At 47.5% G+C, this 71,757-nt stretch overlaps 1 protein-coding gene across 1 annotated transcript; it reads left to right on the forward strand.

The window, feature by feature from the left end:
- Window positions 1–484: 484 nt before the first annotated feature.
- LOC309344879 (tripartite motif-containing protein 54-like) lies at window positions 485–47,951 on the forward strand. Its single transcript, XM_081867740.1, has 11 exons — window positions 485–907; window positions 15,900–16,060; window positions 24,491–24,656; window positions 30,032–30,127; window positions 32,464–32,697; window positions 37,334–37,356; window positions 38,396–38,520; window positions 39,936–40,192; window positions 42,530–42,778; window positions 45,685–45,804; window positions 47,814–47,951. The coding sequence occupies exons 1-10, from the start codon at window positions 740–742 to the stop codon at window positions 45,787–45,789; spliced, it is 1,584 nt and encodes a 527-aa protein (XP_081723866.1). The 5' UTR covers window positions 485–739; the 3' UTR covers window positions 45,790–45,804; window positions 47,814–47,951.
- The last annotated feature ends 23,806 nt before the right edge of the window (window positions 47,952–71,757 follow it).

Raw genomic sequence — 71,757 nt, forward strand, 5'->3', positions numbered from 1 at the left:
AGGGGGAGGGTGCCAGGCGTGCGTTGCGGTGCAGAGCGGAGAGAGAGCGAGGGAGGGACTATCTGGGGGAGGGACAGTGCAGCGGCCGCCCAGCGCAGCGCTGAGCGCGGGAGAGAACCACACCCGACCAGCCCAGGCAGCAGCAAGAAGAAGCTGGCAGCAGTGGCAGGTTAGGGGTTAGGGGCGCAAATTGCCCCGGGTTAGGGGGCGCAAATTACTTGCCTTGCCCTGGGTGCTGACAACCCACGCTACGCCGCTGGTCAGCGTTTATACTACATTTTTAAAGATTTGCCTTGAGACAGACTTTAAACCTCTTTTCTTGACCACCAGCATTACGCTTTCCTTATCTTAAAGACGCCACCGACTCTGCTGGCCTTCATTCCTAAGGAAACCAAGTGCTGAAACCCCTGGAATCTCTCGCTGCTTGGAGATTGGGGTGGCACGTAACAGTATCTTCGATGCACGCCGCCTGTGTCTGAGCAGGGATGCTGAGGCAGAATAAAAAGGCAAACTGTTCCCTGACGGCAGGAGCGAGAGAGTCTCCACCATCACATTCTTGGAGCATTCGAGCTGAGCTTTTGCGGACCTTGGGGAAATCAGAGCAAACAGCTGCCTCCCACATGGAGGCGTTGGCAGTCATGAGCCGTTCCCCTTGCCCTTTCTCACCGCCGCACTCCAGGACTGGTGCGAGGGCACACAGGGAGCCCCCTCCAGATCGGCACTTGCCTCTTCCCTTGTCATGTCGACCCACATGGACTACAACTCCTGCCCTAGAGATTGCCCCACCATGGATAGCCTGGAAAGGCAACTGATTTGCCCCATCTGTTTGGAGATGTTTACCAAGCCGGTGGTCATCCTGCCCTGCCAGCACAACCTGTGCAGGAAATGTGCCAATGACATCTTTCAGGTGAGCCGTGAACATGCCTGGGTTTGCAGCTTGGCTTGGTTTTCATTTTGGGTCTAAGCGCATAAGTGTTCAAAGAGAGAAGGTGGCACCAGGGATATGGAATTGCTAGCAAAATGCCCGTCGTCATTGCAGGTGGCGTGAGCTTTGGGGAAGGGCCTGTGTCTCGCAAGATCACAGGGGGAATCTGCGTGGACTGACGGACACATGCTATAAGCGACCCCTGTATGGTGGCGAGGGGGCACTCCTGGCTCCCTGTTTGGATTTTTAAAAAAATAATTACAAGAGGGCTTGGGAAGCTTTTGCAGACTGGGGGCTGTTTTTCCTCCTGGGGGGGCCGCAGGCAAGACACAGAGGGCAAAGGTGGGCAGAACAAATAATGCCCATTTTACCTTTGTTAGTTACTTTTACCTGCACATCCCTGTATCCTACAGCAAGACAAGTAACAGGTAACATCGGAGGACAAGGACACATTGAGCGCAGGCAAAAACACTCAAGGAGGGTGTCAAAATGTTGAGGGGTGTGGCCTGGGAGTAATGGGCGTGGCCTGTGGAAGAAGGGGTGTGGCCTAGGGAGAGCTCGGGGTCCCAGGAATAATAATAATAATAATAATAATAATAATAATAATAATATCTTCCAACAAAGATTAAAAAACATTAAAATATCACACATTAAAAACTTCCCTGAACAGGGCTGCCTCCAGATGTCTTCTAAATGTTAGGTAGGTGTTTATTGCCTTGACATCTGCTGGAAGGGTGTTCCACAGGGCGGGCGCCACTACCGAGAAGGCCCTCTGCCTGGTTCCCTGTAGCTTTGCTTCTTGCAATGAGGGAACCGCCAGAAGGCCCTCGGCGCTGGACCTCAGTGTCCGGGCTGAACGATGGGGGTGGAGATGGTAGTGAGGTCTGGAGGGCTGCATTTGGCCCCCACCCCTGAGGTTCCCCACCCCTGTGCTATAAGATGGCTAAGTACATGGTAACTATTTATAGAACGGAATGCTTTGCAAAAAGCAGAGAGGGAGAAATACTCATCCACAGCTATTAGAACTGGTGGGGTCAGCTGATGAAACTGAATGTACTTCAGCTACAGTACCTGCTGCCTCATGGGACATCTTCAGGAGAAGAAAAGGCTAAAGAGTAAACCCTGCACAAATCTGGTGTGGAGTCCCTAAGACTGTTGGATGGCACCTTGTACACCTTCTGGCAACTCCTTCAGCCAAGCTGGTGCCAAACGTCTTGCTCTGCTTTCCTTTGGACCCCATCAGTGAGGCTGACAGGGTGGTCTTGTCATCTGGGCAGCGCAAGACCTCCAGCCACACTGCCCAGGCTTGCCCCCCCCCCCGAGGTATCCTTGGTTGCTGCTAATGCACCAAAAACAATGCTGGAGGCAGCAGTTACGAGTTCCCAATCCATTCAGCCACAGCAGGTGCTGTGATTCTCCAGCAGTTGGACTTCACCCCCAGAGGTGCACTCCCTTGTCTCTCGAGATAGACGGATGCCGCCGCCGATGACTTCAGCTGCCATTCTCCACCCAGTGTGTGTGATTTCAGTCATTTGTTTAAAACCAAATGTCAGCGCCAAACACTAGAAAATTCAGTTGCCGATATAAAATATGTACCAAATGGGACAAATCGAGAAACATTTGCTTAAGGTGTGTTTTCATCCTGGTATAATGCAGTGCTAGCAGTGCGCAACTGCCGCAGGCCCTGTAGCAGCAAAGAGCGCATGATTGTTTGAACTGGCCCAAAATCAAAAATAAGAACCGCTCTTTTATCAGAAGGGGATTCCCCAAGGAATCTTTCCTCCTTGGAACTTTATAGAGAGTGATGCAAAGCGTAAGGACCTGCGGGTTGCATCCAACTAAATTATACCCAAGAGCTGAGCCACTGAAATGAGTGTATTTAAGTTACTTCATTCATTCCAGTGGGTCTGAGAATGCTGATTATCACCCTATATCTTCCACTGTGGGCCCATCACTACTGATGGGGATTTTTTGTTGGGTGGGGGAGGGTTGTGAGTGCATTCTGCAACATGTCGCCGACACAAGAATAGCCCATTAGTGGTGGATTTATAATGGACTGTCCACAAATCATTCCGCTTTGCTACTTGTTCTGTGATGCTTGCCCCAAAGTTATTGCATTATTGCCATCTGGAAGGGCACAATGAAAATGTGCCAACCCCTTGCCCCACAAAACACTTGTTTATTTATTCTATTTATATACCCAGGGCAGTGTACAGCATTAAATACATAATTTACATAGCATAATAATAAAAGACAATAAAACCATTGGAGAGAGAGAAAATCATAGTAACAGTCCTGTCCCCCTTTTCAAAAGGCTGCGGATTGCTTAATGGCTGAAGGTCTGGATAAATAGGAATGTTTTTGTCTGGTGCCTAAAGACATTTAATGATGGTGCCAGGCAAGTCTCTCTGGGGAGAGCACTGGACAAGTGGGGAGTCACCACGGAAAAGGCCCGTCCTCGTGTTGTCACCCTCCAAACCACAAGGTCTGGGTCGGCTTGTATGGGAGAGGTGGTCCTTAAGTTATTGAGGTCCTGAGTCGTGTATGGTATAAAGTTATAGGATTGCAGCAGGAGGTTAATGGGGCTTGCACCGACTGGAAAGGAAGTGGCATGTCCCACCTGCAACTTTTGCAAATACAGAGAGTATTGAAAGCAGGATAACTGCCCCGATACCATCATGAATGCACAGCTAAAAGGACATTTGGAGGGGTCCTTTATTTTGGCTGCAGCTACAGGCATTTCTTTGTCATGATATCCTATATCGCAGCTCCAGTCTTCAGGGGAGAGCAAATCTGTTTATGCAGCCCAAACAAGAGCCATGTACAATAGGGAGGTGTGGGTTCATTTGGGGGAACTGGATGCTAGATCAGGTGGGTCATTCTCCTGATCCGGCAGGCTCTTCTGAACTTGCAGTTAAGACTACCCAAAAGAGGAGCAGAAATGACCAAAGGATGAGTTGGGCAAGTAACCTCATCATCATCCCAGGGCCGCTGCTGTTGCCAGGGATGACTCATTCCTGCAACACTCCCCTTGGGCACGTCACATGGGGAGCAACACTGTTCAAGCCAAATAGCAGAGGAGGGGGGTCACCTGTGGCATCTGAGTCAACAGAAGAGGCACAGGACAGGGACGGAGGAAGCCCCTAGGGCACCTGGGGCGAAGTGCCCAGAGGCAGGGCGCTCGGTGCCCATATGGACAGAACGGGGCGCTCGGCGTTCCGTGCCATCCCTATGGGCAGCGCGGCGCACCCCGTCTCTAAGGGCGCTGTGCGCTCCGTGTTGTCCCATGCCATCCCTATGGGTGCTGTTGTGACGTGGGGTTTGTGATTTCAGCTCTCTTGACATAATATGCTGGAGACAGTTCTCTAGTAACACTTCTTTATTAGCGCAACAAGACTGGAACTTGAGGAGGGGAGAGCTACATTTATAGGGACAGGGAACTAGTTAGAAGGGATACATTTTGGAGGGAACAATATCAGGCAATCACAGTCCTGCCTTTTGGAGGCAACCAATAAGACAGAGGATCCAAATACAGCAGCTTAAATGAACCAATAGTAGCTGTACCCTCTGGAACCAAAAGGCAGTTACTTTACCCTAATGCAAATACAGACAATAATAATACAGATATAAAATCCTTTGACTCAATACACAACACCCCTCCCCCCCTAGTGAGCACAGCAGACGTAATCTCTCAGGTACTGTGGGGTCCTACAACTTCTACTTGATCTCCTGACAACAGGTGTTGCCGGTTCTGGATTGGGTGTCACCTGTGGTAGGGGGGCTGCTATAGGGGTTTCATCAGGAACAGATGGAGTCCCAGACATCTCAGGGTCCCCTACCTGTACCTCGTCATCCTGAGGACTAGCAGACCCTGGTTCATTTGCTGAAGCCCCTGGTGATTGCACCCCTGGGCCATTTTCACTCTGGTCTTGTAGCTCTGCGTCGTTAGCCAGGGATGAATTATCAGACTCCTCCCTGCTGAGCGCCCGGCGCCTCAGCTGATCTATATGTCTCTTCCAAACTTGCCCATTTTCCAAGGTCACATAATAGGACACAGGTCCACTAGCCCGGGTGACCACACCAGCCACCCACCGCGAACCTCATGAATAGTTCCTCACCCAGACCAGTTCTTCAGGGGCGAAATACCTTTTGTGTCAGTCTCAGCCTGGGGGTTTGCTCTTGAATTACGGTTTGGCATTTTATCCGGGTGGACATAATCCAGCACTGTTACCAATCTTCTACCCAAGAGCAGCTCAGCTGGCGACTTGCCCGTCGCAGTACACGGCGTCGCATGCTGCAAAAATAACATTCGCGCGATGCGAGCTGACCAGTTACCCTCCATTAAGCGCGCAATGGATTCTTTGGCTGTTCTTACCATGCGCTCCGCCTGCCCATTGGAGGATGGGTGAAAGGGCGCGGATGTGACCCCTCTTATGAAGTTATCAGCCAAGAATGCCCTGAATTCTTGGGATACAAAAGCTGCCCCATTATCTGATACAATGGTCTCAGGTAACCCATGGGTTGCAAACAGCTGCCTCAACAGCTTGATTACGGCAGCTGATGCCATGCTAGGGACCATCGCCACTTCTAACCATTTGGAATATGCATCGACGATAACCAAAAAGACCTTCCCCTGGAATGGCCCAGCAAAATCTAAGTGCAGCCGGCTCCAGGGAGATCTGGACTGCTCCCACCAGTGAACTGGTGCTCTGGCCACTTCTGGCCGCACCTCTTGGCATGCCTTGCATGTTCGTACCCATTGTTCTATGTTCTGGTCCATTCCAGGCCACCACACATAACATTGGGCTAGCGACTTCATCCTGACCATTCCCGGGTGTCCCATGTGAAGCGTCTCAAGAACCCTGTTTCTCAGTGGTGCTGGGATGATCACCCTATCTCCCCACAGGAGACAACCCTTATGCATGGATAACTCGTGCTGCCTTGTCACATAAGGCCTGAATTTGTCTTCATGCGGACCACCTGGCCACCCCCTCCCCACCCAAGTGAGCACACGGGAGAGAACAGCATCTTTCCTCATTTTCTCAGCAATATCAGTAGCCGTTACAGGAGCCCCCGGAAGTGTTTCCAGCATCATTATGTGCTCCGCTGGAGCAGGATCCTCATTGCTCCCGCCAGGAAGGGGCAATCGACTCAGCGCATCAGCGTGGCACAACCGTTTCCCCGGCACATGGGTCAAGGTGTACTGGAACCCGTTCAGGAATATAGACCAACGCAACATTCTGGGGGAGAGAATTTGTGGCGTTTGTTTGTTCGGGTTGAACAACCCCAACAGTGGTTTGTGGTCCGTTTCAATGGAGAAATGACGACCGTACACATAATCATGGAACTTTTTGATTCCTGCCACAATTGCAAGCGCCTCTTGTCAATTTGAGCATAGTTGCGCTCCGTGGGCGACAACGTACGGGAATAGAAAGAGATAGGCTTTTCCGACCCATCCGGTTCCCTATGACTCAGCACCGCCCCCAGGCCGTATTGAGAGGCATCACATGCCAGGACCAGCGGCTTCGATTCATCATAATGAGCAAGGACGCTCTTGCTACTCAGCATTCCTCGCAAGGAGTCAAAAGCCTTCTGCTGCTCCTGCCCCCATCGCCACACATTCTTTTTCTGCAACAGTCTATGTAATGGTTCAGCTACCGAAGCTTTCTGGGGTAAGAACGAATGATAAAAGTTAATAAGTCCCAGGAATGACTGCAACTCCGTCTTGTTCTGTGGTCGTGGTGCCTCGATGATGGCCTTAACCTTAGCATCTGTGGGGTGGATGCCTGATGCATCAATTTTAAACCCCAAGAATTCCACAGTTGGCACCCCAAAACTGCATTTCTCTTTTTTTAGTTGCAACCCCACCTCCTTGAACTTGAGCAACACTGCACGGACACGCGCAACCAGTTCCTGTGGGTCTTTTCCAGCAATCAAAACGTCATCAAAAAATGGCAAGACCCCCGGCAGACCTCTTAACAGGCGTTCCATGAGCCCTTGAAAAATCCCTGGGGCCACACAAACTCCAAATTGTAATCTGTTAACTCTGAACGCCCCTTTATGTGTGACAATAGTCTGTGCTTCCGCTGATTGTGGGGTTACTGGCAGCTGTTGGTAAGCTTGTGCCAGGTCAAGTTTGGCGAACACCTTGCCCCCAGCCAGTTTAGCCAACAGATGTGATACGACTGGAATGGGGTATGAATTTCCCCTGAGTGCCTTATTGATAGTACATTTGTAATCAGCACAGATCCTAACTTCCCCATTTGCTTTAAGGGGTGTGACGATTGGAGTCTCCCACTTAGCGGAGTCCACGGGTGAGAGAACTCCCTGCTTGACCAATTTATCCAGCTCTGCTTCGATCTTGGGTTGCAGTGCAAATGGCACTCGCCTTGGTTTGAGTCGGATTGGGGCCACCCCAGGGTCCAATTCGAAGTCAACAGGGGGCCCTTTATAACAACCCAGTTTTCCATTAAAGAGACCAGCAAATTCTTTGTATAATGCCTCGCTCATCTCGGGGCAGGTTTGGATTGAATTAAGCCCTGATATACTCAGTCCCAGGGCAGGAAACCAGTCAGTGCCCAAGAGACTGGGGCGACTGCCCTTCGCAATCACCAGTTTGAGTACCGCCTGTTTGTCCCGGAACTGTACTCTCACGGCACACATTCCCATGACATGGATGCGGCCCGCTGAGTATGACTGCAAAGTTGCCGGGAAGGGCTCCAGAGGGGGCAACTTACCCCTGGGGAAGAATGTCCTCGCGGTCTGGTCCGACACGATAGTGAATTCAGATCCGGAGTCCACCTCCATGTCGCACAGCTGACCCTCAATCTTCACCTTGACGTGTGCCTTGCCTTGCGCTGGAAACTGCACGACCCTCCCGTTGATCTCCGTTACGTAGTTGCAGTCCTTTAGAACATGGTTTGCTGTGGCCGATCTGCGATGCTCCAGTCTAGGTGCTCCTGTCGCTCCCAACGCCGCCGATCTACAGACCCTGGTGATGTGACCTGTCTTTCCGCACGTCCGGCACATAGCATCCCGGAAACGACAACTCTTCCGCTCATGGTTTCCGCCACAACCAGGGCACCTGCCTCGGTGATCTTTGTGCACTGTGCAGGCCTGACGCACTGACTCGACCCCACGAACTGGGCTCTGGCTCGGAGTAGCCTCTAGCTCGTCCATGGCATGCGCAACTTCTATCTGTGGCTTAGGGGCCCTGCGACTGGCATCAAGCTCCTCTCTTTCATAATTCTCCGTGGTGGTGGCCTCCTTCAAGGCTGAAGCAAGGGTAACCTCTTCTTTAGCCACGATGCGTCTTCTGGCTTTCTTGCTGCTCAGACCACCGACAACCCGATCCAGGAGAGTCTCTTCCAGATCTTGGAAGTTGCAGTGCTGAGCGAGCTTCCGCAGTTCAGCTAGAAATGCAGATACAGACTCCCCAGCACGCTGCTGCCTCTTATGAAACTCCATCCGCCGGGCCATCTTGGTCTCAGTAGGCGCTAAATGGCTTGTTAGGCAGGCAAGAATATCTTTGAGAGATGTCTCACTTAGCTTCGCTGGGGCAAGCAATGCCTTGGCCAGCTTGAAGGTCTCAGGGCCACAGTAGCTCAGGAATGTGGCCCTTCTTTTGCTGGCATCGGTGATCCCTTGAGCCACTGCGAAGAACTCGAAGCGTTCGACGTAGTCTTCCCACGTGTGGGGCTCTGATGGCTGGAAGGGCTCCAATACCCTTGGACTCTCCATTGTCCTGTGGGCAGGGTCGTCTTCTCAGCTGGCCAGTGAGTCTTGTTCTTAGCTACAATCCGGACTCTGAGGCAGGGCTGCGTTTAACCGCTCCTCAGCATTCCGGATCCCATCCTCGTCGCCAGTTGTTGTGATGTGGGGTTTGTGATTTCAGCTCTCTTGACATAATATGCTGGAGACAGTTCTCTAGTACACTTCTTTATTAACGCAACAAGACTGGAACTTGAGGAGGGGAGAGCTACATTTATAGGGACAGGGAACTAGCTAGAAAGGATACATTTTGGAGGGAACAATATCAGGCAATCACAGTCCTGCCTTTTGGAGGCAACCAATAAGACAGAGGATCCAAATACAGCAGCTTAAATGAACCAATAGTAGCTGTACCCTCTGGAACCAAAAGGCAGTTACTTTACCCTAATGCAAATACAGACAATAATAATACAGATATAAAATCCTTTGACTCAATACACAACAGGTGCCACATGCCACGGGGCATGCGGTGCCCATAGGGATGAGACGTGGCACTGGTGCACAGCACCCATACGGGATGGGGTGCGCAGCAGGGCCTCAGAGAGCCAGTGTGGTGTAGTGGTTAAGGGGGTGGACTCGTAATCTGGTGAACCGGGTTCGCTTCCCCGCTCCTCCACATGCAGCTGCTGGGTGACCTTGGGCTAGTCTCTCAGCCCCACTCACCTCACAGAGTGTTTGTTGTGGGGGAGGAAGGGGAAGGAGATTGTGAGCTGTTTTGAGACTCCTTTGGGTAGTGATAAAGCAGGATATCAAATCCAAACTACTACTACTATTACTCTTCTTCTTCTTCTTCTTCTTCTTCTTCTTCTTCTTCTTCTTCTTCTTCTTCTTCTTCTTCGCAGCCGCCCTACAGCTGGGGGTGGGGAGGCAGTGGGCGGACAGCGCGGGGCCTGCGGAAGCTGAGACGTGTGGCTCATGTGCCCTGCAGGCCCCACTGTGACGAATGCCACCCGCCATTTTGTCAGCCCCATCAGGGTGACACTCGGGGCGGACCGCACCCCCCTTCATACGTCCCTTGCACAGGATAAAGGTAAAGAGACCCCTGACTGTTAGGTCCAGTCGTGACTGACTCTGGGGTTGCGGCGCTCATCTCACTTTATTGGCCGAAGGAGCCAGCGTACAGCTTCCGGGTCATGTGGCCAGCATGACTAAGCTGCTTCTGGCGAACCAGAGCAGCGCACGGAAACGCAGTTTACCTTCCCACCGGAGCGGTACCTATTTATCTACTTGCAGTTTGACGTGCTTTCGAACTGCTAGGTTGGCAGGAGCAGGGACCGAGCAACAGGAGCTCACCCCGTTGCAGGGATTTGAACCACCGACCTTCTGATCGGCAAGTCCTAGGCTCTATGGTTTAACCCACAGTCCCACCCGCGTCCCTCTTGCACAGGATACTGTGCCCTAAATGGGGAGGTGCCTCCAAACTCTCTGCAATGGACAGCAGTGTTCTCGTACTGAGATGCCAGCGCCCCAGCCCTGCTGGTACGCAATGGACAGATCGACCAGGAACCCCATGCACCATCTCTCTGTTCTGTTCAGGGATTGCCAGCTCAGAAGTGGCCCTTATCCTTCTTCTGACCCTGCAGCTGTTGTGGGACTGGGTGCAAACATAGTGTGGTACTAATCCAAACTGAGCACGTGCAGATTCATCATCATCATCATCATTATTCCATTAAGAGGAAAGCATGAGGAAAAACCCAGTGCTTAGAGGTAATGATATTGAAAAGAATGATTGCTGACCTATAGTAATCACATTGCCTGGAATCAATCCAGGGCGCTTGGACAGTAGCCGAGTTTAAACAATGCTGCTGTCAGTATAAAAAATGCTTTGCCTTTAAGGCTTCAACTAAATGGTTTGCTTATGAAGCACAGAATTGTAGGGTTGGAAAGAGACTGTAAGAGCTATCTAGTCCAACCCCCTGCAATGCAGGAATCGCAGCTACAACATGCTGCGCTGAGGGTGCATTTCAGGGGGAGATAATAATAATAATAATAATAATAATAATAATAATAATAATAATAATAGAATTATTTATACCCCGCCCGTCTGGCTGGGTTTCCCCAGCCACTCTGGGCGGCTTCCAACACAATATTAAAATACAGTAATGCATCAAACATTAAAAGCTTCCCTAAACAGGGCTGCCTTCAGATGTCTTCTAAAAGTCTGGTAGTTGTTTTTCTCTTTGACATCTGGTGGGAGGGCGTTCCACAGGGAAGGCGCCACCACCAAGAAGGCCCTCTGCCTGGTTCCCTGTAACTTGGCTTCTCGCAGTGAGGGAACCACCAGAAGGCCCTCGGCGCTGGACTTCAGTGTCTGGGCAGAATGATGGGGGTGGAGACGCTCCTTCAGGTATACTGGACCGAGGCTGTTTAGGGCTTTAAAGGTCAGCACCAACACTTTGAATTGTGCTCGGAAGCATACTGGAAGCCACTGTAGGCCTTTCAAGATTGGTGTTATGTGGTCTCGGCGGCCGCTCCCAGTCACCACTCTAGCTGCCGCATTCTGGATTAGTTGTTACCTTCAAAGGTAGCCCCACGTAGAGCGCATTGCAGTAATCCAAGCGGGAGATAACAGGAGCATGCACCACTCTGATGAGACAGTCCGCGGGCAGGTAGGGTCTCATCCCGCGTACCAGATGGAGCTGGTAAACAGCTGCCCTGGACACAGAATTGACCTGTGCCTCCATGGACAGCTGTGAGTCCAAAATGACTCCCAGGCTCCACACCTGGTCCTTCAGGGGCACAGTTACCCCATTCAGGACCAGATCAGCGTTTGCCAACACTTCAGCAAGCCCAAGAGGCTCAGTGGTTTAGACCACAGCGCCACCCATGTCCCTGACAATGGAGCCTTTGGATCCATTGGGTGGAGAACAGAAAGGGTCTCTTTGTGTAAAAACTAGCCTACTGTACAAAGGTAAAATGTATAATAATAATAAATAATAATAATAATAAATTTTATTTATATCCCGCCCTCCCCAGCCGAAGCCGGGCTCAGGGCGGCTAACAACACTATCTTACTCTGCTCATTTTGGCTTTGACCCCGCTCAAAGCATCTGGCATGTGCCCGCTCCCCAAAAAACCTGCCTAAAAGGGAATGCAACCCCCAGGCTGAAGAAGGTCCCCACCCCTGATCTAGGCCAGTGTTCTCTACTCTGGCTCGTAGTAACCATTTGGGGCATCCATTAGGTTCCTAAGTTGGGTGGTGGGGTTACAGGGGGCTGCCTCTAGAGGTCTTTGAAAAGCTGGTATCGAGTCCACCCATTTTGTTGTATTAATTTAGCCGAATAGCTATAAGGGAAATTTGAACGAATGTGCAATTAATCATTATTGCTTTTGAATGTTATTGTGCTGTTATCTTCCTTAGTTGGTTGTGCAAATCGCTATTCTGAATAACGCTTTTTATAGGGTAGGGCCGTACGACAAGGCTGTATATTGTCTCCCTGCTTATTTAACTTATATGCAGAATTCATCATGCGAAAGGCTGGGCTGGATGATTCCCAAGCCGGAATTAAGATCGCCAGAAGAAATATCAACAACCTCAGATATGCAGATAATAATAATAATAATAATAATAATAATAATAATAATAATAATAATAAATTTTATTTATATCCCGCCCTCCCCAGCCGAAGCCGGGCTCAGGGCGGCTAACAACAATCAAGATGACACAACCTTGATGGCAGAAAGTGAGGAGGAATTAAAGAACCTTTTAATGAGGGTGAAAGAGGAGAGCGCAAAATATGGTCTGAAGCTCAACATCAAAAAAACGAAGATCATGGCCACTGGGCCCATCACCTCCTGGCAAATAGAAGGGGAAGAAATTGAGGCAGTGAGAGATTTTACTTTTTTGGGCTCCATGATCACTGCAGATGGTGACAACAGCAACTATAGGGTAGGGCTACCAGCGCTGGGGACGAGTTTGTGGAAATAAGGGGGCAGTGGCTCCCCCAAATTTGGGAACCCACTGGGCTAGGGTCTCAGGCGTCTTTTCCTCGCCATCTGATCCTTTTAACCAGAGATGTCCTAAGTCGGACCTGCGATGGTCCGCATGCAAAGTGCCTGCTCTGCAGAACTGAGCTGCGATTCCTTCCCAGAGAGCAATTAGCTATTAGCTGAAGCAATTAGCATTTCTCCTCTGCCTGCAGGTGTTTAACACTGTTGCTGTGTGCATTGTTGTTATTTGTTAGCTGGCTCCTTGAGTTCTTCTTACGCTGCTTTAGGTGTGGTGTCATGCTATTTGCTCTGTGATTTCTGTGGCACTGGTATGATTATTATAATTAATCATTTTAGGTGGGGTTTTTGTTAGCCTCCGCTGGAGAGAGAAAGCAGGTTGGAAATCTTAGCATCAGTCAACAAAAACAAACTCTTGAGCTTGAAGGCATGGCTCTATCTAGCTCTGCACTTGCTGCGGCCTTCTCCAAGCCAAAGGCATCCTGATGTCTGGGACTACAATTCCCATCAGCCCAAGCTGGCTGGGGCAGATGGGAGATGTAGTCCTGCACATCTAGATGGCCCCAGGTTGGCAAAGACTAGTCTTTGTTGTTGTTGTTTAGTTGTTTAGTCGTGTCCAACTCTTCGTGACCCCCTGGACCAGAGCACGCCAGGCACTCCTGTCTTCCACTGCCTCCCGTAGTTTGATCAAACTCATGTTGGTAGGTTTGAGAACACTGTCCAACCATCTCGTCCTCTGTCGTCCCCTTCTCCTTGTGCCCTCCATCTTTCCCAACATCAGGGTCTTTTCCAGGGAGTCTTCTCTTCTCATGAGGTGGCCGAAGTATTGGAGCCTCAGCTTCAGGATCTGTCCTTCCAGTGAGCACTCAAGACTGATTTCCTTCAGAATGGAGAGGTTTGATCTTCTTGCAGTCCATGGGACTCTCAAGACTAGTGTACTGTGATTTAATTTCAGGGGGGCTGAAGCATTTGGGTGGGAAGATACCAAATCCTGACATTTCCCCCAAGACATTTGCTTGCTTTGCAGGGCTTAGATTCCTTCCTCAGGCTACGTCCAGACAGATTTGGATAACTAGGGGATTGCGACTGTTCTAATTTCCAGCTCCTTCCGTTCTCCTGAGAGATGCCTGACACCTGCCTTCACACGATTAAATGTCTTGCGTTTTGCTCTTGGCTTCTGGCCTTTGGTTTCTTGTAAAAATATCATCAGTCCTTCTTGAGCAGCCCACGTAACTTGTCTGCTTCCTGGCAGCCTCTCTGGAGGTTTCCACGATGACTTTCATTATAACACCTGTTCTGAGCCGAAGTTGTGATATATTTCAATAGCTGTGTTTTTGAAGACTCACTGGGACAATTTAGTCACATTTTATGAAGCTCAACATGGCCTCAGTCAGAATAAAGGCAACTCTGAATATAATAATAATAATAATAATAATAATAATAATAATAATAATAATAATAATTTGTACTCCGCCCATCTGTCTCGGTTTCCCCAGCCACTCTGGGCGGCTTCCAACAAACATTAAAAATACATTAAAATGTCACACATTAAAAACTTCCCTGAACAGGGCTGCCTTAAGATGTCTTCTAAATGTCAGATAGTTGCTTATCTCTTTGACATCTGATGGGAGGGTTCCACAGGGAGGGCACCACCACCGAGAAGGCCCTCTGCCTGGTTCCCTGTAGCTTTGCTTCTCGCAGGGAGGGAACCACCAGAAGAAGGCCCTTGGCGCTGGATCTCAGTGTCCGGGCAGAACGATGGGGATGGAGACGCTGCTTCAGGTATACTGGACCGAGGCCATTTAGGGCTTTAAAGGTCAACACCAACACTTTGAATTGTGCTTGGAAACGTACTGGGAGCCAAAGCAGTGCCTTATTATTGTTCTAGAATGATTAGAGATGAATTTAAGGATCGGTCCAAATACAAAAATGTCCCTTGTAAACTCCGGATCATTTATATTTCACTTTCTCAACCCTCCCCGTTGCCTGAGAGGGACATCATGCCTGGATTACCCGAATGTTTTAAAACTGCGATTGACAACATATATATAGTTATGAGTTTTTTTGTGGAGGAAGTGGGCTGTATGCTGGGCTGGGACCCTTCTAACGCCTGGATCCAGCAAGTGTTAAAATAGAAGCAAGGATTCAAATTCCTGGTGACGTGATAGCTTAGTGAATGGGCCATTAAAGAAACAAAGGTAGTGGATCTGTGTCAGATGAGAAATGGGTAGGCACCCCTCCCTCAAACGGCTGATAGTTAGACAGACACAGGCCAGAGTGGAGAGAGGAGTGATGCCAGCTAGATGCTAGGAGTGGAAAAGCAGCAGGTTGAGAAGCTAGAGAGATATCTCTGCCTGATTTCTGTTTGAATACAGTCGTACCTTGGTTCTCGAACGGAATCTGTTCCGGAAGTTCGTTCGACTTCCAAAAATGTTCAAAAACCAAGGCGTGGCTTCCAATTGGCTGCAGGAGCTTCCTGCACTCATTCGGAAGCCGCAGAAGCCATGTCGGGTGTTCGGCTTCCAAAAAACGTTTGCAAACCGGAACACTCACTGCCGGGTTTGCGGCGTTCGGGAGCCAAAACATTCGAGTCACAAGGCATTCAAGAACCAAGGTACGACTGTACAAGGCTGCATCTATGGGGGGAAAGCAACACCCTTTTGGGGGTGTTAATGCTGTGAACCCCTCCATCACAGGCTCAGGCTGTATATAGGTGGAAATAAACCAAATAATAATAATAATAAACCAGCATGGGTGGGGCTGTGGTCCAAACCACAGAGCCTAGGACTTGCCGATCAGGAGGTCAGCGGTTCGAATCCCTGTGACAGGGTGAGCTCCCGTTGCTCAGTCCCTGCTCCTGCCAACCTAGCAGTTCGAAAGCACGTCAAAGTGCAAGTAGACAAATAGGTACCGCTCTGGCGGGAAGGTAAGCGGCATTTTCGTGTGCTGCTCTAGTTCTTAGTCATGCTGGCCACATGACCCGGAAGCTGTACGCTGGCTCCCTCGGCCAATAAAGCGAGATGAGCGCTGCAACCCCAGAGTCGGTCAAGACTGGACCTAATGGCTAGGGGTCCCTTTACCTTAAACCAAATATCATAAAGACACCACATTCTCTGATATGCTTCGTTTCCAAAAGGAAACAGGAATGCTAGGTAAGCGCCTGGAATCGTGCAATAATACACACACACACACACACACACACACACGGGTTTGGGAGATGTCCCTGCCTCCAAAACATCTCTTTTGTGTGTTTCAGTCTCGAGGAACGACCTTGGGCTCCGCAGGGAGGTTTCGCTGCCCGTCTTGCCGCCATGAAGTGGTCCTTGACAGACATGGCATCTACGGACTGCAAAGGAACCTTCTGGTTGAAAACATCATTGATATTTATAAGCAAGCATCAGCCAGGGGGCCAGAGAGGTATGTGATACCCAACAGTCATTGTGTATGTTTGTGGGTGGGTGCACACCCCAAAATGTGGGCAAATGTGGACTTGTAAAAGTATAAAAGCGTATTGGGAAATGATGCATAATGAATTGAAAACGGTGTTTAAAAGTACTTTACCAAAAAAACAAGAGTCCTTGGGGATAATTTAGACTGAAATTCCCAGGTGTCAAAAACAATTACTTGTGTATGCTACAACTGTGGTCTGTGATTTGTTAGCCCCAAAATGGAAAACGAGCAAAGTCCCAACCAAAGAAGAATGGCAACTTAAGTTGACAAAATATGCACAACTTGCAGACTTAACATATAGAGTAAGAGAACAAGAAGAACACACGTTTAGAGAAGATTGGAAAACGTTTATTGAATGTATGGGAAATAATTGTGTACAGCTGAAAACGTTGGCAGAATGAAGATAAATTCAACAAGTATAAACAAGTATCGATGGATGTAATAATGGGATGCTAATTGGTATGGTTTTTATAAAATATGCAGGAATTTAGGATATGTAAAATGAACCATGGAAAGAGGAGAAGGGAAGTCATTGATATGTTAAAGATTTAAAGTGCGTGTTTTAAATTGTAAAACAGAAAATTTAACTATATATATGTCAGAGATAACGATCTCTGAGCTTGATCGATGGAGCCGTGTACTCAGACAGCTTTACGATCCCAATCAGTCATTTGCAGCGTCCGGCACGCTTCCTTCTAGCTGCGCACCAAAGTCTGCTGTCTCTTTGGCCACGGCTTAGCAGAGTAGCACACAGCGGTGTAAAACAGTCTTTTTCTCCCTTGCTCCATGCAAGCATACACAGACAGATCCGTCTATTTACAGCTTTTATTCAAACATTTGTCCATCACTGCTTGCAGCCATGTTAAAACATGTCCGTCTCTCTCAAGACACACAGAGAGAACAACAACAGTACAGTCTCCTCCCAGACTCCTCCCAGCTTCTACAGCTGACGTCAGAAAGCTGACGCACAGCTCAGAACACTTAACCAGTTAAGTTCTGAACTCCCACACACCCCCTTGCGTTGCTTTCTGACAAAACCTGTGTAACATCTTCAGCAACACCCTGTGAGATCAATCCCTTCCCCAATGCCTTGCGCCCTACCTTGGCGTACCTGTTGGGCATCTGTGGAATCACCTCACAACTCTCAGAATCGCACTGTGCGAAACTTACCCACGTACCTGTGGCCTGGTACCTCTCAGGTGGAATACCCTTGGTTGTGCGACTGGATCGCCTAGGCACAAACTCTGGTGTTTCCTCTGGCTCACTGTCACCAGCAGGTGTGTCCTCTGCATCACAGGATTCCCCCTCTGACTTAAAGCGTCTTCGAATCCTCTCCATTACACTCACAGGAGAACTAGGCTCACTCTTGGGCTGTCCTTTCCTAACAACTTGTGGAGACGCCCCACCCTGCTCCTGACCCTGGTTAGTGACCTGGTCGTCATCAGCAGACTCAGCCTCTTCTTCCTCCTCACCAGAACTGTCCTCTGGATCAGAGAGACATTCTGAAAGAACATCACGCTGTGCAGAAATCTTTGGCCTTTCATGCTGTTCAAAGAATTCAGCGTGTTTACTGACCAGCACCTTACTCTGATCACCTGACGGATAAGCAAATCTCCATGCACGAGCGTCTGGCTCATACCCACAGAAGATCATTTTCTGGACTTTGGCTCCATCTGGCCCTTGCAAAGCCTTAGGCACAGGGACAACCGCAGGAGATCCAAACTTGCGCAGAAAGTGAACCTGGGGTTTGCGGCCATTTAACAACGAGTACGGTGTGTCGCCTACCAGTGAGTTGTAGACACGATTCCAGGTGAACGACACACAACGGATTCCCTCCAGCCAAAACTTTGGAGGTAACCTGGCTTCTTTCAGCATCACCTGTCCAGCCTTAACCAGAGCTTCACTTCTCAGCTCTGCCACCCCCCTCTTACTGGGTGAAGTAACTGTGTGACGTATCCCTCTTCTGTGAAAGAACTGCTGCAAAGCAGAACCAGTGTACCTAGCATTTCTGTCACTAATGATCGCTTGAACCCTGGTGGAGAACCTTAGCTCCACCCCCTCAATCCAGCTCTTGATCAGCTGTGCTGCATCGTCCCTGGATTTGAGGCCGTGGGTCCAGGTGCTCTGCGAAAAATCATCCAAAAAAGTTAGCAGAAACCTGGCCCCTCCCAGACTTGGTTCCTTGACAGGACCGGCCAAATCTATGTGAACCAGCTCAAAAGGTTTAGTGGTTACCCGTTCCACCTTTGGGTAACTGCACCCCCTCACCTTCGCCTGCTTGCATGTGGCGCAACTAATGGCACGTCCACAATCTCTAATTTTACACCCTCTGGTAACCTCAGGAAGTACTTGCAGTTCTTCTAGAGAACTATGATTGGTCTTCTGATGCCATGCACAAGCACATTGAACATGAGTGGGAACTGTAGCACGCTGCGCCTGTGCTCTCTCAACCTTCCCCTCACCCCCAAGAGACGTTTTAAGAATGAAAAGATCATTCTGCCCCTTCTTAACCGTGGCAAGTAACCTCCCTCCTCTGGAGATTGTGCAGACATCATTTTCAAAACAAACTTTGAACCCCTTACTTAACAAATAAGGCACAGATAACAAACAATGATCCCCCTCTGGGATAACACAAAACTGCAGCGTCTCCTGCAAAACAGAAAGGAAAACGTTAGTGACAGTTTTAATCTGGGTTCTCTGTCCATTTGCGAACATAACAGTTTGTCCGGCCGGAATTGCCGTGCAATTCCCCATCTTGACTGCAGATGTCTCTGGAACCATGTTGCGGTTAGCTGCAGAGTCGATTACAAAAGCCATTTTCAAATTTTCCATTCGGCCGTCTTCGAACAATGCCATACTCGCAGAGACTTGATAAGCCTCTTCCTGTTGTTTACCACGACCACCTGGCTCAGTTCCACGCCTGCCTGTCTTCCCAGGCCTGTTGCCATGGAAACTCGCCTGGTTCCCATGAGAAGTGTCCTTGACAACATCCTGCTGTGCCTGTGTGCTCCGGTGGGGGCAACTGCCATGCAGACGTTGAACTCCAGTGGAAAAACACTGCCCGGGGCTCCTCCCAGCTGGCCTGGCCTTCCTTCTCCTGGAACGGCGCCTCCCACCAGCCTGGCCCCCCCTGAAGCTGCTCTTTGCTTCAGCACCAGTGGAAAGTTTCTTAAACTTGCCTTTGGAACTCTTCGCCCCCCCGATCTGCTCAACAGTGCTCCTTGAGACTGAAGTACCGGGAACTGGGGCCGCAGCCATCTTGGGGCTCTCCATTACTTCTACAGGGCCCTGGCCTCCTGCTGCAGTTTCACACAAACTTCGCAGCACATTCCAGGCAGCCCCTGGTGTCTGTACACCTTCCAAATGAGGCCTCAGTGAAGCATCAACGCATGCTCTGAGCATATTCAGCTCTCTTTGCATTCTCTGCTTGCCATCTCCAGGCACCGCAGATTCACAGCCTGCTTCAGCTGGCTCTGACTGGCTTCCTTCCCAAAGCCCAGTGACCAAGAACCAGCCCCTTATTCTTCTGCTCCAGGTTGCCCAACTTGTTAAAGTGAGCTTTTCCACCGGAATATCTTGGCTCTCTGCCATTTTCTTCCCGTTCTCCCAAGGGGGCCCAAGCTTACTTACGATCAGGTACAGCTTCTCTGCCTCACCCTTCCGTGGAGAAACGATTTTTCAGCTGCCTTTCAGCTTCCAGCTCCAGCCAGCTTTCTGTATCAGAAGCGCTCACTGTCTCTCGGAAGCAGGCAAAAACTCCCTCTGCTTCCCGGCATTAGGCTAGACTCAAGGAATGCAGCTTCCAACCTCCAGCTAGCTTCCGTGCCGACTTCAAAGCGTTCCTGGAGCTCACACCGACTGTTTTACGAGCGTTTACTGACCTTCCCATAACCTGTCAGAGATAACGATCTCTGAGCTTGATCGATGGAGCCGTGTACTCAGACAGCTTTACGATCCCAATCAGTCATTTGCAGCGTCCGGCACGCTTCCTTCTAGCTGCGCACCAAAGTCTGCTGTCTCTTTGGCCACGGCTTAGCAGAGTAGCACACAGCGGTGTAAAACAGTCTTTTTCTCCCTTGCTCCATGCAAGCATACACAGACAGATCCGTCTATTTACAGCTTTTATTCAAACATTTGTCCATCACTGCTTGCAGCCATGTTAAAACATGTCCGTCTCTCTCAAGACACACAGAGAGAACAACAACAGTACAGTCTCCTCCCAGACTCCTCCCAGCTTCTACAGCTGACGTCAGAAAGCTGACGCACAGCTCAGAACACTTAACCAGTTAAGTTCTGAACTCCCACAATATAGTGGGCAAATGTTTCATTCCCCCCCCCCGATATTTCATAGATTCATATAATATATAATTGTAAGGTTTGGAAAGGACCCCAGGGATCTTTTAGTCCAATCCCCTGCAATGCAGGAATCTCAACTAAAGCATCCCTGACAGATGGCTATCCATCCTCTGTTTAAAACATCCCAAGGAAGGACAGTTCACCACCTTCTGAGTCAGTTTGTTCCACTGTCAAACGCCTATTACCATTGGAAAGTTCTTGCTAATGTTTCATCGGAGTCGCCTGTTTTGTTTGAGCATCAGAGAACAAGTTTGCCCCATCTTGTGTGCGGCAGCCTTTGAGATATTTGAAGATGGCAACATGAATTTTTTGAAATGATTGAATTGGCAAAAATGATGGCAACAGTTAGAATGCAATCTAATAAAAATCTCAAACAGGAATGGGAACATGTAGAGGAATACATGACCAAAAGATGCTCCAGCAAGAATTTATTGATATGTAATAGACTGATTTCACAAAGTTAAGCTAAGCAGATATATAAGACTGAATGTTTAATTATTAAGATACAAAATTGCAATCTCAATAATGAAGTTACAAAATAGTTAACAAGGAAGTCACGCACGGGTGAAGGGAAGACACAGGGCAAGAAATAAGAAATGGATAAATGTTGGTAAATAATGAAATGTGGAAATGTGAATTTATGAATATAATGTATATGTATCATTATGTAAAGATTTCATATATGTATTTCAACATTATTAATAATAAATAAATAAATGGAAAACAAACAAACAAACAAACAAACAAACAAACAAACAAACAAACAAACAGATATTTGAAGATGGCTTTCATATCTCCCCTCAGTCTTCTCTTACCCAAACTGAACACACCCAGCTCTTTCAACCACCAGGCACTTAGGTATTTGATTAGACATCTATAGCCAATGATCCTGAGTAGCAGAGACTTGACTGGAGAAAACAGAAGAGCGTGGGAAGAAATTTAGAGAAGGAGAGGGCGGGGGGGAGAGAGAGCACTCAATTTTTTTAAATAACTTTTTCAAAAATTAACTTTTTCAAATTCTTTTGAACAACCACCTGAATAAATCTCTCATATCCGTTGACTTCCCATCCCCCTTTCCATGCTGTTCTTTCCTTAACTTATAAAGCAGCTATATTACTTAAATTTCACCCATTATATACGTTTATTAAAAATGATTAAACTGCCATTCTCATCTGCTGCTATTCTTCAAATCCTGCATACGTTTTAAACGCCTGCATAACGTTTTTTTAAGAAATGCCAGGGTCGTGAAATGTTTCAGCTGGCCACTAGAGGTCTCTGTATGCCACAGAAAAAGAGATTTTAATCAACATTTCAGACCCCTCTCCCCCTCCCTTCATGTAGCTGGTGTATTTTGCTATAGGAGGGAAGTAAAAGGACGCCCAGGTGACCAAGGGCAGCCTTGTAGCAGGATGAGACCAAAGGCCTATCAGACGGAGCATTGTTTGTTGCTCACAGTGGCCGACCAGACAGCCCAGTGGGGAGCCCACAAGCAAGATAGGAGGGCAATGGGCACCACTTTTGCTGCTGGCCCAGCGACTGGTAATTCAGAGGCACGCTGCCTCTGACCATGGACAGAGAGCATATAGATGTGGTGAGACTAGTAGCCACAAAGAGGGCCTTTAAATCCCCCTTAAAGCCACCACAGTTGAGAGCAGTCAGTTTCCTGCCGTATGAATAAGAGATCCCTTCGTTTTTGCTGGTTCTGGATCTCCTGCCAGCCAGAAAGGAGACTGAGGGTGTTGAAGGGGACATAAACTGAGCCCCACCCAAACTGAAATGGAAAGAGTTCAACTTACACTTGAGTAGGACCCTGACAGAGACACAAGCCCGACTGGCATGTTCCCTCCCTCCTGGTCGATCGTTTGGGAACTTCATAAGCTTTCTTCAGCCCGAACATCACAGCGACCGATGCCAACCGACACTTAGGGATCCGCAGAGTCTGACACACCTCAGCAACTCAGCATTTTGGCTAATCTACTTTATTTACTGGGACGTGGGTGCTGCTTTGGGTTAAACCACAGAGCCTAGGACTTCTTGATCAGAAGGTCGGCGGTTCGAATCCCCGCAACGGGGTGAGCTCCCGTTGCTCAGTCCCTGCTCCTGCCAACCTAGCAGTTTAAAAGCACATCAAAGTGCAAGTAGATAAATAGGTACCTCTCTGGCAGGAAGGTAAACGGTGTTTCCGTGCACTGCTCTGGTTCACCAGAAGCGGCTTAGTCATGCTGGCCACATGACCCGGAAGCTGTACGCCGGCTCCCTCGGCCAATAAAGCAAGATGAGCGCCACAACCCCAGAGTCGGTCATGACTGGACCTAATGGTCAGGGGTCCCTTTACCTTTACCTTACTTTATTTACATATAAACACACACGGAGCACTGCAACATGGCTCCCTCTCTAGCATCAGGCAGCAAAAAGAACAAAGGACAATAGTCCTACTTCATGGAACACAAACATCCTGTCTCCGTCACTTCCCACTCTGTGGGGTCAAAGCATACACTGTCATGTGATAGACAACAACCCCATGACTGCAATCATGGAGCAGGAATTCTAACAGGGGGCATAAATTGTGCCCCACCCCCCACCCAAACTGAAATGGAAAGAACAGGTTTGTGATGGAAGCAAAATGGTGATAGCCAGGAATAGCCAGTGGGGTGACTTCCAGGTGTGCTTGGACTCCAGCTCCCATCATCCCCAGGTGTCTTGCCCAGGAGGATGGGTGTTGGAGTCCAATATCAGGTGGGCACTGTGTTGACTACCTTGGCTTAAGCCCTTTCCCCAGGGGCTTAGCTTTTCCCATTATAACTAGAGCTCCCAAGACTCTAAAAACGGTTTGTCTTTATAAATGCTAACTAGCTGAAGTGGCCAGGTCTGTCTTTCACTGTAGCCACAATATGTATTATTATTATTATTATTATTATTATTATTATTATTATTATTAGTATTATTATTATTATTATTATTAACAATAATATTAATAATAATAATTTTTACCCCGCCCATCTGGCTGGGTTTCCCCAGCCACTCTGGGCTGCTTCCAACTGAATATTAAAAACAATACAGCATCAGACATTAAAAACTTCCCTAAACAGGGCCGCCTTCAGTTGTCTTTTAAAAGTAAAATAGTTGTTTATTGCCTTGACATCTGAGGGCATTCCACAGGGCAGGCGCCACCACCGAGAAGCCCTCTGCATGGTTCCCTGTAACTTGGCTTCTCGCAGTGAGGGAACCTCCAGAAGGCCCTCGGCGCTGGACCTCAGTGTCCGGGCAGAACGATGGGGGTGGAGACGCTCCTTCAGGTATACTGGACCGAGGCCGTTTAGGGCTTTAAAGGTCAGCACCAACACTTTGAATTGTGCTCGGAAACGTACTGGGAGCCAATGTAGGTCTTTCAAGACCGGTGTTATATGGTCTCGGTGGCCACTCCCAGTCACCAGTCTAGCTGCTGCATTCTGGATTAATTGCAGTTTCCGGGTCACCTTCAAAGGTAGCCCCACGTAGAGTGCACTGCAGTAGTCCAAGCAGGAGATAACTAGAGCATGCACCACTCTGGCGGGACAGTCCGCAGGCAGGTAGGGTCTCAGCCTGCGTACCAGATGGAGCTGGTAGACAGCTGCCCTGGATACAGAATTAACCCGCACCTCCATGGACAGCTGTGAGTCCAAAATGACTCCCAGGCTGCGCACCTGGTCCTTCAGGGGCACAGTTACCCCATTCAAGACCAGGGAGTCCTCCACACCAGCCCACCCCCTGTCCCCCAAGAACAGCACTTCTGTCTTGTCAGGATTCAACCTCAATTGAAAGCACCCCCCCAAAAAAAAAAGCATCACGAGAACTGAGGTTTCCTGCTCACAAAGCTACAAATCCCAGCGCCCTTAGCAAACTACAGTTCCCTGGATTCCTTGCTGGGGAGCGTACTTAAATGTTTAGTGTGCAACTCTCTATTGTCTCTCCTGGCTGGTGGCTATATTCCTTGGCTTATGTCCCTTGTCTCTGTCTCTCCTTACCTTATAAGCTCATTTCCCTCTCTTGTTCCCCCCCAAGACCCCCTTTAAAAACCGAACACCCGATTTGCGAAGAGCATGAAGAAGAAAGGATCAACATCTATTGCGTGACCTGTGGGGTCCCCACCTGCTCCCTCTGCAAGGTCTTCGGGGAGCACAAGGACTGCGAAGTAGCGCCTCTCTCTGACATCTACATGCAACAAAAGGTTGGCTTCTCACTGATGGCTCAGATTTCCCAGGGTGTCTCCACTGTTTCCATTTCTGTTCCGTGACGTTGGCAGGAGGACCTGTCCTTTAGCTAGAGAGGCTGCTAGGCGGTGCTGGGTTTACCTATAAGCTGAACAAGCTATAGCTTAGGACAGGGCCCCGCTCTCTTGGTGAACCCCCCAAAAAATTTAAAGGGAAAAAACCTGGATGTGCATTTCCAAAATATAAGATAAAAAGCAAATAAAATAAAACCTACATGCAGCAACAGTGTTTTGTAATGGGCCCCACCTGCTAGCCTGCTCACTAAAATATCCCTGGTTTGCTCATTTCTATATATAGGGTGCCTACATTCTGCTATTTATAATTATTAGTGGCTTGCACCCTATATTTACACCTACAGTGGTGCCTCGCAAGACGAAAATAATCCGTTCCGCGAGTCCACTGTATTATGATTTCATGTTATAGCAAGTTTCTAGACACTAGATTATGAATCTTTGTAAATTGTGTTTCCAAATGAACTTTTGTCATTGCCAAATGCCAATCTGTTTGCATTATTTAGTTTGTTATGCATGAAAAATTATTTTAAGTTAGAGCTTAATAATTATTTCACTATTAATATGCTTCTTAATTGTACAGTGGTGCCCCGCAAGACGAATGCCTCGCAAGACGAAAAACTCGCTAGACGAAAGGGTTTTCCGTTTTTCGAGGCGCTTCGCAAGACGAATTTCCCTATGGGCTTGCTTCGCAAGACGAAAACGTCTTGCGAGTCTTGCGAGTCCCCCCCCCTTTTCTAAGCCGCTAAGCCGCTAATAGCCGCTAAGCCACTAATAGCCGCTAAGCCGCTAATAGTGCTAATCGGCTAAGCCGCTAATGGCCGTGCTTCGCAAAACGAAAAAACCGCTAGACAAAGAGACTCGCAGAATGGATTATTTCTGTCTTGCGAGGCACCACTGTATTTCAGTTCAACAATTACTTTGATAAAATACACATTTTGTTATGTGCAAATGGCTTTAGATACCTATTTGGTCCATAAATTACCATATAGCATATATTCAACAAACAAAAATAGTGACAATTTGTTGTTGCCAAAGGACAGCTGGACATATAAATGGCCTCATTACCTTCAGCAGCTTAGGGCCTCATCAAACCTAAATCTGGCCCTGCTACTAGGGCACAGGTGTGGCATCCTGTAGCCTGGGACCGGCGGCACACATGCCTCATTTTATCAAACCCCCAACACCTCCCCAAACTGTCCCATTCTTCCAGCTCATCAGAGCGCCTTCCTTCCTCTCCATTTCCTCCTCCGTTCAGGAGGAGAGGGCTGTTTTAAAGTGCTTTCTCTTCTTCCTACGTAGTTTCAGAACAGTGAGAAGGAGCAATGTTTTATTTGAGGGAAAAAAATTGATGGATTATGTATGTATGTATGTATGTGATGCGGGTGGCGCTGTGGTCTAAACCACTGAACCTCTTACGCTTGCTGATCAGAAGGTCGGTGGTTCAAATCCCCGCGACGGGGTGAGCTCCCGTTGCTTGGTCCCTGCTCCTGAAGAAGAGTTTGGATTTGATATCCTGCCTTTCACTCCCTTTAAGGAGTCTCAAAGCGGCCAACATTCTCCTTTCCCTTCCTCCCCCACAACAAACACTCTGTGAGGTGAGTGGGGCTGAGAGACTTCAAAGAAGTGCGACTGGCCCAAGGTCACCCAGCAGCTGCATGTGGAGGAGCGGAGACGCGAACCCGGTTCCCCAGATTACGAGACTACCGCTCTTAACCACAACACCACACTGGCTCTCCAGTCCTGCCAACCTAGAAGTTCGAAAGCACGTCAAAGTGCAAGTAGATAAATAGGTACCGCTCTGGCGGGAAGGTAAACGGCATTTCCGTGCGCTTCTCTGGTTTTGCCAGAAGCGGTTCTGTCATGCTGGCCACATGACACGGAAAAACTGTCTGTGGACAAATGCCAGCTCCCTCGGCCAGTAAAGTGAGATGAGCGCTGCAACCCCAGAGTCGTCTGTGACTGGACTTAACTGTCAGGGGTCCTTTACTTTTACCTTTTTTATGTATGTATGTATGTATGTACAGTGGTACTTCGGGTTACATACGCTTCAGGTTACAGACTCCACTAACCCAGAAATAGTACCTCAGGTTAAGAACTTTGATTCAGGATGAGAACAGAAATTGTACTCCGACAGCAGCAGGAGGCCCCATTAGCTAAAGTGGTGCTTCAGGTTAAGAACAGTTTCAGGTTAAGAATGGACCTCCGGAACGAATTAAGTACTTAACCCGAGGTACCACTGTATGTATAATGTTTGTTTTGCCCCTCAGCTCTTTGAAGGGAACAAACTAACAGACATTTGTGTAGCAAGCTGAAATCTTTTCAAAATTAATTTCTTTTAAAAACCCAGCTTGGAAAACCTTTAAAGCACACCTGTAACCGTGAAGCTACTGGGAATGGTTGGAATGATTAATTTTGGCTACAAGGAATAGATTAGGACACACACACACACACACAAACACACACACAACAACAAACACACAATCCTCTTCCTTCCACAACATTGCTGTTGGACAAATTCCTGCAGAGGAAAATATACCCATGGAGGAGGGGGGAACTGGAGAACTATAGGTCATAGAATCCTAGAACTGTAGAGTTGGAAGGGCCCCTGAGGGTCATCTAGTCCAACCCTCTGCAATGCAGAAATATCCAGCTATCCCATGCAGGCATTATCAGCATCATGCTCTAACCAACGGAGCCATCTTGTCCATTGCCTCAGGCAGTAGAAAGTCTTGGGCCACCCCAGGGTGAATCTTACCCTGTGGTAGTCTGGCTATCTGTATTATCCAGCCCAAATGGTAAGGAACATTTTGTCACAGACCACAACCATGCCTGTGGTAAAACAGCCATCTGTGTGAGGATAGACTTGTCGCCTGTAGCCCCACCACCATATTTTAAAGCCACCTCTGTAATTTATGTAGCAAGGTGGCATCCAGACATAAGATCGAGTGCATTAAAATTCCATTTAAAAATCAATAAAGCAACAGACAGGGAATCGCTGAGCCAAAAGAGGATTTAAGATCTAGTAAATGCTTGTGCGAGAAAAAGTGTTTTTAACTTCCATTGAAAGCATGTTGCCAAAGATGCTTGGTGTATTTGCACCGGTGTGTGTGTGTGTGTGTGTGTGTGTGTGTGTGTGACTGTTCCATAATATACTTCTTTGGCGATCATTCATAGCCGATGTCAGGGAACTGACATCAGAGCGAAAAGCGGAGGCAGGGCTCCAGAGCGATGCCGGAGAGGGAACCAGTCGGGGGGAAGGAATTCAGCGTGACACCAATAGAGAGGAGAGGGAGATGGAGGAATCGGTGTCAGGGCTCCAAGACCCTTCAACCGAGACCAGCGGAGAGAGCGCTGGCACGCCCTTGCCGTCCCCTTACTTGCGCAGACGCGTTCCGCGCAGGGAACATAGGAGGAGACTTGGGGTCAAACAGCTTTTATGCTGGAAGAGATTCAAGAAATGCCCACTGACGGATTCTGCAAGTGACTGACAGGTCACGGAGGGCGAGCTCTAACCCTAAGCATGGTTGAGCAAACGATCTAACAGAAGTGGAGGCAATTTACGCACGAGTAACCCACCCATAACCATTACAGCCGAGTAAGATTGTCTTCCATAAACATGGTTTTAACAATGAGTCCGTAAGTGACTGTGGAGGCCAATTCTGGATCCACACGTCCTTCCACAGTGGGGACATTGGTTGGCCATCAGGACCCTTATTTATCTGGGAGCTGCAGTTAAGTGGGAAAGCGCTAAATGTTCCGACAGATACATTGCATAGCTTTTACTGTATTTTTGGTTTTTATGGAAGCCGCCCAGAGTGGCTGGGGAGGCCCAGCCAGATGGGCGGGGTATAAATAATAAATTATTATTAAATTATTATTCTTTGTTTCACAATGTGCTCTACGTTTTGGAGTCCTTTGCTGGCAAACCCTGGAGGAATAGCATCTGGCTACTAGCCATGAAGGCTGTGCTTGCCCTCCCCTGTTGGAGGCAGGATGTCTTGGAATGCCCACTCCAGAGGAATCGGAGGTGGGGAGAGGGATGCTACACTCAGATCCTGCTTGTGGGCTTGCCCATGGGGCATCTGGTGTTAGAATTCCTGCTCCATGATTGCAGTCATGGGATTGTTGTCTATCACATGATGTTATGTGTTTTGACTCCACAGAGTGGGAAGTGATGGAGACAGGATGTTTGCGTTACTGTGTTTCACGAAGTGGGACTATTGTCCTTTGTTCTTTTCCTCTTTGCTGTCTGATGCTAGAGAGAGAGGGAGCCATGTTGCAGTGCTCCATGTGTGTTTATATGTAAATAAAGTAGATTAGCCAAAATGCTGAGTTGCTGAGTACTGTTACGCAACTGTGCAAACTCTGCGGATCCCTAAGTGTGCAGGTGTCGGTTGGCATCGGTTGCTGTGATGTTCGGGCTGAAGAAAGCTTATGAAGCTCCCGAACGATCGACCAGGAGCGAGAGAACATGCCAGTTGGGCATGTGTCTCTGCCAGGGTCCTACTCGAGTGTAGGCTGAACTCCTGACATCTGGTTGGGCAAGTTGAGAAGAGAATGTTGGACAGGGTGGACCATTGGTCTGATCCAGGTGCAGGGCTCTTCTGATGCACCAAGACCGCCCCCACCAAGTGGGACCTGCTAGATCTTACAGCACAGGTGACATTGCAAACCACCCTGAGAAAGTTGGTCATTAGATGGTGCGGTCAATCAATAACCAAATGCCTTTGGGGTCTTCATGAACAAAGAGCGTCTCCTTGAAGCCATTTCCTTCTCCATTGCATGTTGCTGGCTGTGCAGCATTTTGTGTTTTGGGTGGCCTGAAGTTGGGTGCAAGTGATTCTGTGCTCAGTGGGAGGATCCCTTCTGTATCTCGCTTTGAAATGGACTCATTTGGGTTGGATGTGGCCGTCTGAAACACTGCCTGCTTCTGGGAGCATAAGGGGAGCAGACTGAGCAGCACGGCTGTCTTAAACATATGTGGCGCTGGGGTGCAAAGATCCGCTGGGTGTGCTCCCCCTGGTTGCCCAGTCCCAAGCACGCAGGAGGGCAGAACCGGCTGGCTGCCTCAGTGTCTTGCTGGCTCGGTTGCCCCTGAACTCACGGTGCAGAGCCGCCTGCAGCAGAAGAGCCCACCACGGTGCTCCGACTGATGTGCGTGCTCTTCCCCGGACTCAACTCTCGGGCCCCGGTCTCTCGCCCTGGTGCCCTGAGAGCCCGGTGCCCGGGTGCCCTGCACCCCTAGTGCCTATGGGTAAGACGGCCCTGCTGAGCAGTGTCATTGGCAAATAATCTAATTTGGGTCCTCTCCCTTCCAGGCAGAGCTGACTGGTGGTATTGGTGCCCTTGTGGCTGCGAACGACAGGATCCAAGCCTACGTTGGGGATTTGCAAGGCTCCTGCAGGAACGTTGAGGTAGGACTCCTCAACATTTCGTTCTTTTTTATTTTTGCAATCTCTCCACTTATCTGTGTCAGGTCGCAGTGTTCAAAGGACCAGTGACATTTCCTTTGGTGTCTATGTCACAGTGCTCACCACATCAGAATGATTGTTGAGATCAGGGGTGGTTTGGTATTTTTAAAAAAGTCTATTTCAGTGGAGATGAACAATTTTTTTTGTTTTGTTAATTTGCTCTAAGACATTGGTAAAAAGTTTCCCTGACAACTAAGCCAGAGGATTTGTCTGATGGAAGTGCACTAACTGGGTGTTCAGATAAGGACTCACCATTTAAGAACTTTTGCTAAGATGGTTGCATTGCGTTAAGATCTATGTCATTAAATACTGTGGGGAGGGGGAGTTAGGTTTGCAATTTCCCCTCCCTCATATCACCTTCTCAACTGACTGTAGGTAAATGCCTTTCTGTCAAAAACCAAGGAAATTAAGCAGAATAGATTCGGGGGAGAAGGTGGGTGAGATTCATATACTTAAAAAATAAAAAAAAACAATTGCTGGTGCTAATGGATTTTTTATGTATGAAAAAAAAAGCAAAGAACAACAAGCTTTTTTTCCTGGAGGAAACCTGTCATCGTTTTAAAAGTATCTCACCTATTTCTGCAGGGAGTTTGTTTTTTTTAAAGTCAGTTTTGGAGAGGAGATGAATAAATATTGTTAATTTGCTCAAATGTGATAAAGGTAAGAAATGTTGCCCTCATTATAGTTTTTTTGCCTTAGAGAAGCTGTGGAGAAATTAACAGTATAATCATTTATTAGATAGGTTAACCTCAGCCTTTATCCAATTCATAACCAAATTTTTCCTGTGTATGACTGTATATATACTGTGTATGACCTGTGTATATATGTCTAGGTGGGAAGCGGGTGGTGCTGTGGTCTAAACCACTGAGCCTCTTGGGCTTGCTGATCGGAAGGTCGGCGGTTTGAATCCCCGCAATGGGGTGAGCTCCCATTGCTTTGTCCCAGCTCCTGCCAACCTGGCAGTTTGAAACCACACCAGTGCAAGTAGATAAATAGGTACCGCTGCGGCAGGAAGGTAAACGGCGTTTCCATGCACTCTGATTTCCGTCACGGTGTCCCATTGCAACAGCAGCGGTTTAGTGCTGCTGGCAACACAACCCGGAAAGCTGTCTGTGGACAAGCGCCGGCTCCCTTGGCCTGAAAGCAAGATAAGCGCTGCACCCCAACGTCACCTTTGAATGGACTTGTTGTTGACCTTTACCTTTTTATATATCTATAAATTGGAGCAGACTTGGTGAGGGCATAGGGAGAGGAGAAAGGGGTGAACTTCCATTGCACATGGAGAATTCCTTATGGTGATGGATTGAATGAGTTGGATACAAATATATATAGCCCAGTCTTTTAGTCATCAGAAGTAAAACAGTCAGTTCCCTGCTGTTTGTACAATCAAGGTTTCCAGTGGTTCCTGAGTGAGGCTGATAATTTTGATCAATATTCCTTTTTGTGCCCTCAGGTTCAGACATAACAACAGACCGTGGCTGGCAGTTAGGAGAATGAGGCTTCTCTTCCTCCTCCTCCTCCTCCTCCTCCTCCTCCTCCTTGAGGGGCATGAACTAAACAAGTTTCAGTTTTGAACTAGCCATGTTTTCCCTATACGTATGTTCCAACAAAGGGACGCAGGTGGCGCTGTGGGTTAAACCACAGAGCCTAGGACTTGCCGATCAGAAGGTTGACGGTTTGAATCCCCGCGACAGGGTGAGCTCCCGTTGCTCGGTCCCTGCTCCTGCCAAGCTAGCAGTTTGGAAGCACATCAAAGTGCAAGTAGATAAATAGGTACTGCTCCAGCGGGAAGGTAAACAGTGTTTCTGTGCGCTGCTCTGGTTCGCCAGAAGCGGCTTAGTCATGCTGGCCACATGACCCGGAAGCTGTACGCCGGCTCCCTCCGCCAGTAAAGCGAGATGAGCGCCGCAACCCCAGAGTCGGCCACGACTGGACCTAATGGTCAGGGGTCCCTTTACCCTTTACCTTTACGTTCCAACAAACTGGCGTTAGAACAAATTACCATTCCTTGAGTCTGGACATCCAGGGGTGTCCAAACTTTGAACATACTTGCTCTAGAGTTTCCATAACATCCTCAGAAACTGTGGTTAGTTCAAAACTGAGAGCAGGAGGTTTGGATCTCAAGCCCATAGGAAGAGGCGGGAGGAAGTGCGGAAGACATGAACCTGTTCTCAGAACGACAAACCACCTTTTGTTAAGTCTGACATGGACCGTTTTAGTACTAAGAGACCAATTTCAGTTTAAGCTTTCTTACCCCCGCCCCCCCGTTTTTTGAGCAGCACAACTGCAAAGCCCAGAAGCAGGCCCTGTGCGAGAAGTTTGACCGCATGTGCGCCATTTTGGAAGAGAGGCGGAAGATCATGTTGCAGAGGATCACCTACGAGCAGGAGGAAAAGATCCAGCACCTGAAATCCATCTGCAAAACATGTGGCGACCATATTGAGTCTTCTTCCAAACTGGTGGACACAGCCTTGCAGTCCATGGAGGAGCCGCAGATGGCTGTATTTGTGCAGGTTAAGTAACCGGAAACCGCTCTGCTTCCACACTCCACCCAACAAACAAGGCAGTAGACTCAGGTGGAATCTACACACATATATAAAAAAAGTTATGAAAATGTGTGTTTTTTAAAAAAATACATTGAATTTTCCATAAGGCTCACCATCGCCATCTAGTGTCTCATTGTATATTGCACTTTTTCAGCAAACTTTTTCAGCAGGGGGCCGGTCCATTGTCCCTCAGACTTTGTGGGGGGCCAGACTATATTTTGAAAAATAAAATAAAATAAATGAACGAATTCATATGCCCCACAAATACCCAGAGATGCATTTTAAATAAAAGCACACATTCCACTCATGTAAAAACACCAGACAGGCCCCACAAATAAACCAGAGATTCATTTTAAATACAAGGACACATTCTACTCATGTAAAAACACGCTGATTCCCAGACCGTCCGCGGGCCGGATTTAGAAGGTGATTGGGCCGGATCCGGGCCTTAGTTTGCCTACCCATGATGTAAGGCAACCACCTCCCTGAAAAAATGGTTTTCTATGTGCAGGAAGAGTCTCTCTCTCTTTTGGTAGGCAAGCATTCAAACATGTCCTAGCAACATAGGAAACTGCCTTATATCGAGCCAGACTATTGGTCCAACCAGTTCAGTATTGTCTACACTCCTTGGCAGCATCTCTCCAGTGTATGAGAGAGGGGACATTCAGGAGACGTTTTGTTAATGTGGATGGCACTGCCATGTTGCCGGGTGTATCTGGACTTTTGGATCCATTCTGGTATTAAGATTCTAATAAGTTCTGAGATGGACCTGTGAAACTCAAGGCGATGGGAACAGCTCGTCAGTATTGCCCTAGATTTGGCTGCCGGAGCAGTTTTCCTTCTGCAAGTGCAATGAACCTGAATTAAAGAAACCCTAACATTGTATTTGGGATGCGGGTGGTGCTGTGGGTTAAACCACAGAGCCTAGGACTTGCCAATCAGAAGGTCAGTGGTTCGAATCCCCACGATGGGGTGAGCTCCCATTGCTCGGTCCCTGCTGCTGCCAACCTACCAGTTTGAAAGCACGTCAAAGTGCAAGTAGATAAATAGGTACCACTCTGGCGGGAAGGTAAATGGTGTTTCCGTGCGCTGCTCTGGTTCGCCAGAAGCGGCTTAGTCATGCCGGCCACATGACCCGGAAGCTGTACGCCGGCTCCCTCGGCCAATAAAGCGAGATGAGCACCACAACCCCAGAGTCAGCCAGGACTGGACCTAATGGTCAGGGGCCCCTTTACCTTTAGCTAACATTGTATTTAAGTAGCCCAAGGAAGCTGAATTGGGCGACCTGTACACATTACACAAACTAAGTTTTGCATGATTTGTTGGGGTTCCCTCCTCGTAGGAAGGCGCAATCAGCTATGGAGAGGAATGAAGCTGTCCTTAGGTGATGAGTTAAAATCTTGCTCAGACCTTAGGGAAAAACCACAGTGCAGTGGTAGAACACACCCTTTGTCCAAATGCTCTTCAACTCCCAGCTCCTTTCAACGCCAGCCAGCACAGCCAGTGGCTCAGAGATTATTTCCCTGGATTGATTTCTTTCACCGATTTCATAGCCTGCCCTCCTTCCTCCCAAAGGGAGCTCAGGGTGACTCACAAGATGTTGCGCGTGGGTGTGGGGAAGAATCTGAGAACATTTCTTAGATTTGGAATCACAACCAGCTTCTAAAGCAGCAGCAATTAATATAGATAGCCTATATTATCTGAAGAAGTGTGCATGCACACGAAAGCTCATACCAAGAACTGACTTAGTTGGTCTTTAAGGTGCTACTGGAAGGAATTTGTTTTGTTTTGACTATGGCAGACCAACACGGCTACCTATCTGTAACTGGAACTATAGATAGCCTAGTTTTCCTTTGCAAAGGGAAAAGCAAGTCTCCCTAAGTTGGAGAGGGTTTGTTGTTGTGAGGGTGAGGGAGACAGTCTCACAGGTCTCCCCTCTGCCTGATGTAGACAATACAGAGCTAAATGGAGCAATGGTATGACTTGGGCGTGAGGCAACAGTATGAACCTATAGCTACAAAGGTAAGGATGGGTCCCCGGCTCTGTGACAGCCCCTGCTTTCTCCGCAGGTAGTTACAGGAGTCCAGTCCAGTTCCAGATTTATATATAAGCTAAACAAGCTATAGCTTAGGGCCCCACTCTCTTGGGGGCCCCAATTTTTATTTATTTTTTTACAAAATGATTTTTATTAAGTTTTCCATTTTAACAATCCAATCAAGTCACATTAAATATTCCAAATTATACATATACATATCAAATAATCCAAATATTCTGCCAAATTATAATTTTTTTGTTGGGACTTCCCATGCTTCAAGTTTGGTTGGGGCTCTGATCATCCCATATCTCTGCTGCCTTGGATAGTCTTTCCAATAGTTCCTTTAAATCTTCCTGTTGTTAACCTTCCTTCTTTTCATGGCCTCTGAGCTGTTTCCACAAGCGTGTTGAAGTAAAATGATGTGTTTTTAGGGCACCCAAAAAAATTTACAGGGGAAAAGAAACCTGGATGTACATTTCCAAAATACAGTGATACCTTGGTTTACGAACTTAATCCGTTCCGGAAGTCCGTTCTTAAACCAAAGCATTCTTAAACCAAGGTGTGCTTTCCCATAGCAGTGGAGACTCGATTTACAAATGGAACAGACTCAACAGGAAGTGGGACATGTAGGCACCCTACAAGACAAAGTTTGCAAACCAAAACACCTACTTCCGGGTTTGCAGCGTTCTTAATCCAAGTTGTTCATAAACCAAGCTGTTCTTAAACCAAGGTAGCACTGTATAAGATAAAAAACAAATAAAATAAAACCTACATACAGCGACAGTATTTTGTGTTGTGTAGGCTTCTGTGATGTAAGTAATGGGCCCCGCCTGCTAGCCTGCTCCCTAAAATATCACTGGTTTGCTCATTTCTATATATATGGTGCCTACATTCTGCATGGACTGGTTGCACAGCAACACGTGCAAATGGCTTTAGATACCTATTAGGTCCATAAATTACCATATAGCATATATTCAACACAGAAAACAGCGACAATTTGTTGTTGACGAAGGACAGCTGGACATATAAAGGGCCCCATTACCTTCAGGACCTTAGGGCCTCATCAAACCTAAATCCGGCCCTAGTCCAGTCCCTGGAGCCTCTGGGAAAAGTTCTTTGGCTGCAAACCCAGACTGCTGCTGGTGGTCGGTGCAGACCAGGGGTTCTCAAAGGGTGGGGTACAGGAGAGGATGACAAGTGTAACAGGAAGATTCAAGGACAATGAAATAAACATTGAAACATTTCAGTGTAGCGTATTCAGACAACGGCCAATTAAGACGCGTCTGATTACTGCGCGATCACGCACGCACACTGAACCCAGAAGTGACCCCGAAATGTCATGGAAAGGACAGAACAGAGTGGAATGCTTTATGTGGACCCCATGCACGCACGCAGGGGTCCAGAATATAACCCCTCACGAAAAGACGATTGCTTGTAGTGTAGTATAGTATCAAAACAATTTTGTTTGGATATAAAACCAGAAACAGTATTGGTGCATCTCTTTCCAAGAGCATTCTCTTGCAGTTCTCCACGACATATCACTATCAATGGGGATTTTCAACTCTGGCAAATACGTAAGATTAGAAAAGAGAAAGGCTTCTTTGTATTGATGAGGAGATGAAAGTTTGTCTCAAATTAGGCCTAATATAAACGAGATTATGTGGCAAAAACAAGCGCACGCCCCTCATTGAGTGTGTACACATACTTAAATTACATATGTAGGAGGCTCGTTTATAATTATATTTTGGGAAGGATGAGCGTTCATATGCAGTTGCATCCTTTTCTCCTTTATAATGTGGTCCCATGATCATTTTATAAAATAGTTGTGTTCTGTGTTATATAAACCAAGGAGTTGTTTCTTTTTGTTTTCCAATGTATTTCTTATCAATAAGAATTTCGGTGGGGCAATAGCAAAATCCTGAAAGTGTGGCCCAGGGGGAAAAGTCTGAGAACCACTGGTGTGCAGATCTTGATGAACCCAGAGGTCTGCTTCAGCAAGCCAGGCACCTCTATACGTTCATGTCCTCACTGGCCACCTTCTGAGATTTTGCCTGGTATTATTAGCTATTGAGGGACGCGGGTGGCACTGTGGTCTAAACCACAGAGCTTAGGACTTGCTGATCAGAAGGTCAGCGGTTTGAATCCCCGCGATGATGTGAGCTCCCATTGCTCGGTCCCTGCTCCTGCCAACCTAGCAGTTTGAAAGCATGTCAAAGTGCAAGTAGATAAATAGGTACCACTCCAGTGGGAAGGTAAACAGTGTTTCCGTGTGCTGCTCCGGTTCGCCAGAAGCGGCTAAGTCATGACACACATGACCCCGAAGCTGTACACCGGCTCCCTCAGCCAGTAAAGCAAGATGAGCACCGCAACCCCAGAGTCGGTCACAACTGGACCTAATGGTCAGGGGTCCCTTTACCTTTACCTTTGTTAGCTATTGCAGTCAAGTGTTTTCTCACACAGAGTTGGCTCACGGATGTAGAAATGAGGGATGGCTCTCCTCTTACTTTGTCATCTGCTCTTAACAAATCCCGATTCTTTCCATTTGTGTCGTTTCTCCTCCTGCATCAGAACGCCAAAGTTCTCATCCAGAAGTAAGTATCATTCCTTGCCTTATTGCCTCTGCATATCTACCCTCTTCATAGCTGTCAACCGTCCCTTATTTGGTGGGAAACTCCCTTATCCCAGTGCCATATCCCGCTGCTGTCCCTTATTGATGATGTCCCTTAAATTTCCCGGGTTTCATGCTCGCCCGGCTCGGGAGGGAAGCAGCGGCTCAGGGTCCTCCACCATGAGAGAGAGAGCATGCACGAGCTGCCGCGTCTCCGTCTCTCCCTTTCCCCCCTCAGGGGCGCGTCATGAGGAGACGGGTGGTGGCGGGTGGGCAGGCAGCCCCTCTCTTGAGAGACTCCTGCCGCACTGCCAGGGGAAGCCGGAGGCGGCCTGTGGGAGGAGGAAGAGGAGGGGATGGGGAGGGACGCAGAAGGGCGGCGCTTCAGCGGCCGCCGCAGCGCCGCAACCGCCTCATGCCGGGCTTGCAGGCGGCGTGGGCGAGAGTCTCTCTCCCTCTCTCTCGGGCGGGGAAGGGCCGATGGAACTCCTCGCGCCAGGACGACGGCAGCCCCGACGTGCTGCTTAGCATCCCCTCCAACCAGTGCAGCATCTTATGTAGTGATTTCCCCCTCTGCATCCCTTTCATAACTCTATTTTTTATAAATCATTTGTCCATCCATAGTTCAAATTTTTACTACAAGTTTTCTGTCAATCCTACCAATGTATGTAACTCTTTACAATAGCTTTTCAAATAAATTATAAACTTGCCCCATTCTTTATTAAAGAGATCCTCTTCCTAGTTTCTAATTCTGCCTGTAAGCTTTGCCATCTCGACGTCGTTCATCAGTTTTGTCTGCCACTCTTCTTTGGTGGGAGTTGTAGACCCTTAGGATCATCTAGTCCAACCCCCTGGATTTCTGTATAAGCTAAGCAAAATCCCTTATTTTGGCTGCTGGTCCCTTGTTTTCAAATCTGTAAGTTGACAGCTATGACCCTCTTCCTTCCTCCCCTCTCAAGTTTTTGGGTTTGAAAAGATGGAAGCTCTCCACCCGGGACCTGTGATTGCTTTCCTTTCTGCAGGATTTCTGAAATGTCTCAGAGCTGCAAACCTGAGAAGCTGGAGTCAGGCTATGACAACATGGATCACTACACAGTCGATTTCAATGCAGAAGAACGACTTCTCTACCAGCTGGATTTTATCAAAGGTGGGGGAGGGAAGCAGCCCTAGGTGCCCCCATTCAAGTTATTGAAGGATTCAAACCAGGATTTGATTGATTTCGCAATTTTTTTATTATTAGCTCACTCTTCATTAAGAACAACCCCGTGCATTTATTTTTACTTAGTTAGTTCATAAAATTTATACACCACTTCATTATAACAAAATAATAATAATAAAAGAGGTTTACAAAAAAAGAATAAAACAATAAACTTATCACTAAACATGGTTTTTTAAAAAAGCTGTTTAAAACATTCCAAAATAATTAACAGATAAGCTAAAAACAAAATAAAACACATGTAAACATTCTACATATCTGGGTAAACAGAAATGTTTTTAGCAGGTGCAGAAAAGAGTACAGTGGTACCTTGGTTCTTGAACTTAATCCATTCCAGGAGTTGGTTTGACTCCCGAAACTGTTCAACAACCGAGGCTCGGCTTCAGATTGGCTGCAGGAACTCAAGCAGAAGCCATGTTGGAGGTTCGGCTTCTGAAAAACGTTCACAAACCAGAACACTTACTTCCCGGTTTGCAGCATTCAGGAGCTGATTTGTTCGGCAATTAAGCCATTCGGGAACCAAGGTTTGCCTGTACAGTGATTCTCCATATCAACAGGCAGGGAGTTCCAAAGTGAATATAAATACTCAATACACAATAAAACCCAAGTGCATGAAACCAGAAGTAGGGATGGATCAAGAGTTCCTCTTCTGGAGTCCAAAGTCCACTCTGGGATTTTGATGGAGCATGTGGATCCCGATATCTAAGTCCGCACAACAAGTCAAAACCAGTCTTCAGATTGTGGTGGCTAATTTCGTGCCCTCCAGAGGATGTTGAACAGCAGCTCCTGCCACCATGGCCATGTCAGTGTTTGAAAAAGAAAAGGTTCTGACCTCCTTTTTACTCCTTTGCCTAGTCCTCAGACCTTAGTTGGCACAAAAGGTCTCAAAGACCTTAGTTGGTCTTTGAGAAAGAGTATACTTGCAGAGTATTGCTGCTTTTATTTTTAAAAAGTCTTCTTCTCCAACCATGACTGACAGCTTTTACACACCAAACACAACCAGCTTTTTACCATTCAACTAACCAACCAACCAACCAACCAACCCACACCCAACACTAACATGGACCACTCTATATATACAGGTACAATTTGGTGAAAGGTTGCATGAGTCATTGTAGGCCACTGACTCATGCTGACTTAGTTCTTTTAGCATTAAAGAAACAGCGGCCAATTTTTAGCTGTGACAGGCCAATGGTCAGTGACGATAGCAGTTGCAGTCCAAGAGTGTTTGGATTTAGAGCATCAGGACAGGAGTATGCTACTTTAGATGAAACTTCTGTGCAACCACTGTGTGACATCAGTGCCTTAACCTTCATGCTGCCTTTTTTTAAAAAAACCCTTTCTAGTTGAAGAAGAGTCTGAGCCAATGGCGGAAGAAGATGGCGCCTCTGCCGAGGCTGAAGATGCTTTGGCAGAGTATGGGGCAGCAGCTGGTGAGGGACGAGAGAACCCTGAGGACTTCTTCACACCTGGAAAGGAAGAGCAGGCTCAAGGAAGAGCCCCAACGACAAACGAGACGCTGAGCAGTGGGGTGAAAGCTACGCCACAGGCCGGGACAGAAGGCCTGGCTGGCAAAGAGGACAATTTATGGGGTGGCCAGCAGGTGAGATCCAGGTCTAGGTTCCTTAACTGTGAAGTGGGGCTGCTCTCGGGAGGCAAGAAGGGTGACTTGGGAGGTTCAGATTCTTTTCAGCCTTGGGCTGTGCACTTGACCTGCAACGTTTCTGCTTTTCTCCTAAAAGGTTAGGATTGATAGAAAGGCTAGCTAGTTTTGTGGGAATGTTAAAGATAGTAGAAAAGGATATATTGAATAAGTATTATCCTTCCTTCACTCACACTAGTGAAGTGATGTAGCAGAGCAGATTCCTCTCACTATATCTGGAAGCTAGTTTGCAGGATCGCTTGACTCTCTTGTTGTTGTTGTTTAGTTGTTTAGTCGTGTCCGACTCTTCGTGACCCCGTGGACCAGAGCACGCCAGGCACTTCTGTCTTCCACTGCCTCCCGCACTTTGGTCAAACTCATGCTGGTCGCTTCGAGAACACTGTCCCACCATCTCGTCCTCTGTCGTCCCCTTCTCCTTGTGCCCTCCATCTTTCCTAACATCAGGGTCTTTTCCAGGGAGTCTTCTCTTCTCATGAGGTGGCCAAAGTATTGGAGCCTCAGCTTCAGGATCTGTCCTTCCAGGGAGCACTCAGGGCTGATTTCCTTCAGAATGGAGAGGTTTGATCTTCTTGAAGTCCATTTCCCTTTTGATCCCTCTTAAAAGAATAAAGACGCAAGAGTCTTTTTGAGCAAAGTAACAGAAAGTTTACTCACATTTCAGTTTACAGTTTGATCCCTGAAAGGCAGGCTTTACTTAGTGGTTACACAACAAAGTGTGAGTTCATCTCATATAGAAACTTGAACTCATGTGCTGCTGTCTGTGAGCCAGCAGACAGCAAAATTTACATTAAGACAACACTGGAACAAGACAACTTCAAGACTGAGAAAATACATGACTCGGCTCTTTTTTGGAGTCAGCCAGACTCCAGGTTACCTCCCAGGTAACATGCAGGGGGAGGATGCTCCAGACCAGTGGAACAGGAAGTTACCCTGGCTGGGTGTCCCCCTGCCTGTGCCCACTCTAAGGAAATAAGGAATGTTGCATTTGACTGTACCAATGGTATACATCCCACAAGTTTTCCATGGCATTTTGTTCTGATATCTCAAGGTAGGGATAATGAACCAGTGCACCCCAGGTGTGGTCAAGTTATAGGTCCCACAACCTCTGACCATTAGTCATGTTGACTGGCACTGATGGGGGTCCATCAACATTTGGAAGGACATATGTCCCCTGTTCTTAAGTCATGCAGAGGCTCATGTCACTAGACTCTCCTCTAATTCCCCATGCCCCTAAAGTGAAGCAAGGACTGCTCCTTTACCGAATGAGCACACTCTGTCTTTCAGAAGCTTCAAAAAGCTTCTCCCCTTACAGGGAAAGACCATCGTTCAGTGGCAATGCATCTACTTTGCACGCAGAAGGTCCAGGTTCAATTCCTGGCATCGTCAGGTAGGACCGAGAAAGACCCTCTCTGCAGTCCTGGAGGACCACACATTGTGGACAAGACAAAACTAGATGGACCAGGGTTCATAGGAGCTAAGGAGCATAGGAGGGCCTTCAGCTGTGCTCCACCTTCTGAAACCAAAGCAAAATCCAATTTCCACTTTGAGGTGGTGGACCTGCAGCAAACGGCCTCTGTTCCTATTTGGAAAAAATGCCGGAGACCTCCTTACACAGAAGGAGCTTGAGTTAAGTTGCCCTCCACCCTTCCCTCATCTTCCCATGGTGTCAATCCATTGCATTCCATGTCTTTGGAGTACTGTCCCTTAAGACAGGTGTGGGAAATTTCAGGCCTGGGAGTCCAATGTGGCCCTATAGTCCTCTCTGCTTGGTCCTCAGAATTCTTCCCAGGCCTCACCCCTCAAGGACTCTGCTTCACATCCTGAGTATTTTTGCCCAGATGGGGGGTAGGGGTACATGGATGTGTGAGTGTGCATAGAAACTAGATAAACAAAATTAAACTTTTTTGCTCCACCCATTTTGCCTCCGGCCCCTTCCACCACTGCCACGCGGCCCTTAGAACATTGACCAGAAAGCAACATGACCCTCAAGCCAAAAATGGTTCCCCCTTGCCCATCTTACTCATTTGAAAGGAAACAGAGCAGCATGACCAAATAAAAGAGGCAAATGATGGCATATACAGGCAATTATCACAATAATTCATTTTGTTTCCCTTTGAGTTTTTAAAATAAGATGGCAAATGAGTAAAAAGCGAACTCGTTTAATGAGCTGTGTAATTGTTTTTAAAGGTGTTGCAGAGTTTTTGAACTCAAGAGTTGGGCAGAAGCTTAGGTTTCATTGTAGCCTTTCATCTTCTCCTGATTTTGTCTTTCTTTCAGAGTCAGCTGGATGCGGAGCTCCATCTGACCGGCTCCAGTCCCCCAGCAACCTTGCCAGAATGCGATTTACAGGGTAATGTGCTCAGCCAAGACATGGGGCAGCCCAAAGTGGAGGTAGCCTCTGGCGAAGCCTTCAGCACCACGGACAGCTCAGCAGAGACCGAGGAGAACAGAGGCCTGGGCAATGGTAGGGAATGCGAAGCTGGTCATGCCCATCTTCTGAACGGGATGGCACCTGCCACCAGCCAGGTCAGTGGCAACACGAAGCTAGACTTATTTGTGTTGGTTGTCATGTTACCCAACTTTCTCTTCTCATTTTGTGGGGAAGCCGTAAGCATTCTCAACTGGCAAGGCTCTGCTTTGGTGGGAGGAGTCTAATATGTAGCCAGGCTTAGAACTGTTGGTTCCTGTTCAACTGTGGACCTTCCACCATTCATCCTCATTGGATGTCCCCAGGTCCTAGTGCTCCAAGAATGAGAGAGAGAGGGAGAGAAGCTTCCCTCTTTCTATATATGCACCAGACCTAAGCCTCTTCCACGTGCCTCTCCTCATCTCCCCCACCCCTTGTCTTTCTTTTAAAGTAAAATATGCACCAAGATAAAAGGGACGTGGGTGGTGCTGTGGGTTAAACCACAGAGCCTAGGGCTTGCCGATCAGAAGGTCGGTGGTTCGAATCCCCGCGACAAAGTGAGCTCCCGTTGCTCTGTCCCTGCTCCTGCCAACCTAGCAGTTCGAAAGCACAAAGTGCAAGTAGATAAATAGGGACCGCTCCGGCGGGAAGGTAAACGGTGTTTCCGTGCACTGCTCTGGTTTGTCATGCCGGCCACATGACCCAGAAGCTCTACGCTGGCTCCCTCGGCCAATAAAGCGAGATGATTGCCACAACCCCATAGTCGGCCACGACTGGACCTAATGGTCAGGGGTCCCTTTACCTTTAAGCACCAAGATGCTTCAGTCTTTTCTCAGATGGGAATACACAGTTATTAGTAACATGTCAGCTGTTGCATTACAGAGTATAAAAAAGAAATAAACAAAGATGCATACAGTAACTGTTTCCTGAGTTCAATCTTCAGCCTATCCATGATCATATCACTGGATTTTGACCTCGCCCCTTCTAAAGGGGCAATTTTGTGCCACCTTTAGGCTCCATTCCGTTGCAAGATAGTTAATTCCTGCTTTAGCAGCCAGCACAGTGCAGATGCAGCTGTGGCAGTAAAAACCAGAGCAGCTCACGGAAACGCCATTTACCTTCCCACCAGAGCAGTACCTATTTATCTACTTGCACTTTGATGTGCTTTCGAACTGCTAGGTTGGCAGGAGCAGGGACCGAGCAACGGGAGCTCACCCTGTTGAGGGGATTCGAACCACAACCTTCTGATCGGCAAGTCCTAGGCTCTGTGGTTTAACCCACAGTGCCACCCGCGTCCCCAAGCTGTGGCCGTGGGAAGGGTTAAATCAATCTTTTTGAGTCCACGGCTCCCTTGACCAACTACATTCTTTCTGTGGCCCCTATGGGGCTCAGGAGCCCAGTTATGTCACCCCTTGCCTGCAGAGCTGGCAACCTCTCATCCTTTTTCAAATATCCTCCTTTGTGGAGGGTTCCCTCAGCGCCCTCTCCTCTCCCCTTTCCTTGGGAGTCCTCTGAATAGCTGCAGCTGCTGGCATTGGCCTCTGAGGTGCCCCCACTGCCCCACAGAGAGGTGCCTCCTCACACTGCCCCACAGGGGCCTTGGAAGCACCCCCTGGCCAGCCCCAGATGCACTATTCACCTGTGGAGCTTGTAGCCAGGGCTGCTGCAACAAACAGCTGTACAAGCCTTTGGGAGGTAGAGACACAAGAGGGAGGGAAGGGAAGGAAAGAGAGACAGGGGCCAGTGTTGCCCGCAGCACCCCTGACAACCATTCAAGGCACCCCAAGGTGCCATGGTACACTGTTTGAAAACCACTGGGTTAAATGATCAAGCCACGGCTTGGCTTGGCAAAGTGAGTGCAAAGTGGCCTCGCTTCTGAGAACAGCTCTCTCTTCTCTCTTCCTCCAGCAGGCATTGTTGAAGTGGGGCATTTATTTGGCTGTTTTATTTTAGCAGCAGGGAGCAGGTGTCCTAGAACGGTGCCCATAATTGCATGCGGGGCGGGGGCCCTTCTGCTCCTCCAGACCCTATTGAGAGTTAAACCTTGATGCCTCTCGCAGAGATGATTAAACTCATCCCTCCCTTTGCTTGCTTCAAAGCGCTGCCTGGGCCGCCTGGCCTTGCAACGGACTCTTGGCGAGTCTATTCTTAGCTTCTCTTGTTCTGTCCTTCCTCGCTTAACAATACCTCAAGTATGAGCCACACGTTTCATCTGCAAGAGCTTTCACTGAGGTAGGAGCTGGGGCTAAGAGGGAAGCTCAGTTTCTGGAGGTGCTTGCACCTGGGTCGATGGGCCCAGAGGATGGTGCCGGGTGTCGTTTGAAACATGTTACCTGCATGACATGTATTCTAAGAGTGGAAAGAATACTGTTGCCTTCAGCTCCTGTTTGTGGGTTCCCACAGCCATCTGGTTGGCTGCTGTGTGAAATGGATGCTGGACTAGATTGGGCCTTTGGCCTGATCCAGCAGCCAGGTTCTTCTTTCCAAGCACAAAAAGTGTTGGTGCTGACCTTAAAGCCCTAAACGGCCTCAGTCCAGTATATCTGAAGGAGCATCTCCACCCCCATCGTTCTGCCCAGACACAGAGGTCCAGTGCCAAGGGCCTTCTGGTGGTTCCCTCCCTGTGAGAAGCGAGGTTACAGGGAACTGAGGGCCTTCTTGGTAGTGGCGCCTGCCCTGTGGAATGCCCTCCCATCAGATGTCAAGGAAATAAGCAACTATCTGACTTTTAGAAGACATCTCAAGACAGCCCTGTTTAGGGAAGTTTATAATGACTGATGTTTTATTGCCTTTTTAATATTCTGTTGGGAGCCTCCCAGAGTGGGTGGGGTATAAATAAATTATTATTATTATTATTATTATTATTATTATTATTATTATTATTATTTATTTCTTCTTGGTTTCTATGTACTCTGCATGCATTGGTTGCCTCTATGTTCTAGAAGCGCACACTCCAAAACTCTCTTCCTCCATCCTTGTCCTTTGAAGCTGCTTTTAACTCCCTGAATCCCCCTCTTTTTCCCAGGCTCCTGAATCCAGTCCCACCACTGAGAGATGGAGAAGCGAGGAGATTACTGAACCTCTCCTCAGCAGCTTCTTCAACCCGACTACCCTTTGGCTACACGATTAAGGAGTTAGTGCAGAGGTGAGGATGTAACCGGAGGACATCTCACTCCACGCTGGCAGTTTCCATGCTTTCTGCCGTGCAGTCGCTAAAATACAGGAAGGGAGCTTGGAAGGGAGGTCATCAGATTGGACTCTCCTCCAGCAACACAAACGCAACAGAGAAAATAAAAAAAATCCTCCCAGTAGACCTTGTTGTTGTTGTTTAGTCGTGTCCGAATATTCGTGACCCCCTGGACCAGAGCACGCCAGGCACTTCTGTCTTCCACTGCCTTCTGCAGTTTGGCCAAACTCATGCTGGTAGCTTCGAGAACACTGTCCAACCATCTCATCCTCTGTCGTTCCCTTCTGCTTGTGCCCTCAATCTTTCCCAACATCAGGGTCTTTTCCAGGGAGTCTTCTCTTCTCATGAGGTGGCCAAAGTATTGGAGCCTCAGCTTCACGATCTGTCCTTCCAGTGAGCACTCAGGGCTGATTTCCTTCAGAATGGAAAGGTTTGATCTTCTTGCAGTCCATGGGACTCTCAAGAGTCTCCTCCAGCACCATAATTCAAAAGCATTAGAGACCAACTAAGTTTGTTATTGGTATGCACACGAAAGCTCATCCCAATAACAAACTTAGTTGGTCTCTAAGGTGCTACTGAAAGGAATTTTTGTATTTTGTTTTGACTACGGCAGACCAACCTGGCTACCTACCTGTAACTAGAGCAACAGAGAAAGGGAGACATACCTGAACAAGAACGGCTGTTTCTGAAGCCTTAAGTCAGGGGTGGGCAGAAGGTCAACTGGGATCTGCTGGCTGAACGTCTGAGTGATTTGAACTTGATCCACAAGGGTTTCTGATGTCCAATTGTTTAACAGTGGCAACAATAAAATGCCCCCCCCCCATCCTGCTGAAATGAAGAAGCCAGTGGTGGGGGAAAAGGACTTTGAGAGCAGTTCATTTCTGGCCCTAAGAACAAATTATTTATTGCATCATTTATATTCCACCTTTTCCTTCAATGAGCTCTAGGTGGTGTGCATGGTTCTTCCCCCCCTCCAATCCCAACAACAGCCCTGTGAGGTAGGTTAGGCTGAGAGGCACTGACTGGCTAAGGTCACTCAGCAAGGCTCATGGCTGAGTGGGGATTTGAACCCTGGTTTCCCAGGTCCTAGTCCAGCACCCTGACCACTACACTGTTCTTGGGCTCAAAATTCTCCTGCAGTTTCTGCCATCAAAACTTGGCTTTGATTGGTGCATCTCTGGGTCTGAGTGAAAGCAATGTCAGTGCCCAAAGTTTGAAGTCTTCCTACCATAAGATCACAATGTCCATGATTCAGTGTCTCTGAATGTTGCAGTGAGAATGCAGGGCAGCACCAGGGGATGTCTTTCTGCCTGGCATTCTGAGACCTCCATGCTGCCATTTCTGCAGAATGTGTGCAATATCTGGAGGATTGTGGTTGTGTCAATGGAAGGAGTGAAGGAATCTGGAGCAGGGTTTTGGAAACCTCAGCTTTGGGGACCAAATGTGGCCCTCCAGGGCTTCTTTGGCCCCTGAGGCTCTTCCTGGGCCGTGAGTCATCCCATTGCTCTGCCTTCTCCTCGAGAGATTTTGCCTATGACCATGACATTTGTTTGTTGGGGTGGAAGGTGGAGAGATGCAGGGGGATGTAGAAACATCTGGCTTTTGCATGGCTGGAATGTAGCTTCTTGCATGAGGTAAGAGGCATATCTCTTGCTATGCCTCTTTTTACCTCTGGCCCTTCCCTGCACTCACATGCGGCCCCTGGAAGGTTCTCCATAAGGGAATGTGGCCCTTGAAAAATGTTCCCCACCCCTGCTCTGGATAGTGAATGAAGCTATTGCAGATGGATCCATTTTGGACTGGCCAGAATCCAGACTAGGGTCTTATCCAGAGCACAGATGCTTAAAACCCACTGCCTGACCCTCTCTCCACCTTGAAGTTTTCCATATATCGTCACAAGATGCTCCCTTGCATCCTGATACATGTTCTCCTGGTGTTTGATCTCCTGGTGTTTTCTTAACCATCAGGTCCAACTGCACCCTTCAAGAGAATCTGTTGCTCAGCACACCGGTTGGCCTAACCCACTCCATGATCAGCAAGGAGGGAGACGCGCCAGTGCAGAGCTCAAGCAAGTGAGCCAGACCACATACTCAAGAGGACAGCACCCCCTTGGCACTCCTCAGCTTTCCCATTTCCTCTCCTTTGACTGTCACCCCCCAACCACATCCTCACCCTATTCCCTTCCACGTTGGTGCTTTCCAAAGAGGATTATTAAATTCAGAATGGTGCAAAGTGCGTCCCCACCGGTTGAATTTGTTCAGAACATGTGATTTGCAGAGGTCGAAGGCCCCGCCTGTGTTTGACCCCAGCTCTAGAAGGAAGCAGCCTTATTAAAAAATAAAGTTTATTCCGGACACTTCAGTGTACACCCTCAGGTTGGGTGGTTGCTTTAGTAATCCATTGGAGACTGAGAGATAACAACATCTGTACATGGCTAAATCAGGCAGGGCACATTTGGATCAGGAGGTTTGAACTGCTGGGTATCGGCTAGAGAAGACCGCAATGTGTTCGGCACTCTGAACACACACACACACACACACACATGTTTTGCCATGATCACATCCTCATGATCCCAAAGCTGTAGAAAAGATACAAGACATGCTTATAGCACCCCACCCCCAAGAACACGCAATAAGCTGTACATTTTTGGCAGGATTTAATCACAGGCTTGACGATGGACAGTTTAAGGACCTCTGCTTCTAGCTGAGTTTTAGCAAAGGAAAGATTTTCCCCACCCCACCCCCACTGTATCTGAAATAAAGAAATGACCTCCTTCCTTATCAGGAAAGAGTAGGAGACTAGTTTCCCCCTGACTCTTGCCCAAAATCTGCTTGCAGAACCGCTGTGGCTTTTAAGTTCTTAAAAAATTCTGTATGAGCCTCTGCAGGTTTCCTGCCTTTGGAACAAGCACTTCAAATTTTGTGTTGTACCTGCGAATGCAATGCTAGAAAAAACTGCATGACATTCTAGGGGAGCATTTTCACTCATGTTTGAAGCCTGATAGCCTTGCTCAACTCATACCCCCCACTCCTTCTGCCATCTCAAATTTGGAACGCCTTTTGCCCGGAAACTGCCCTTTCCTCACTTATGCCCCTCTGTCAAAGAGGGCTGGTATGTATTGACAGCACAATAGAAAGTATATTAACAATGTGAATTAGAAACTTTCTGGGAGTTGTAGCAAAACACATCGTCCTCTTTTGTTGCTGGGCAGAAGGATCCAATATAACGCACGCACACACATACAAGTGTAGGAAAAATTGACAGAGCAGACCCAAGATTAAGGGATATCACATCATTCCCTCCCCCCCCAAAAAAGAACACTGAACTGCACAATTGAAAGAATAAATGTTAAGCTTTACAGTTATGCCCAGTCCCTCCATTCAATCCCTGTTCACTTTCCAATATTATGCAGCAATATTTTGTTACTCCGAGCTTTCTGAGCCAGTCTCTCTTCACGGGACATCTCCAGGAACTCCCGGAGGAGGTGAAAGGTCAAGTCTAGGGAGTTTGGGCGGCCATCGCGTCTTTTGCTGGAGCCAGCAGACCGCTCAGCTCTCTGCTGCTGATGCTGGGACCCCGATCTGGCCTCTGGTGGTTTGCAGGACCTGGGAGATCTTTGGTCTTGGAAGAGTCCCTCTTCTGATCCAGCCGGGGGTCTTGGGGGGTTGTCCTCCCACTCTGAGCGGCTAAGCCACTGCTCCCAGCTCAGGCTGCTTACAGGGAGCAGATGGGACATGGCTGGCCTGGGCCACTCTGAAGGGAGGCAGGATTTCAGGGGGAGAAACAGGAGGAGGAGGCAAAATGCAGCCGAGACCATCTGTGCCATCATCAAACGTCCTTCGTCTAGGAGAGATAGATAGATAGATAATTTATTATGGTCAAAGACCAACTCACATAACATAACACAACAAAAACAGCGTTCATAAAGATAAAATATACAACCGGAGCAGATTGCAGCAATAGCTCATGAGTTAACATTGAGATGTATACATACACCCGCACAGCTGAGATTTGGGCTACCATAAAAAATTGACCCTGAGGCGCCCCAAAGGGCGACGTTCCCTAGTAGGCTATTTTATTCTAGAGGATGATCTGTGGCTACAAATCTGGGCGCAGAATCTGGCTACCAGCCAGGTCGTCTTATGATCTTTGCCTAAGAGGAGAGAATTCAGTTTAGACTTGTCTGAAAGATCGGCGATCTAGGAGAGAATGCAGCATCTGAGTTAACTCTGGGCTCAGGAGGAATGGATTTACTTCAAAGCACCTCCCCACCCCCACACTCCAAAGAGCCCCAAAGGGGCTAACAATGTAAACAGCATCAAAACAAGAATGAAAAACAAGCTAGCTGCTTAAACACTGGAGAACTGTGAACATGCACGGGTTTCCACTAGCATAATGAGACTTTTCTCCCTCTCTTTTCACCCATGCCCCTCCCCACAATTGGTTCAGGAGGTTGGGGGAAACCCCAGAACATTCATGTAAGGAGAGGAGAAGGGGAGAATCATTCCATCTGGCCAGCTGAAAATCTTGCACTGGTGGAATGAGGGTCATAGTGCTACAATTATTTCCTCCCTAGGTCTTTTTTGAGGGTCTGGGGGTGAGTGGCCGTAGCTTGGTTGTAGAGCAGTACAATCAAGCAGTACATATATGGAAATCAATTAATAAGATAGCAAATCTGTCTGAGAACTTTGATGGTTGCTGCCAGCCTGAGCTAGGTGGATGTGCTTTAAAGCATCATCAGAGCCACACACACACACACACACACACACACACACACACACGTATGTACAATCAAGCAGTACATATATTGAAATCAATTAATAAGATAGCAGATCTGTCTGAGAACTTTGATGGTTGCTGCCAGCCTGAGCTAGGTGGATGTGCTTTAAAGCATCATCAGAGCCACACACACACACACACACACACACACACACACGTATGTACAATCAAGCAGTACATATATTGAAATCAATTAATAAGATAGCAGATCTGTCTGAGAACTTTGATGGTTGCTGCCAGCCTGAGCTAGGTGGATGTGCTTTAAAGCATCATCAGAGTCACACACACACACACACACACACACACACACACACACACACACACACTATAGCGAAGGGGCTGTCTGTCTTTTAAACCAAGTGAATAGTTGATTAATTGCAAGGGTGGTTTGGTAACAGAGGGCAAGCTGTCTTTCAGAGATGTTTCTCCACGTTGCAGAGAACCATAGTATCACAGAATTATAGAGTGGTGAGGGAATCAAAGAGTCATCTAGTCCAACCCCACACAGTGCAGGAATTTCCACATCTTCCTGTCAAGGAAGCCCAGCCTTCACCCAAACACAGTTTAAAGACTCCTGCAACTAGCTCAGGGCACTTTGCATTCAACTCAATTCATTTCTGCCACCTGACAATGTTTCAGGAACACCTCAGGAAGCAGCCTTAAAACCAGTCAGTCTAAACTCAGTCTATTGCCTGCTGATTCTGATTGGCAGCAGCAATCCAGGGTGTCAGGTTAGGAACAGGTCTCTCCTGTCCCCTGCTATATCTGATTCTTCTAACTTCAGGTGCCAGGGGCTAAATTTCAGCTTACCCAGGTGCAGTTAGTAATGTCTCTATTCTGAAAGCTTGGAGAGCCGCTGCCAGTCAGTGCTGGCAGCACTAAGCTAGATTGAACCAAAGATCTGATTCAGTAGAAGGCATCTTCCTGTTGCTATTTGTCTGAGGTGCAGAAGGTGGTGCGTCTTGTTGATAACAGAACATACTTTGCATGTGCAGAGTCCCGTCTTAAATCCCTAGCACTGACGCATTTCCTAAAGGGTAAATCGTTTTGTGTGTTCACAGAATCTTTGAGTTGGTAGGGACCCGAGGGTCATCTAGCCCAACCCGCTGCAGTGAAGGAATCTCAGCTAAAAATTATCTGGCTGATGGCCATCCAGCCTCTGCTTCAAAACCTCCCAGGAAGGAGAGTTCATCACCTTCCAAAGGCTCTTACCACCAGAAAGTTCTTCCTGATGTTTAGCCTCCAGAGCAGGAGAAAACAAGCTTGCTCCATCTTCCAGGTGACAGCCCTTCAGATACCTGAAGATGGCTATCATAACACCTCTCAGAACACACCTGGAATGGCAAGACATTGCGCTACGACCTGCTGCCATCAAATTAGCTGTTTTCTCTTATTTCCCCGGATATAGAATCTATGCCTAGGACAGCTGCATGGCAAACATTCAACAAGTGTCATTTTTATCATGCTACCCTATGAACCTATGCTGGGCTAAGCCACGCTATTGAATTTAGTTAATGCGTGTCTGCACAGGACAAAGAACCGTTGCTGCATTTACTCTGTGCCACAGCAGATTTAAAGGTTATGCTGGCATTAAATTAATCTAAAATCACTACTTATATTGAGAGAGTTGTACTGTGCCCAGAAAAGCACCAGAACACTTTAAAAAAAAATAAAAAAGAATGGGGGGGTCATCAAAACTTTATTACCCCCAGCCAAAGAGCAATCCCTGTGCTGCAGATGGCCATGTACAAGAAAGATTTGAGCAACACAATGTGGCTGGCTTAAGTAAATAAGCCAAGCTGCACACTGCAAAAGGAAAAGCATGGAACCCCCGGGGATTAAAGGAAATAGATGAAAAACCAATGTGACTTGGAATAATAACACTTTCCTAACACCCTATATTCGTACCTTGGCCATGAAGCTCATGTTAATTCACCCTGATTTACTGGGAACCAAACATTATTGGCTCCTCTAGAAAAGATCACCCACATCCAAAACCCTGTCTTACATTCTATGTTTGTAAGGAGATCCCTGCTGAATCATATTATGGGTCTTGCACCGGATTTCTAATGGTGTGAACCAAATTCCTTGGGGGAAGTCCCTGTCATTTGCCTGCCCTGAATCTGCCTTCCAGAGTTATACTGCTACAGACCATGGAGGCTTCAGTCTATGTAGCTATAAAAACTACTACCTGCCAATACATTTTCCTCTTCCATGAATGGTGTAATCCCTCTTCAAACCCATCTACATGAAAATTAGGAGGTCCTGCTGTGGATCAGAGGAATGAATGAGTTAAATAGGCTTAATTGGTTTTAAAATTGTCATTTATATTGCCTTAACCTGCCCTGGGACCTTACAGTGGAGGGTGGAATGATGATGATAATAATATTAGATTGGAAAGAATATCAAGAATAGCAGCAGCCTTTCAAGTGCTGGTGAGGGTATACACTTCCTTCCTCAAGACGTAGAAAGTGATAGCCAAGCATTTAATATTTCATTAATAAATATTTAACAATGTTTGCACTCCTGGGAGCTCTTTGCTCCTGTCCCTGTTCTGCGGAGGTAAACACAGAAACGCCACTTCATAGCTGATCTTTCACCTCCGTCTCACCTGGTGAAGAGGTTGCACCTACAATCTTTCTGCACCTGTAGCTTCCCGGTTCCTTGGATTAATTACAAAGACGCTTCTTTTCTTCACCCCCTCCCCCCTCCTCCACCTGAATACCCAAGAACAGCTCACCTGCCTATTTGCTTCAGAATTATAACCCCACACCGTAGGACCCCCCCCCGGCATGTAATCACGCCCAGCTCCTCGCTCCAGATGCTACATCCCAGGTGCGCTGGCAGGGTCTATCTGAGAGGAGGGCTTGGTCCTTACAACTCACCTTGCGCAGCCTTCAAGAGGTTTCGGTCTTTTGCCCTACAACTCTTGCCTGGCGCTGCTGACACCCCCAATCTTTATCCGACTCCTGTCTGCAAGAAGCCAGCAGACCTATTTATAGTGGGGAGACTCCTTCCACCCCTCCCGGCTCCTTCCACCCCCTCCTTCCCCAGCAGGAGAGGGAGAGAGAGAGAGAGAGAGAGAGAGAGAGAGAGAGAGAGAGGGATGGGGTGGGGGCTCCCTAGCACCGGGAACTGTGACGTAGTCTTCTCCAGCCCCGGGAAGTGAAGAGGAACGAGAGAGCGGAGTCCTTTTCTAAAGAGATTGCATTAGACATGTACACATATAAAACTGCTGGGGTTGAATTAGCGCTGATACGGCAAGGCAAGCACGGGCGCTGTCCGAGGTGCTGAAATCGCCGGCGCTGCCTGGACGCAACGGGGCTGAAGTTGGTTCCTAATTTCACTATTAAACATAGAGTTGAATGAACGGGATGCGAAGGGTCTCAGTTCCTTCTTCTATGCTTTGCAGTTACCCGGGCTGGGGAAGTGTGGATGGGGAGAAGGATGGTGCTGGGTGAATGAAAGTCCTGCTGCAGCTTTGGGGGTTCAGTCTGCACCATGTCCTTCCTAGTTCAAATAACAAAGGAACGTAAGAATGAATTGCTGGGTCAGGCCAATGGCTCATATAGTCCAGCAGCCTGTTCTCACATTGGCCAACCAGATGCCTGGGGAGAAACCAGGGAGCAGAACATGAGCATAAGAGCCCTCTCATCTCCTGTGGTTTCCAGCAACTCGTATTCCAACGCATTGCTGCCTCCAACTATGGAAGCAGAGCTCAGTCATTGTAGCCAGTAGCCCTCAATTTGTTGTTGTTTAGTCATTTAGTCGTGTCCAACTCTTCGTGACCCCCTGGACCAGAGCACGCCAGGCACTCCTCTCTTCCACTGCCTCCCGCAGTTTGGTCAAACTCATGCTGGTCGCCTTCTTTCCTTAAGTAGACTCTTTTGTACTTCTTAAGAATGTTGGTTTGATGCAGCCAGAGTACATGAGCACTGATCTAACCAAAGCTAATAATTGGGTACCACTGATTGGAATAGGGCACATTTAAGCATGCACTCACTTTTCCCCACTGAAATCCACAGATGTTAAATTCACCTAACTTGGCCTTTATTAGGCACTCGCAACATAATCCAAACCCAAGATATGGGTTTGGTAGAGTGTGACCTTTCCTAAGCTGAGCTGCAGCTCAGATGGGGATACACTGGTCTAAGTCCCTTAACTTGACTCTGCTGCGGCTCAGCAGGCAGAATTATGTTGTTGTTTAGTCATGTCCGAATCTTTGTGACCCCATGGACCAGAGCATGCCAGGCTCTCCTGTCTTCCACTGCCTCCCACAGTTTGGTCAAACTCATGTTAGTAGCTTCGAGATCACTGTCCAACCATCTAATCCTCTGTCGTTCCCTTCTGCTTGTGCCCTCAATCTTTCCCAACATCAGGGTCTTTTCCAGGGAGTCTTCTCTTCTCATGAGGTGGCCAAAGTATTGGAGCCTCAGCTTCAGGATCTGTCCTTCCAGTGAGCACTCTGGGCTGATTTCCTTCAGAATGGATAGGTTTGATCTTCTTGCAGTCTCCTCCAGCACCAGAATTCAAAAGCATCAATTCTTTGGTGATCAGCTTTCTTTATGGCAGAATTTAAGCTGGCATAATTTACACTGGGGTAAGTCCCCCAAATGAGCTATTCTGAACCCCTTTCAGCTCACTCACGTGACCCAGTAATGCAGGAGGAAAGGACTGAGAAAAAGGTTGTATAAATCAAACTCCTCCTGAATGATGTTTGGAATAGGAGTAACTTATGCTGGTGTAAATTAGGCCGGAATAAGTTACACCCACTTTCTATAGGTAGGATTGGTCTTTTAGACACTTTCTCCCATTGTTTACTGTGCTGCTATTTTGTTTCTGTTTTTAATTCTCTTCATTTGCTTAGATAACCACTTCTCATTGGGTGTAGCGTCCCACATTGGTTGGCAGGAGAGGTCGGTAAGTGTGGTAGGAAAATTCCAGGATAATCAGAGAAACATTTAAATATTTATACAGTGGTGCCCTGCAAGACGAATACCTTGCAAGACGAAAAACCTGCTAGACGAAAGGGTTTTCCATTTTTCGAGGCGCTTCGTAAGACGAATTTCCCTATGGGCTTGCTTCGCAAGACGAAAACGTCTTGCGAGTCTTGCGAGTTTTTTCCCTTTCCCCCCCTTTTTCTAAGCCGCTAAGTTGCTAATAGCCGCTAAGCCGCTAATAGCGCTAAGCCGCTAAGCCGCTAATAGGGGTGCTTCGCAAGACGAAAAAAACGCTAGACGAAGAGACTCGCGGAACGAATTATTTTTGTCTTACGAGGCACCACTGTATAGAATTATATATTATCAATTTTTATTTATTTATTTGCAGAATATGGATAGATACCTTTTGAAAATGAGAGCAAGAGCATTGAGTGAGGACAATCCCAGTTGTGATCCAGAATCTCCATTCAAACGGAGTGCTGTTTATAATTAAATTTTGGGAATAATTTATGTTCTTATGTAGCTGCATCATTTTATCCTTTCTGTATGCACCATAGCCATATTATAAAGCTGTTGCGTTCTATGTTATAAATCAAGCACCATTAGGAGTTGTTGTTTTTTCATTTTCCAATGTATTTCTTACCAACAAGAAATCTGGTGTGGTGTGAGCAAATTTTTATTCTGAAAATGTGGTGCAGAGAAAAAAAGTTTGAGAACCACTGGCTTGGATGAAAACTGATCTTCCGGAATTGACCTCCTTTGGCTCCTCAGCCACCTTGTGAATGAAAAATCCAAACTTTGATAAGGAAATGTCAAGAAGTCCAGAGCTTGGGGGCAAAATGATTACCTTTTCCCACCACCGTTAATTTTGTTGCTTTACTGTGCATAGCACTTAACACAGTGCTTCCTCCATACCAGCCAAATGTAGAGAGAAGGAAAGGTTTTTGGGGGGGAGCGTGGGGGGCCAAAAAGACAAGACAGTTGGACAACTCACTGCTCAGCTAACATGTGCACTATTTATCCAAGGTTACATTGACTTAGGTTGGAGGGAGCAAACCTGGGTAATTTAGATGTTTCAGATAACTGGCATTCAGATAATGGGACTGTCTCTACTGTCATTTTTAAAATATTCTAATTGGCAATTTATAGGGGCCTTTGTGTGAAGGGTTGGACTTTGATAGCTTCCTCTCATAACTAGATTCTTTTTCCAGGCTACCATTTCATGCATTAAAAATAAGGAATGTTTCTCTAGCTGCTTTGTGCGTGATTCATTTCGTGATCTCATGCAGTTTAAGACACCACTTAAGAAGCCCAGATAGTACTCTTGAAAGCAATTTTCTTCCCTTAGTTGAGTACGGAGGAAGCATGCTTTTCTTTGTCTAATCACAAATAAGTGGACCCCCCAAGTATTAACGTAAATTGGAGATGTAGTTTACTTCACACACTCATCTATGGGGTTTCTTCTCTTTTTTATGGCATCATTCAGCATTTAGGACGGGAATGAGTTATCTATTGTCAGGCTGAGAGTTTAACATTCCATTCACAAGGCATGTAAATTTCTCAAAAGAACAGATAATTCGTGGAACTTTGCCTGCATACAATCCACTTCCTCCCATCTTTTCCATGCTGGATCTTTAAGGCGAGCCACTGAGATCCACAATGGTACCCTGGTTGGTTGGTTGGTTGGTTGGTTGGTTGGTTGGTTGGTTGGTTTTTTGCCTTTAAGTCCCCTCCCCTTAAATGAGTGAGTGGACATTGTAAGTCTACAGCACACTGAAGAGACCTCCCTGGGGTGCAAGTCTGGGTAGTGTTCATGGAGGTCCTGGGCTGCCTAGACAACAAGACCCCCCTCTCTCAGCGTTGCTGATGGGGTACAAAGGAAAGCAGAGCAAGATGTTTGGCACCAGCTTGGCGGCAGGAGTTGCTGGAAGGAGGCAAACAAGATGCCATCTAACCATCTTAGGGACTCCATTCTAGATTTGTGTCATGTTTGCTCCTTAGCCCTTTCTTCTCCCAAAGATATCCCTCAAGGCAGAGGAAGTTTAGGATCAGTGTTTTCCTTCTCCTGGTTGGGCTACCAGGAGTATGCCTTAAGGTCCATAAATAGCAACACCCTAGAGGTCCCGGGCCCTAAGGAAGTCAGATTAGCCTCAACCAGAGCCAGGGCCTTCTCAACACTGGCCCCAGACTGGTGGAATGCTCTGCCTCATGAGACCAGGGCCCTGTAGGATCTGATTTCTTTCCACAGAGTTGTTCCACCTGGCCTTTGGCTTGGAATCAATTTGATCCCCTCCGCCTCTTTCCTTTTTCCTTTCTCCTTCTGTGATGGAATTCCTATTTGGGGACTTCCCTGGCTTTTTTCTGGCCCACGTAGGACCAGTCTGGATAGTTGGCCTTGGTGAAGATTTGATGTTTTCACCCCCAAAAAGTTTTTGATTTGAGTTTCTACTGAAAGGAGGCTGCATTTTAATGTTGTACTTATTCTTGTTTTTAAGTTGTATTTTAATCCACTGTTTTTATACCTGGTGTTAGCCGCCCTGAGCCCGGTCTTGGCTGGGGAGGGTGGGATATAAACAAAATATTATTATTATTATTATTATTATTATTATTATTATTATTACTACTACTACTACTACTACTACTACTACTACTTTCCCAGGACGATGAGTCCCATCTGCTCCTCACTTCCCTCTTCTACCCCTCCACTAATAATAATAATAATAATAATAATAATAATAATAATAATAATAATAATTCCTTAGAAATGACACCTCTTGGCTTTCTTCTGAAACGAGAGTCTCTTTTGAAGCCCTCCTTAACGCTGAATGAGTGACCACTTTTACCTTTCTGGGCTCTGCTTGTGATCGGACACTGGGACAAAAGAGATTGAAGCATCTCATTCAGAGACAAAGAGCAGAAGCTGCCAATTGCCGGTAATCAAAGCCTTCATCTTTTTGTAAGATGGAGTCTCATGAAACTTCATCATTTCTAATGATGTGCAATGATAACTCTTGCCATTGTGTGGGAAAGCGCAACCCAGCAGTAGGTTTGAGGCTCCCTCCCCTTTGCTTACTTTTCTTGTGGATTTGGGATGGGGAGGCTGCATTACATGATGGGATACAGTGTCTATATTATAAGTTTATGGCATTGTGGGCAGGGGCAGAGGAAGGGGGGTGCGGTGGGGGCAATGCCCTGGGTGTCACCACTGAGGGGGGTGACAAAATGGTGGGTCGCACTCACCGCGGGGCCTGCAGGATGCCCAAGCCATGTGTCTCTCCTGGGAGTGACTCGGTGGCTTGGGCCCCTGCAGGCGCCACACTGCCCCAAACGGTCCTCTCGCTGCCTCCCCCTCAGTTGTAGGGTGACTGAGTGGGAGGAGGCAGGCAGACTCCTCAGAGGCCCCATGGAGCGTCCTGTCCCGGCTCACCCCACCCCATGGGGGGGGGCTGGCCCTGCCCCGGGCACAGGACACGTGCGCTGCCCCAGGTGCCTGATCGGCTTGCTCCGCCGCTGATTGTGGGGCATTTGATGTTGCAAATGGCAGCGGAGAAAATGGGAAGTTTATCAGGATATGCAAACAGAGTGTGACATCATCTATGGGCTCATCCGCACTCCGCTTGTCCTGTGATATCTAGGTCCAGGTCTGAGAGAGTTTTCTTTTGTCTCTGCATTCCGCTGGAAAACCTGATGTTTACTGCTGAAGTGGAACAGACGTCCATCTGCAGAAACCCCAAATGATGCTTATTCTGATTCAACAGTAAGCAGCGGGTTTTCCTGGGGAAAGCAGAGGGATGAAAGAATATTATCGTATCCAAGATTGGTCGCCTCCAGACTGTCAGTATTTTGCAATAGGGGTTCAAGTGCATATCAGAAAAATCAGGATTGACTGAAGTTGCATTAATGTGCTCTTCCAACCTTGTGCAACACATTCACTTTTTTAAAAGGTGGGGTTTTTTGCAGTTAGAAAGTGACTGGTTTGTTTGTTTTTTGTAACCCCACCCTACCAAACGCCCTATGCTTAAAGGCATGCATGCGTGCTAGCATATTGCCCACAAGTGCTTTTTTATATCACAGAGTTTGCTCTTGAGTACAAGCTCCCCCCCACCCCCGACAAGGGTGCACAGGGGTGCAGAAATGGGTTGGAGTCTGACTCAGGAGAGGGGGCAAGTCAGGAACCTAGGACTTGCCGATCAGAAGGTCGGCGGTTCGAATCCCTGTGACGGGGTGAGCTCCCGTTGCTCGGTCCCTGCTCCTGCCAACCTAGCAGTTCAAAAGCACGTCAAAGTGCAAGTAGATAAATAGGTACCACGCCGGCGGGAAGGTAAACGGCATTTTCGTGCGCTGCTCTGGTTCACCAGAAGTGGCTTAGTCATGCTGGCTACATGACCCAGAAGCTATGCACCGGCTCCTTCGGCCAATAAAGCAGTAAGCAGCGGGTTTTCCTGGGGAAAGCAGAGGGACGAAACAAAAACCTCTCAGACCTGTGCCTAGAATCACAGGACAAGCGGAAGTGTGTCTGAGCCTATTTCACTAATTCACACAACTCATTTCCAAACTCGTATTTGTTTGCATTGCAGGCAACAAAGACAGACAGATAAATATGCTTTGCCTCAATGATTAGGGGCAGCAACGCTTCTGATTACTGGAAACTGCTGTGGGGGCAGACAGCTCTTGTGCCCAATCCTGCTTGTAGGTTTCCCACAGGTATCTGGTTGGCCACTGTGAGAACAGGATGCTGGACCAGATGGGCCTGATCCAGAAGACTCTTCTTCTATCCTTATGTCCTTAAATGGCACTGTGGCATTTGCCCTCCTGTGTGTGTGACATCATACTGGGTTCATAGGGAAAGGGTTAAATAATTGTAAAATGACTAACCAATGGGAACCCAGGGAAGAGAGTTAACAGTGTATAAGATTTAAGCACAGAGGTTTTTTAGCTAGTTAGAGTTGTTGAGAAGACAGTGTGGAGTTAGACTAGAGAGGGAAGATAAGTCTGTGGGTTGGGCTAGTCTGGTGTGAGAGAGTGAGAGAATTTGCTAAGAGGAGTCAGTCAAACAGTTGAGATAATCAGTCAGAAGGTATTAGGAAGGTATAGGCTGGTAAAGAAGCTAAAACTAAGATATTGACAGGAATATTATCTGAGAAACCATAAACTTGTCAATGTTTGTAAAATAAACTTGTTTTTTTGGTTCACTTTTAACAACTGACTGGGCTCAGTGTTTTACCAGAGAGTAACTGGTTGGTGGCAGCGGGGAAGCGATCGCAGTGGTGGCACAGGGATCAATAGACCGTTAAACGTCCGGAGACCCTGTGTGATCACCACAGGCACCATCTATGTATGGGACACTTTGTAGCAGCTTCTGCCAAGCTGGGCATCTTCAGGAATTTTGGACCACAACACCCACCCATCCCAGCAGGACTGGGCAATGCTCAAGGATGATAGGAGTTGTAGTTCACAACATCTGGGCAGTCACTGACACCCAAACCCTGCTCTAGAAGATCTTACGGACTGTGGGCAATCTATGGCAACCCTCTTTGGGGAAGCCAGATCAACTAAACCAGGCATCCCCAAACTGGGCCCTCCAGATGTTTTGGGACTACAACTCCCATCATCCCTAGCTAACAGGACCAGTGGTCAGGGATGATAGGAATTGTAGTCCCAAAACATCTGGAGGGCTGAGTTTGAGGATGCCTGGACTAAACTGTCAGTTTGGGACCAGTAGCTTCCATTCCTGGTGAACCCAGAAGGCTCACCGAATTCTGTGCAAGGAGGGTGGGAGGAAATGACATTCATCCTGCATTTTTGCACTGTTGCTCTCCTTTCCCTTCCTTTCACAGCAGTCTCAGTCCATTTCCTCCCTATTGTGCGTGGGAGAAATTTCAGCAATTGCAAAAGTATTATATTAAATCTGAAATCATATATTGCCAAGGGATATATTAGGAGGCCTTTGATCCTGCAGAAGACTACAAGCGGTAAAGATCTTGGCACCTTCACAGAGCCTCACTGAAGCCAAAGGAAATTTGATTGCCGGACCGGGATGTTCATTTGTTCATTGATTGGGAGCTGGGGGTGAGGTGGGGGGGAGCGAGGTAGAAAAATTCATACTTTGAAGGAGTTCCGTTGACTCATGCAATCCAACCCTCTTTTCATTAATAAAACACTTGTGATATCTCAAGTAGTGTCTAATGAATTAGGAGATGAGTTGTTTATATAACATGGAGAACATAAGAGAAACTCTGCAAGATCAGACCACTGCCGGCCTCCCAGTGGCCAGCCAGAAGTCTGGTGGAGACCGTCTCCCCAGTCTGACCCTTCCAGAGAAGAGGAAGACAGTATAGATTTACCAGATTTATAGATTTTCATCTGAAGGCAGCCCTGTTTAGGGAAGTTTTTTTATGTTTGGTGTTTTATCGTGTTTTTAATATTCTGTTGGGAGCTGCCTAGTGTGGTTGGGGAAACCCAGCCAGGTGGGTGGGGTATAAATAATTTATTATTATTATTATTAACAGTGGTTTGCCAGAGGTCACAGCTCAGAGGCAGATGAGGGGGAAAGCTGGGGAATAAGGGGAGAGGAGGAAGAGGAGGAAGAAGCAGAGTCAGAGCAGCTGGCTGACATGCTATCACTAGAAAGCATTCCAGACCCCGCCTCTCCTAGAACCTGGCAAGCGCTGAAAGTAGGAGAGCAGTGAGAGATTTTACTTTCTTGGGCTCCATGATCACTGCAGATGGTGACAGCAGTCATGAAATTAAAAGACGCCTGCTTCTTGGGAGAAAAGCAATGACAAACCTAGACAGCATCTTAAAAAGCAGAGACATCACCTTGCCAACAAAGGTCCGTATAGTTAAAGCCATGGTTTTCCCAGTAGTGATGTATGGAAGTGAGAGCTGGAGCATAAAGAAGGCTGATCGTTGAAGAATTGATGCTTTTGAATTATGGTGCTGGAGGAGACTCTTGAGAGTCCCATGGGCTGCAAGAAGATCAAACCTCTCCATTTTGAAGGAAATCAGCCCTGAGTGCTCACTGGAAGGACAGATCCTGAAGCTGAGGCTCCAAGACTTTGGCTACCACATGATAAGAGAAGACTCCCTGGAAAAGACCCTGATGCTGGGAAAGATGGAGGGCAGAAGGAGAAGGGGACGACAAAGGACAAGATGGTTGGACAGTGTTCTCAAAGCTACCAGCATGAGTTTGACCAAGCTGATGGAGGCAGTGGAAGACAGGAGTGCCTGGCGTGCTCTGGTCCATGGGGTCACGAAGAGTCGGACACGACTAAATGACTAAACTACAACAACCACCTGCTACTGAGCTCATTTATTTGGGGGGGGGGGGTGATTGTCCCAGAAACTGTAGCCTGGGATGGAAGAAATACTTTGGTCAAGAAGCTCTGCTTTATTACAGAAGGAGGCTTGAATATCTTTCCCGAGGGGAGGAAGGCTTTTGTCAAGCAAGGCTGTACAGCAGTGCAATGAAGTTACAAGATTTGTTACTCCATGCAGCTAGTAACATGCCCTGGAGGATGTTTGGAGGCCTTCCTGTAAGGCTTAGGGTTGCATTCAGTGGCGTAGCGTGGGTTGTCAGCACCCGGGGCAAGGCAAGTAATTTGCGCCCCCTAACCCGTGGATTTGCGCCCCCTAACCCATGGATTTGCCCTAACCCCAGATGTTGCACCCGGTGCGGCCGGCCCCCCCTGCACCCCCCACGCTACGCCACTGGTTGCATTAACCCCTAAAACAGGCATCCCCAACCTGCGGCCCTCCAGATGTTTAGGCCTACAACTTCCATGATCCCTAGCTAACAGACCAGTGGTCAGGGATTATGGGAATTGTAGACCAAAACACCTGGAGAGCCAGTGTGGTGTAGTGGTTAAGAGCGGTAGTCTTGTAATCTGGGGAACCGGGTTCGCTTCCCCGCTCCTCCACATGCAGCTGCTGGGTGACCTTGGGCCAGTCACACTTCTCTGAAGTCTCTCAGCCCCACTCACCTCACAGAGTGTTTGTTGTGGGGGAGGAAGGGAAAGGGGAATGTGAGCCGCTTTGAGACTCCTGAAGGGGAGTGAAAGGCAGGATATCAAATCCAAACTCTTCTTCTTCTCTTCCTCTGGAGGACCAAGGATGGGGATGCCTGTCCTAAAACAGCAGAAAACTCTTTCTGCGTGTGTTTTGTCTTTACCAATAGAGAGCAAGTTTGTGAACAAAGGCAAAGTTAAAGGAGCCAATCAGCAAGCAGGAAAGGGTTTTGGAAATGTTGGGGAGCAGAGAGAAGGTTCATTTTTCTCCCTGGACACCATCATAGCTTCAGCTCTCACCCAAAGAGGTTTCCCCCCTGTCATTTTGGGTTACAACTCGTCTCTTTTCTGGAACACACACAGAGAGAAGAAAACTTTTCTTTTATAGACTGTTCTTGTGGCTTGCACAAAGTTAATTTGTGTGTGTGCTGATTAATTTATCTTACTTGTTTGGGGGAGATTTTACTTTGCCCTTTTCAGAAATCTTCTTTTCGATTATTACACAGAACTAGACTTTTCTTGAAGTTTCGCCTATCAATAGCTTTGAATATTCCTTTGACAGCATTGCAGAGATTTAACTGATTTATAGATTATCTTGTTTCCAGGCAATGTTCCATATTATATTTTCTAAACATTTTCTATTTGGATTTTTCTAGATCCTATGTTCTGGACACCAGATTGACCTCTAGCAAAAGGTAAAGGTAAAGGACCCCTGGACGGTTAATCACGTCAAAGGCGACTATGGGGTTGAGGTGCTCATCTTGCTTTCAGGCCGAGGGAGCCGGTGTTTGTCCACAGACATCTTTCCAGGTCATGTGGCTAGCATGACTAAACCACTTCTGGTGCGACAGGACACCGTGACAGAAACCAGAGCGCAAGGAAATGCCATTTACCTTCCCACCACTGTGGTACCTGTTTATCTACTGGCACTGGTGTGCTTTTCAACTGCTAGGTTGGCAGGAGCTGGGACAGAGCAACGGGAGCTCACTCCGTCACAGGGATTCAAACTGCCGACCTTTCGATTGGCAAGCCCAAGAGGCTCAGTGGTTTAGACCACTGGGTCCCTATTGACAGCTTTATGAGGTGGTCTCACCTGCTTTTGAACCCATCCAAGTTGCTGGCATTCCCACCATGTTTCCCACCACATCATGTCTCTCCTGTCCTGCTTCCTGCAGGTGTGTGTGGCTACTTTCTCTAGCCTTATGGGGTCCCAGTACCACCAGAAGCGGTGTGGGAAGCAGCTGTCTGAGGTTAGCTGTCCTAGTAAAGGGACCCCTGACCATTAGGTCCAGTCATGGCCGACTCTGGGGTTTCACCACTCATCTCGCTTTATTGGCCAAGGGAGCTGACGTACAGCTTCCGGGTCATGTGGCCAGCATGACTAAGCCACTTCTGGCGAACCAGAACAGCGCACGGAAACACAGTATACCTTCCCGCTGGAGTGGTACCTATTTATCTACTTGCACTTCGACATGCTTTCAAACTGCTAGGTGGGCAGGAGCAGGGACCGAGCAACGGGAGCTCACCCCATTGCGGGGATTCGAACCACCGACCTTCTGATCGGCAAGTCCTATGCTCTGTGGTTTAACCCACAGCGCCACCCACCCACAGCACCACTCTAGTAACATGCATCTAAGACCACAGGAGCCTGTTTCCTAGAATTCCACGCTGGATTTGTAGCCTTGGAGGTGTTTACATGGGTCAGGGTAGGTTTCAGCAGTGGTTAAATCATTAATTTTAACCTGACATATTTTAATCCTTTCATGTAATAAGCATTTTATTGTTTATTAGACTTTTCGCTCCCCAAGATTTATCTCTGCGTAATCTGCTGTTGATTTCCCTTGGGTACTATTATTAAGCTTATATCTTTGATAAACGGAAATGCATCTACTGGTCTCCTGCTGGTGCATTTAAAACAAATCTTTTCCAAGTGGATTATTACCTATCAAGTCTTGCTTGGTCATCACCACCCCCTCGCCCACTGGGACAAACAAACAACTTCACTTTCGGAATCCCCCCCCCCAATGCTTAGTTTGCTCTGCCCAAAAAACTTAGTGGGACATTATAGGATGTCGACTTTTCACTGAGCTCCTGTTTGTGGGAGGTTACATGACATCTAGTCCAGCACTTTCCAGAGCATTTTTTACATCCCTTCCCATGCGACAAAAAGTTGTGGAAGTTTCCCCCAAATCCACTTTAATTGCACAGCCTGAATTGGCCACTAGGAAGCTGAATCCCACCTGGAAAAGAGCAACAGCCTAGAAGCAGCCCAAGAACATGCTTTGTTTCCTCAAAAGGTGGCTACACTAGCCACCCTGAAATATACTCGAGAGTGGATTTCATGCTCTGTATTCAGCTCATAGTGGTGAGGAGGAATGGAAGTTCCCCCAGAATGTCTGCTTTATATACATTATTTACACAATGGGCCCCCTGTGATTGGCTAATTCTGGGATTCACCTGTAGGCCAATCAGGTTGCGGATTCACTTCCACTGGGAGCTGGATTGGGTGGCTCCTGTGGATAAATCAGACAGCTGCATTCTGGACCCTATTGTTCTACGACCAATCAGACTGCTGCATTCTGGACCCTATTGTTCTACGACCAATCAGGCTGCTGCATTCTGAATCCTATTGTTCTAGGACCAATCAGACTGCTGCCTTTTGGATCCTATTCAACTCAGTACATAACACCCCCCCAACCTGCTACTCTCCAGATGTTTTGGGGTACAATTCGGACCAGCTGCAGCCTTGGCTGCTGGGAGTTTAGTCCCAAACATCTGAAGGGGGCACCAGGTTGGGGATGCCTGGGTTTGTGGATAATGGTGCAGCTTCCTGTCTCAAAAGAATTTCAGAAGCCTTTTATGTGGGAAATGTCTTCGATAGAACCAGCTGTAACCTGGAGGTGGGTGTTTTGATTTGATTTGCGCAGCTACAACGCACCAAGTCTATTTTAGGAAACCCCCTTCCGGCATTTCCATTCTCTAGGGGCTTCTCAGAAACTCTGGGTCGAAAAAACTGCAGAGAATCTTCTCCAATCTCTTCAGAGTCTGAGTCACAAAGACCTTGAGCAGCGAGTCATCCCTCGCCTGAGCCTCTTCCCCATTACTGGCCTGAATGCCGGCTGGTGTCTCTGTGCGAAGAAGACCAGGTTTCGAGTGCGTAGCATAGCGCATCGCAGAGCCAGGGACCCAGGTGGGGAATGCAGTTCGTTTGCAGAGGACAATGCATTTTTGCAGGGCACAGTGACATGTTGAAAGAACATGGCTCTGCCAGCGAAAGCAGAAACCTTGAGCCCCATTCACTGCTCTGCATCATCAACTCGCTGCCCTTTATTTAGAAATGAGAATTCCAGCTAAACTTTAAGAAGGACTTTCTGGAGTTTGACGGTGTTTGACGGTAGAACGGAAAGCGGTGGGCTCTCCTTCCTTGGAGGTTTTTAAGCAAAGGTTGGGTGGCCACCTGGCATGGGTTCTTTAGCTGCGATTCCTGCGCCACAGGGGGTTGAACTTCCTGACAGTAAGAGCTGTTCGACAGTGGAATTTGCTGCCCAGGAGTGTGGTGGAGTCTCCTTCTTTGGAGGTCTTTAAGCAGAGGCTTGACAACCATATGTCAGGAGTGCTCTGATGGTGTTTCCTGCTTGGCAGGGGGTTGGACTCGATGGCCCTTGTGGTCTCTTCCAACTCTAGGATTCTATGATTCTATGATTCTATGACTAGATGACCCTCGGGGTCCCTTCCAACTTTATGATTCTATGGCTTTATGATTTAACGTTGTTTTTTTTTCCATAACACTAGAACTCACAGACACCCAATGAAGCTGAATGCTGGAAGATTCAGGAAAGCCTCTTCTGCCCTTCGGAGGAGGTGGAGTTGCGGGCTTCATGGCCCCATCACACGCGCGGCGGCTGGAACCCAGCCCCCACGCGATTGGGGGGGGGGATTGTTGGCCGCATCACACCCTGGCCAGCCAATCGGCTGGTTCTGGGGGTGTGGCCTGCTTTATTTAAAGCAGGACACGGCCGGGGATCTCCCTCCTTGCCACCTGCCAGCTGTTCCTGCTTTTCCCGCCCTATAAGGTTTTCGTTCCTTGACCTTGCTATGGACCTTGGTTGGTCCCTGTTGTGGGGCCTGGTAGGAATTTTTCCATTGGCAAATTGGCACCAGCCACTTGGTTTTCGCCTACATCGTCACAACTTTCTTGGTATTGGCGGTTAGGCATTGGTATTGTTCTGTAGATGGAAGAGGGGAGGTTACGCCATCACTTTCCTTGCATATTGAAGGATAGTCCGGTAAAGGATTCCAGGGGGCGTGGCCCTGTCCGAAGCCTATGGAGGTGAGGGCCTAAGGCACGCCCCTGAGCGGTGACCCGGGGGGGGGGGGGCGTTCCTAGTTGATGTGCATCAGCAGGACTCCCCCTACTGGTGGTTAACCCTTCCCAGATTTCAAGCGGACGGGCTGAAGTCAGATATAGTCGGTTAGGACCAATGCCTAAGCCAATACTGCTCATCACCTGTAACCAATAAAGTTGTGGCCTTATTTAGCCCATTAACCTTAATAATTGTGTCATGATTTCCACTGGGGGGGTAGGAACTCGCCACGCAAAGATAAAAAGAAAGTACTTCTCCACGCTGCATGTAGTTAAACTGTGGAACTCGCTTCCACAGGAGACAGTGAGGATGACTAACCTTGATGGCTTTGAAAGACGAATTCATGGAGGAGGGGGCTATCAGTGGCCACTAGCCACAATGGCTACGTTCTCTCTCCACTGTCAGAGGCAGCAGGGCCGTTGCTAGAAACTGCCAGGGTTTGCGTACTTACTTTTATTTTAGTAAATGTATATCCTGCCTTCCCTTTTAAGGATGTCCAAGGCAACTGACAATACAATTCAGGGCAGGCGAAAGAAAGTGCCTCTTCAGACAGTTAACCTATGGAACTCTCTTCCACAGGAGGTTGTGCTGGTCGCCAAACTAGATAGCTTTAAAAGAGGATTGGAGAAATTCATGGAGCAGAGAGGCATCAATGGCTGCAAGCGAGGATGTCTCTGGCTGCTGTCAAAAATTCTGCTCACTGTGCATGCCCAGCGCTGGGCTTTTAATCCATGTTCACACATTATCATCAGAAAGGCCTATGCATCCTGCACTTTGTTGTAAAATACTGTTGTCTGCGTGGTGGTGTTTCTCAAACCAGCTCCAAACTGACTGGAGTCCTTAAGCTGTTACTATAATTCAGCTCTAGTCAAGGTTTGAAGACCATTGCATGGGGGTAAAGATATTGGGGCCCCATCAGTGCTCCCTGGTGTGTACACAAAGAGCAACTAATCTGACAGTTACAGATAGGTAGCCGTGTTGGTCTGCCATAGTCAAAACAAAAAATTCCTTCCAGTAGCACCTTAAAGACCAACTAAGTTAGTTCTAGGTATGAGCTTTCGTGTGTATCTGAAGAAGTGTGCATGCACATGAAAGCTCATACCTAGAACTAACTTAGTTGGTCTTTAAGGTGCTACTGGAAGGAATTTTTTGTTTTAACTAATCTGACACTAATGAAGCTGTGCTGATGTGAACAGCCTGGAGGGCGAAGGGCTGTGAAGTGCATTCTACTTCTTTGGCAGTCACTCGTAGCCAAGTAAGATTGTCTTCCATAAACACGGTTTTAACAATGAGTCTGTAAGTGACTGTGGAGGCCAATTCTGGACCCACACATCCTTCCACATTGGTTCCACATTGGTTCCCGGTTGGGAGTTGATCACGGTGTGGATTTGCCAAGCGTGCCTTCCTCTTAGCACGTTTCTCCCTTGCGTCCTGAGTTCGAGTGTCTTCAAAGCCGATGACACCTTTGGTAAAGGCTGTTCTCTAACTGGAGCGCTCGCAGGCCAGTGTTTCCCAGTTGTCAGTGTTTATACTACATTTTTAAAGATTTTTAAAGATTGAGACAGTCTTTGTACCTCTTTTGTTGACCACCAACATTACACTTTCGATTTTTAAGTTTGGAATAGAGTAGTTGCTTTGGAAGACGATCATCAGGCATCCGTACAAAATGACCAGTCCAACAAAGTTGGTGTTGAAGAATCCTTGCTTCATCACTGGTGATCTTTGCTTCTTCCAGTATACTGATATTAGTTTGCCTGTCTTCCCAAGTGATGTGTAAAAATTTTCGGAGACACTGTGGATGGAATCTTTCAAGGAGTTGGAGATGGCATTCATAAGTAGTCCATGTTTCACAAGCATATAGTAAGGTTGGTATTACAATAAACAAGCATTTTGGTTTCCCTGCGAATGTCCCAGTCCCAGTCCTCAAACACTCTGCACTTCAATCGGGAGAAAGCCGCACTCGCAGAGCTCAGGCGATGCTGGATTTCGGCATCAATGTTGGCCCTTGTGGAAAGATAACTGCCTAGGTAGGAGAAGTGATCAACATTTTCCAACATTACACCATTGAGTTCGGTTTGTGGCACTGCAGAGGGGTTATTTTGTACTTGTTGGTGCAGCACTTTGGTTTTTTGGATGTTGATTGATAGGCCAAGCTTTTCGTAAGCTTCTGCAAAGATATTTAGGATGGTTTGGAGGTCATCCTCTGAGCGTGCACACACTACGTTGTCATCTACTGATGGAAGTTACAGTAACCTTACTCTTTGCTTTCAGCCGGCTCAGATAGAAGAGTTTTCCATCTGTTCGATATATGATTTCTACTCCAGTGGGGAGTTTCCCTCTGACAAATTGTAGGATCATGGCAATGAAAATAATGAATATAGTTGGAGCAATAACACAACCCTTTTTAACACCTGATCCCACTGTGAATGGTTCACTTTGAGAGCCATTGTTATCTGCGATCGTTGCTGTCATATTATCATGGAGGAGCCAAATGATGTTCACAAATTCACCTGGGCAGCCAATTTTCAGAAGGACGGTTCACAAGGCATTACGATTTACAGTGTCGAAAGCCTTAGTCAGGTCAATAAACGCCATATACAGGGGTTGGTTTTGCTCTCTGCATTTTTCCTGTAGCTGTCGAGCAGTGAAAATCATGTCCACTGTCCCCCTGGAAGGCCAAAAACCATTTTGGGATTCAGGAAGGATCACCTTGGATATTGTTAAGAGACGGTTTGCTAAGATCCTTGCCAGAATTTTGCTGGCTGCAGCTAATAGAGAGATGCCTCAATAGTTTCCACAATCAGTTCTGTCACCTTTTTAAAAGAGATTGATAATTTTGGCATCCCTAAAGTTTGCTGGGATCTCTTCTCTTTCCCAATTTTTTTCCGATAAGCTTGTGAAGTTGTTGTGTAAGTTCAATTCTGCCCACTTTGCAGGTCCACTGCCTTTATTTTTCATTTGGTTAATAGCTGTACACAACTCTCCCAGATTTGGAGATACTGCAAGCTCATCTCTAACTTATTTTTGTGGAATTTGTGAGGGGACCTCAGCAGCCACAGGGGAGTTGTGGTTAAGGAAATGTTGGTAATGTTCTTTCCAGAGCAGTGCAATAGCTTCTTTATCTTTTAGAAGTGTGATACCGTCTGCTGAGCGTAGGGGGCATATGCCATGATTTATTGGCCCATAGATGGTCTTTGTGGCTTTAAAGAAACTCTGTGCATCATGAGTGTCGGCTAAGTGCTGGATCGCTTGAGCTATTTTTATCCACCAGGTGTTTTTAGTTCTCTGGTTCTTCTTTGAACCTCAGCCTTAGAGTTGGCATAGGTTTTTTTCTTAGTGGCACAGTTTCTATCTCTTTGCTGTTTTCACCCCCAAAAAGTTTTTGATTTGAATTTCTATTGAAATTCCTGGGCTGCATAAGCCGCCGATATGATCCCTGATCTTTGGGATCATATAAGTTCTAAAAAGGGCACCCAGTAAACTTGTGGAGGGTGGGAAGCAAAGTACAGTGGTACCTCGGGCTAAGAACTTAATTTGTTCTGGAGGTCCATTCTTAATCTGAAACTTATAGGGAAGTTTTTTTTAAAAAAAGTTTACTGTTTTGTTTTTATACATGTTGGAAGCTGCCCAGAGTGGCTGAGGCAACCCAGTAAGATGTGTGGAATATAAAAACAGTGGTACCTTGGGTTAAGAACTTAATTCATTCTGGAGGTCCCTTCTTAACCTGAAACTGTTCTTAACCTGAGGTACCACTTTAGCTAATGGGGCCTCCTGCTGCCACTACATGATTTCTGTTCTCATGCTGAAGCAAAGTTCTTAACC

The sequence above is a fragment of the Podarcis erhardii genome, assembly GCF_964252035.2.
Source record: "Podarcis erhardii genome assembly, chromosome: 6".
Classification (NCBI taxonomy): domain Eukaryota; kingdom Metazoa; phylum Chordata; class Lepidosauria; order Squamata; family Lacertidae; genus Podarcis; species Podarcis erhardii.

What these genes read in the sequence shown, in the direction of transcription:
- LOC309344879 (XM_081867740.1), top strand. Translation starts at nt 740, where the DNA reads ATGTCGACCCACATGGACTACAACTCCTGCCCTAGAGATTGCCCCACC. An exon ending in ATTTATGGGGTGGCCAGCAG is followed by an intron (nt 40,193 to 42,529) that starts GTGAGATCCAGG and finishes TCTTTCTTTCAG; the next exon opens with AGTCAGCTGGATGCGGAGCT. An exon ending in TGGCACCTGCCACCAGCCAG is followed by an intron (nt 42,779 to 45,684) that starts GTCAGTGGCAAC and finishes TCTTTTTCCCAG; the next exon opens with GCTCCTGAATCCAGTCCCAC.